Source organism: Notechis scutatus, chromosome 1 (genome assembly GCF_049901735.1).
Source record: "Notechis scutatus isolate UNSWTSFEM ecotype Mainland chromosome 1, rNotScu1.2, whole genome shotgun sequence".
NCBI lineage: Eukaryota > Metazoa > Chordata > Lepidosauria > Squamata > Elapidae > Notechis > Notechis scutatus.
In genome coordinates this window covers 2,588,185-2,649,132 of record NC_142009.1, presented here as the reverse complement: position 1 = coordinate 2,649,132, position 60,948 = coordinate 2,588,185, and the positions used below count along the sequence as shown (strand labels likewise).

Genomic DNA, 60,948 nt, shown 5'->3' with positions numbered 1-60,948 from the left:
AATAAAAAGAATGGGAAGGGACCTTAAGAGGTCTTCTAGTCCAACCCCTGATTAGGCAGGAAACCCTAAACCAGTGATGGCTAATTTTTTCGACACCGTGTCCAAAGAGCACACACACACACACACACACACACACAAAATGCGTGCATGTCTGCCACGCATGTGCGTGTGCTCCTGTGCATCCGCCCCCCTCCACATGCACCTCGCACATGTGTGGCAGAGACCCAAAGACCAGCTGGCCAGCAGCAGGCATACGTGCATGCTTGGCGGAGCCGAGCTGAGGCAACAGCTTGCATGCCCACAAAGGGCTCTGCGTCCCACCTCTGGCACGCCTGCCATAGCTTTGCCATCATGGCCCTCCACCACTTCAGACAAATGGTTGTCCAATCTCTTCTTAAAAACTTCCAGTGTTTGAGAATTCACAACTTCTGGTGGCCAGCTGTTTCACTGGTTAATTGTTCTCACTGTCAGGAAATTTTTCCTTGGTTCCAGGTTGCTTCTCTCCTTGATCAGTTTCCATCCATTGGAAGGGGCTTTGGAGAATAGCTTGACCGATAAAAGGTTCATGTGCTGGTCAGCCATGTAGAATACAGGTATTCCGGCAATGACCCCCATTTAAATCCCGAGTCTCGAGCCAAACTTCTAAAACTTCAAAAATATTTATTGGGAGTTAACATGTCCGGCACTGCCTGGGTGCAGCCGACTCTGAGACACGTAATTCACTGTCACCCTTGACCCTGGTTTTCCCCTCCACCCCTCTGGGCGTATCGTAATCCATATTCTCCAATGGGACACATCCATAGCCCAGAGTCATCAATCATGTTCTCCAGTTAGAATTTTGTGCAGCAGAAACTTCGGTCACCTAGTTACTATCTTTGAAAAAAACATTTATGGAATGCACTTTCGGTTTGCAAGCTGCCGCACTGCTCCCCCCTCCCTTTCTGTTGGCCACTCTAAAAAGACCAGAGGAATATTTTATGAGTTGACATAGTCCTCAACTTACAGCAGAGCCCAAAATTTCTGTTAAGTGGGACGTTTAAGTGAGTTTTGCCCCATTTTACGCCCTTTCCTGCCACAGTTGTTAAGTGAATCGCGGCAGTCGATTAGTTAGTCACCCGGTTGTTAAGTGAACCCGGCTTCCCTCTTAACTTTGCTGGTCAGAAGGTCGCAAAAGGTAACCTCTGGAATGGTCGTAAATACAAACCACTTGCCAAGCATCTGAATTTTGACTCTATGACCATGGGGAAAGCTGTAACGGTCATAAGTGTGAAAAACAGTCCTGTCGCATTTTTCAGTGCCATTGTCACTTTGAGCGGTCGTTAAATGAACCTGTAAGTCGAGGACTACCAGTAATTTTTAAATTCCCCATTAGTCTTTTAATGATTTATGTATTGAGACTACAACTCCCAGGTGGCCTTGGGTAGGGTTCAGCAGGGCAGGCTGGGGAATTCTGGGAGTTGAAGTCCACCCATCTTAAAGCTGCTCAGGTTGGCAAACCTTAGCTTTGAGCTTAGAGAAAATGGTGGTTTCCTTTCAAAGAATATAAGGGTCTTTAGAGATCAACACCCTGCCTAGTGCAAGAGACTCCATTTGGAGCAGCAGCCCCAGTTATGGATCGGTGACTAGCATCTATTATTTGTGAACAAATTCTTGCTACAAAAGTTCTTTGGTTATTTGGTTATTATTTGAAAACAACTATCTGGTCAGTAGTAGATAGCCTGGCTGGTAGTCACAACAAAAAGCTTTCTCCTGGGAACCAAGGTCATCTCCCACCCCACCCCAGGTAGCAGTTGGAGGAGAAGAGGAATGACCAAAGGAACCCGCCAAACACCTTAATTGGACAATGTGACCTGTGCCTTTTGGGGGGGCGGGGGGGGAACAATTGTTCTTTTAATTATGCGACAAACCTGGGAAAATGTTCAGAGTTGGCTTCCACTAGCTGTGCCAATATGATGCGCTCAATAAACATGTTCTTTGAGGAATCTGCTCGCTTCGGAGTTCTGCTTTCAGTTGGTACATTGCTCGGAACGCTGACAATGTCTGCAAGAAAACCACCAAGCTCAGAGATCACCAAGGACCTCCAGTCGTCCTCCTCCTCCTCCTCCTCCCTTCTACTTCTGATGATGTTGCCTAGTTGGGTCATGAAACGTCTGCAAGAAAACCACCCAGCTCAGAGAGCACCAAGGACCCCTCAGTCCTCCTTCTCCTCCTCCTCCTCCTCCTCTTTTCCTGATGATGTGACCTAGTTGGATAATGACACCACTGCAAGAAAGCAACCAAGCTCAAAACTGCCTCTTCCCCACTACGGTTGTTCTCTCTTTAAATTAATTGGCCAGCGCCAATCAAGTAAATTATGAGGTTCCTAGAGTCAACCGAGGTGGAAAACAGCTCAAGCTATTATTCCCTGATGCTGGTTGCCAAGGGAGGTAATCCCAGCAGTTGAGTCTTCTCTTGTGCAAACATATAACAACAGCACCTCGCACTGCGTAAGGCTTCTATTCAGTCTCCTGGGATACGTGTCCCAGTGGGGGAGTGGAAGGCAAGGCTTTAATCGCAGGAAACGGGCTTGAGAAGGAGGGACGGCAGGCATTGCACTAAGAATTATTTACATACATTTGTTTGCTTGCTGTCCATCTCGCCAGGAGGCGATTCTGGGCAGCTTACAGTGTTAAAAACCATCTATCTGCCCATTTGTCTATCTGATCTACCTATCTAGCTATCCATCCATCCTGTGGTCTACCTATTTACCTACCTACCTCTGTCTATATATTCCTATCTATTCATCTCTATATTATTTGTCTATGTCTGTCTGTCTATCTGTGTATCTCTGTATCAGTATCTATCATCTACCTACCTACCTATCATCTATCTATAGATAGATCTACCTCCAATCTACCTAATTATTATCTCTGCCTGTCTGTATCAGTATCTACCTATCTACCTACCTTCCTATTATCTATATCTATCCATCCATCTAATCTACCTATCTATCATCTATCTACCTATTATCTCTATCCTATCTATCTATCTATCTATCTATCTATCTATCTATCTATCTATCTATCTATCTATCTATCTATCTTTCTATCTATCTATCTATCTATCTATCTATCTATCTATCTATCTATCTATCTATCTATCTATCCATCCATCCATCCATCCATCCATCCATCCATCCATCCATCCATCCATCCATCAGATCTACTTACCTACCTACCCATCCAGCTACCTACCTATCTATTCTCTCTCCCTCCATCCCTATTCTGCACTACTAATACTATTAACCTTCTCATCACTCCTTATCACCCATCCCCTCCCACTTGTGACTGTATGACTGTAACTTTGTTCGCTTGTATCCTTACGATTTATATTGACTGTTTCCTAGTATGATTTGATTGCTTATTGTACCCTATGACTGTCATTAAGTGTTGTACCTGATGATTCGTGACTCTTGACAAAAGTAACTTTTCTTTTATGTACACTGAGAGCATTTGCACCAAGACAAATTCCTTGTGTGTTCAATCACACTTGGCCAATAAAGAATTCTATTCTATTCTATTCTATTCTATTCTATTCTATTCTATTCTATTCTATTCTATTCTATCCCATCCAATCATCTTTCTATTTAACTGATTTTATATCCATCCATCTATCCATCCATCTTACTTATGTAATTCTTTCTTCTTTCTTTGTCTATTAAATTTATTCGCTGTCTCGCGTTTCTACTATTCTGAGCGGCTTACAATAAAATGATGGTATTAAAAAAAGATTAAAGATTGTGAGATAATAAATGCATGAATTACTGAATACCTTTTCCCAGTTAAGACCCTCTGCCCCAGGGCCCGATGGTTCACCTAACAACATAGCAAACCCTCCCACCCATTTCATTTTACAACGCGGAAAAAGAATCTGTATCATTATCTGAGCTAAAACTTGACAACTTTGAGACTTGTGGACTTCAACTCCCAGAATTCCCAAGCCAGCGTGGCTGACTGAGGAATTTTGGGAGTTGAAGTCCATAAGTCTTCAAGTTGCCAAGTTTGGAGACCTCTGTATGAAATGGTGTTGAGAATAACATTCAGCCCAAAGAACCCAGCAAAAGACGCCTATCTCCATGCCCTTCGCTTGCATTAAGCACGAACACGCGAATACACCCCCATGCACACGTTTAAGGGAGGACGTCTCCGACCCGCAGACTTCCTTAAGATTATTCATCACAAAGCAAAAAAAAACCGAAACAGACCCCGGAGGACTTTTCCGGCCACCGCCGAAAGGGGGCAGTGCGGAGATTTAGGAGGGCGTTCTGCGCCTCGCTTTCTCCTTTTCGATGGTTCTCGCCTCCTCTCTTCTCGCGGACGGCTCCTCGTTGTTCGGAAGCGGAGGCGGGGGGGGCGCTCTACCCTGGTCGCTCTATGGCCGAGCGCGCTGCCGGCTTGCGTCGGGGAGGGCTGACGTTGGTCAGTAAAAATGGCGGCGGCGGCGGCGGCGGCGGCGGGGAGCAGCAACTACTGGGAGGGTGAGTGGGGGACGCGGCGGGGAGGGGGCCACACTCCAGGGGAAGGGGCGTCCGCTTTGACACCCCCTCACCAGAGCTGGAAGCCGACAGCCCAACCGTCCAGCCCCGCCCCGAGCTGGACTACAACTCCCATCATCCCCAACTCAGCAGGGCCAATGTTTGGCGGTGCGGGGGCAATCCAGCCGATCCCCGAGGCACCAGGGAAATATAATACAATATATAATATATAATATATATAATATATAATATATATATAATACTATATATATATAGTAACACACAACCCCGGAAGGAGATGGGTTATGTGATCCCTTTGAGGATGATGGAATTCAGGCCGGGGGGTGCCTCTCGAGAGCGTCTAGCCGAGCCCAGAAGCCGGGGAATGGGAGGTGGGGGTGGAGCGGTTGAAAAAGCCCCCCCCCAACCCTAAATCCTCTGGGGGAGGGGTGTCAAAGGTAGATAAACAGATAATCAGAGTTGGAAGGGACCTTGTAGGTCATCTAGTCCAACCCCCGCCCAAGCAGGAGACCCTACACCATTTCTGAGAGAGGGCAGTCCGGTCTCTTCTTGAAAGCCTCCTGAGGTGAAGCTCCCACAACTTCCGAAGGCAACTTCTTTTCCACTGAATATAGATTAACAGAGTTGGAAGGGACCTTGTAGGTCATCTAGCCCAACCCCCTGCCCAAGCAGGAGACCCTACACCATTTCTGACAGATGTCTTCTTGAAAGTCTCAAGTGATGGCGCTCCCCACAACTTTCCAGGGAGACAGGAGGGTCGTTGCAGGGCAAATATCTGGGCTCTTTTGGGGTGGGGAGGGGGTCTCCAGAAGTGCCTGGCTGAAGTTGGGCGGCTGCCCGAGGGATCAACAGCGTCAGCTCCCACCTTAAGAGAGGGAAAACAACAACAACAACAACTGGGAGCTCTGAGATAGACTGCTCCTAGACAGGGAGACTCTTTTTTCAGCTTGCAAGAGGCAGCCTGGGGAAACTTGTCCTGCAAGAATTGAAGGATGAACCATGCTCATCCTGGGGGAGCAGGAGAGAGAGAGAAAGACCCTCTGGAAGATTTCCATAAGGAATTGAGCCAGGGAGGGGGAATCGGGGGTGCAAAAAGAAAAAAGGAAAAAGGACCGATCGGACGGAGCCAAGAACTTCTCTCCTTCCTCAAAAGACGGATCCCACAAAAGATTCTTTCGTAGGGGGCGAAGTGCAAGGTTGACTTGACAACTCTCAACCGTGGCACTTTTATGATAGGTGGATGTCAACTCCCAGCAGTTCCCCAGTCATCAACACCCATGCATCTGAAAGCATGCTTACTGGGGAATTCTGGGAGTTTCTGGGGGTAGAAACCCACCCCTTTTGAATGCAGGCTGGGCGATTCTGGGAGTGGAAGCCCTCCCCACTTAAAGGATGCTGGCTGGGGAATTCTGGGACTGGAAGTCCACCCCTTTTAAAGCATACAGGCTGGGCGATTCTGGGAGTGGAAGCCCACCCCTCTTAAAGGATGCTGGCTGGGGAATTCTGGGACTGGAAGTCCACCCCTTTTAAAGCGTACAGGCTGGGGGATTCTGGGAGTGGAAGCCCTCCCCTCTTAAAGGATGCTGGCTGGGGAATTCTGGGACTGGAAGTCCACCCCTTTTAAAGCATACAGGCTGGGGAATTCTGGGAGTGGAAGTCCTCCCCTCTTAAAGCAGGCTGGCTGGGGGATTCTGGGAGAGGAAGCCCTCCCCTCTTAAAGGATGCTGGCTGGGGAATTCTGGGACTGGAAGTCCACCCCTTTTAAAGCATACAGGCTGGGGAATTCTGGGAGTGGAAGTCCTCCCCTCTTAAAGCAGGCTGGCTGGGGATTCTGGGAGAGGAAGCCCTCCCTCTTAAAGCAGGCTGGCTGGGGGATTCTGGGAGAGGAAGCCCTCCTCTTAAAGCAGGCTGGCTGGGGATTCTGGGAGAGGAAGCCCTCCCTCTTAAAGCATACAGGCTGGGGAATTCTGGGGTGGAAGTCCTCCCCTCTTAAAGCAGGCTGGCTGGGGGATTCTGGGAGAGGAAGCCCTCCCTCTTAAAGCAGGCTGGCTGGGGGATTCTGGGAGAGGAAGTCCTCCCTCTTAAAGCAGGCTGGCTGGGGGATTCTGGGAGAGGAAGCCCTCCCTCTTAAAGCAGGCTGGCTGGGGGATTCTGGGAGAGGAAGCCCTCCTCTTAAAGCAGGCTGGCTGGGGGATTCTGGGAGAGGAAGCCCTCCCTCTTAAAGCATACAGGCTGGGGATTCTGGGAGTGGAAGTCCTCCCCTCTTAAAGCAGGCTGGCTGGGGGATTCTGGGAGAGGAAGCCCTCCCTTTTAAAGCAGGCTGGCTGGGGATTCTGGGAGAGGAAGCCCTCCCCTCTTAAAGCAGGCTGGCTGGGGATTCTGGGAGAGGAAGTTCCTCCCACTTAAAGGATGCTGGCTGAGGAATTCTGGGAAAATAAAATCCACCTGCCTTAAAGTTTCCAAGGTTGATAAACACTGTGTTGATCCAACATTACAGAACGCACACGTATATCTTTAGAAGATGTCCTCAGTTGGACAAAGTGAACTCCAGAAATATGCAAATAGAAGAATTTTCCTGATTGCTCAGTTGCTGCCGGTTTGCAAAGATTTCCCCTTCGGATATACAGTATACAAGTTGGACTCTGCCAACGCTTTAGATCTGGATTGCTTTCCTTTCTTAGATACTCAAATTTCTTGTCATGTAAGCTTGGTTGGCTAGGGAACTCTGGGAGTTGAAGTCCAAGGGCCAAGTCGGATACCCCTATTTTAGAATCTCCAAATGTCGTTTCAAGCAGCTTGTTGATGAATTTGCAGGATTGGAAGAAAGCAGCGAAGCCTCCATTTTTCTTCTTCCTCTTCTTTGACAGATCTAAGGAAACAGGCCCGGCAGCTGGAAAACGAACTGGATCTCAAGCTGGTCTCCTTCAGTAAATTGTGCACCAGCTACAGCCATGGCAGTTCTCGCGATGGAAGGCGCGACAGGTATAGGTACTGTCATGCTGCTATTTCATTCGATTTTTCATTGCAATGGTCAATTTTGTTTCCCCCCCCCCATGCCCGACAGCCCGTTTCCTCCATTTGCTTCCGTTTTGCGCTTTTGGACATTTGAAAATTTTTAAATTTGCAGGAATAAGGGAGCCTCGCTTGGAAAATTAGAAAATCTGAATAGGTAGCCTGGAGGAGCAAGTTCCTTTCCTCAATCCAGGCCTACATTTGCAGCTATTTTACATATTTAAATGTATTAAATTTTTGCAAATATTGGAAAAGTAATCTTCGACTTGCAACCACAACCACAACCGAAATTTCTGTTATTAAGGGACATCGGTTATGTGAGTTTTGCTCCATTTTTACTCCCTTTCTCGCTGCCATATTGTTAAGTGAGTCACTGCAATCAATACGTCGGTAACGTGGTTGTTAAGCGAATCTGGCTTCCCCATGGACTTTGCTGGTCAAACTGATTGCAAAAGGGGAATCCCGTGACCTTGGGACACCGCGACGGTCGTTAAGTGTGAACCAGTTGCCAAGCGTCTGAATTTTGATTTTCATGGGGATGCTGCAAAGGTCGTGACTCTGAAAAATGGGTCGTAAGTCACTTTTTCTCAGTGCTGTTGTCTAACTTTGAACGGTCGCTAAATGAACTATTGTAAGTCAAGGAAGACTTCGATTGAGGTGGCTTGGACTCCAGCCAGTTTGAATACTTGAAATGCGTGTAAAAATGAAATGAGAGCCAGTTTGGTGTAGTGGTTAAGGTGCCCATCTAGAAAGCAGGAGGTGGTGAGTTCGAGTCCCATCTTAGACATGAAAGCTATCTGGGTGCCTTGGGCCAGTCACCAAGAGACAAGGAATTCTAGTCCCGCCTTAGGCATGAAAGCCTGATAGGTGACTTTGGACCAATCACTAGGAGATGGAGAGTTCTAGTCCCGTTTTAGGCATGAAAGCCTGATAGGTGACTTTGGACCAATCACTAGGAGATGGAGAGTTCTATTCCCGCCTTAGACAAGAAAGCCTGATAGGTGACTTTGGACCAATCACTAGGAGATGGAGAGTTCTATTCCCGCCTTAGGCATGAAAGCCTGATAGGTGACTTTGGACCAATCACTAGGAGATGGAGAGTTCTAGTCCCGTTTTAGGCATGAAAGCCTGATAGGTGACTTTGGACCAATCACTAGGAGATGGAGAGTTCTATTCCCGCCTTAGACAAGAAAGCCTGATAGGTGACTTTGGACCAATCACTAGGAGATGGAGAGTTCTATTCCCGCCTTAGGCATGAAAGCCTGATAGGTGACTTTGGACCAATCACTAGGAGAATGGAGAGTTCTAGTCCCGCTTAGGCATGAAAGCCTGATAGGTGACTTTGGACCAATCACTAGGAGATGGAGAGTTCTAGTCCCGCCTTAGACAAGAAAGCCTGATAGGTAACTTTGGACCAATCACTAGGAGATGGAGAGTTCTAGTCCCGTCTTAGGCATGAAAGCCTGATAGGTAACTTTGGACCAATCACTAGGAGATGGAGAGTTCTAGTCCCGTCTTAGGCATGAAAGCCTGATAGGTAACTTTGGACCAATCACTAGGAGATGGAGAGTTCTAGTCCCGCCTTAGACAAGAAAGCCCGATAGGTGACTTTGGACCAATCACTAGGAGATGGAGAGTTCTAGTCCCGTCTTAGGCATGAAAGCCTGATAGGTAACTTTGGACCAATCACTAGGAGATGGAGAGTTCTAGTCCGTCTTAGGCATGAAAGCCTGATAGGTAACTTTGGACCAATCACTAGGAGATGGAGAGTTCTAGTCCCGTCTTAGGCATGAAAGCCTGATAGGTAACTTTGGACCAATCACTAGGAGATGGAGAGTTCTAGTCCCGCCTTAGACAAGAAAGCCTGATAGGTAACTTTGGACCAATCACTAGGAGATGGAGAGTTCTAGTCCCGTCTTAGGCATGAAAGCCTGATAGGTGACTTTGGACCAATCACTAGGAGATGGAGAGTTCTAGTCCTGTCTTAGGCATGAAAGCCTGATAGGTAACTTTGGACCAATCACTAGGAGATGGAGAGTTCTAGTCCTGTCTTAGGCATGAAAGCCTGATAGGTGACTTTGGACCAATCACTAGGAGATGGAGAGTTCTAGTCCTGTCTTAGGCATGAAAGCCTGATAGGTGACTTTGGACCAATCACTAGGAGATGGAGAGTTCTAGTCCTGTCTTAGGCATGAAAGCCTGATAGGTAACTTTGGACCAATCACTAGGAGATGGAGAGTTCTAGTCCTGTCTTAGGCATGAAAGCCTGATAGGTGACTTTGGACCAATCACTAGGAGATGGAGAGTTCTAGTCCCGTCTTAGGCATGAAAGCCTGATAGGTGACTTTGGACCAATCACTAGGAGATGGAGAGTTCTAGTCCCGCCTTAGACAAGAAAGCCTGATAGGTAACTTTGGACCAATCACTAGGAGATGGAGAGTTCTAGTCCCGTCTTTAGGCATGAAAGCCTGATAGGTAACTTTGGACCAATCACTAGGAGATGGAGAGTTCTAGTCCCGCCTTAGACAAGAAAGCCTGATAGGTAACTTTGGACCAATCACTAGGAGATGGAGAGTTCTAGTCCCGTCTTAGGCATGAAAGCCTGATAGGTGACTTTGGACCAATCACTAGGAGATGGAGAGTTCTAGTCCCGTCTTAGGCATGAAAGCCTGATAGGTAACTTTGGACCAATCACTAGGAGATGGAGAGTTCTAGTCCCGCCTTAGACAAGAAAGCCCGATAGGTGACTTTGGACCAATCACTAGGAGATGGAGAGTTTTAGTCCCGCCTTAGACAAGAAAGCCCGATAGGTGACTTTGGACCAATCACTAGGAGATGGAGAGTTCTAGTCCCGCCTTAGACAAGAAAGCCGATAGGTGACTTTGGACCAATCACTAGGAGAATGAAGAGTTCTAGTCCCGCCTTAGACAAGAAAGCCTGATAGGTGACTTTGGACCAATCTCTAGGAGATGGAGAGTTCTAATCCCGTCTTAGGCATGAGAGCCTGATAGGTGACTTTGGACCAATCACTAGGAGATGGAGAGTTCTAGTCCCGCCTTAGGCATGAAAGCCTGATAGGTGACTTTGGACCAATCACTAGGAGATGGAGAGTTCTAGTCCCGCCTTAGGCATGAAAGCCTGATAGGTGACTTTGGACCAATCACTAGGAGATGGAGAGTTCTAGTCCCGCCTTAGGCATGAAAGCCTGATAGGTGACTTTGGACCAATCACTAGGAGATGGAGAGTTCTAGTCCCGCCTTAGACAGGAAAGCCTGATAGGTGACTTTGGACCAATCACTAGGAGATGGAGAGTTCTAGTCCCGCCTTAGACAAGAAAGCCTGATAGGTGACTTTGGACCAATCACTAGGAGATGGAGAGTTCTAGTCCCGCCTTAGACAGGAAAGCCTGATAGGTGACTTTGGACCAATCACTAGGAGATGGAGAGTTCTAGTCCGCCTTAGGCATGAAAGCCCGATAGGTGACTTTGGACCAATCACTAGGAGATGGAGAGTTCTAGTCCCGCCTTAGGCATGAAAGCCTGATAGGTGACTTTGGACCAATCACTAGGAGATGGAGAGTTCTAGTCCCGCCTTAGACAAGAAAGCCTGATAGGTGACTTTGGACCAATCACTAGGAGATGGAGAGTTCTAGTCCCGCCTTAGACAAGAAAGCCTGATAGGTGACTTTGGACCAATCACTAGGAGATGGAGAGTTCTAGTCCCGTCTTAGGCATGAAAGCCAGTTGGGTGACTTTGGGCCCATCTCTCTTTCGGTCTAACCTACCTCACGGGATTTTTGTGGGACAAAATAAGGGGAGGCAGAGTATTACATATGTTCACTGCCTTGAATTCCTTATAAGGTAATAAAGGTGGGATAAAACTCTAACAAATGTGAACCAAGATTTCCCGCCACGTGTTAAAATTTAACACTACCTATGTGTGTTGTTCCTTGCTCAGCTCGGACACAACGCCTCTTCTGAACGGATCCAGCCAAGACCGCATGTTTGAAGCGATGGCTGTGGAAATTGAGCAACTCTTGGGAAAGGTAAGACCAGCTCTGACTCCTGCTGGAAACACTGAAGGTCTCTGGAGGTTCTCGATTATTATCCAAGTCGTAGTTGTCCCAACTATAAGAGCCAAAGAAGCTTCTCGGCTGAGAAGCGAAATGTCTTCAAAAGAAAAAAACAAGGAAGGTCCAGTTGCCTCCTGGTGAAAAACAGCCCCTTTGAGATAACCAGGATCTGGATGACAGAGAATCTCTACAGACTTTTAGCTGTACCATTTGGGATAAAAGTTCTTAGAATGGTGTGGGAGGAGGAATGGTTTTCCAGAGGAAAAAAAAATGGAGACAAGAGGAACCTGTGATGACTGACCCAAAGGGACGTGGCACAAAAGCAACAAAGTCACAAAAGTAGGTAAAAGTCCCTTTAAAACTTCCAACTTGGCCCCCAATGTCCAGTTATTGTCGGCTGGAGAAAAAAAACCTCTCCCAAGAACAGTTTTTAAAGGGAAGAAATTCAGTCCAAACACAAAGTACATATAGATTATAAATAAAAACCAACACAAACCACACTGCAGCAATTAACGAGACAGGGCAGGATAAGGAATTGCAGACTTCCAAAAGATAAGGAAAAATACACAGTTGGGAGGATGCCAGAACCCAGATAAGACTTGACAAACGAAGATAATGCACACTTTGCTTCCAGCAAGGTGCTGTTTGCAAACACCCTTTTTAAATCCTGTTTTCCCAGCTGCAGCTAATGAAGGGAATCAGGGCCCTTTCTTCCCCCATAACCCCCATTGCTCCTTTCTCTGTTCCTTCCTGCGTGTCCTAGGATGAAGGGGGTGGGTCTGGGTCTTCCTCTGAATGCCCAGCTGGACTTTGCCCTTCCCCAGTTTCTTCCACAGCCACCGGAGCCACACTCCCACTCCCTGTCAGCTGCTCGACCTCCCCCTTGGAATCAGATTCCAACAGGGGCATGACAAAACTATTAGCACCACTCAGGTGACCCTGAAGGACACAGAGAGACCTCCCAGTGGCCTCAACGACCCTCTAAAACAGGGGTAGTCAACCTTTTTATATCTACCGCCCACTTTTGTATCTCTGTTAGTAGTAAAATTTTCGCTAACCGCCCACCGGTTCCACAGTAATGGTGATTTATAAAGTAGGGGACAAAACCCCTACCACCCACCATAAAAGCTGGAACGCCCACTAGTGGGCAGTAGGAACCAGGTTGACTGCCACTGCTCTAAAAGGATGCAAATAGATATTTAGCTATGGGATGAACATCCTTCAAATGGTGTGGGAGGAGGAATGGATTTCCAGAAAAATTGCAGACTACAGGAACCATGTGCGCTTCGGTTTGAGATGCAGACAACACAAACACATCCCCAACAGAACCATGCCTGTCTTCATTGGTGAAGGGACACAGGGCAGAAAACACCCTGCAGCCAAGAAGGCTCCACATCCATTTGCACCACTCCGGTGACCCCGAGGACGCGGATAGACCTCCAAGTGGCCTTAACGGCTCTCTAAAAAGAATGCAAATGACCACCAAAATGCTAACACTGTAAACCACTCAGAAAGGGCGTATATAAATCTAAGTGCTATTGCTAGTAAGTCGAGGAGTATATCTAAATCAGAAATATTCTATGTTGGATTGTGCCCAGTTTTAAGTCAAGACAATGGGCTTATACAATAACAATTGGTTTAAAGCAGGGGTGTCTGTGGCAACTTGACTTGTGGACTTCCAACTCCCAGAATTCCCCAGCCAGCAAGGGGGAATTTGAGGTTTTTAATCGAGGGTCTCCTGCTTGGATGAGGTGGGTGGGGTTGGAGTAGATCAAGGGTCGCCAATCTTTTGGACCTCAGGGACCACCAAACTCATACTTTTAAATCCCGTGGACCAGAGACCCTGGGAAAATCCCAAAAAAAAGGCTGCAGGGAAATTCCCACCCCGTTTTCCTACCAATCGTTGTTTATTTGGGATCGTAGGATTCCGTCTCCAGCTCCGTTCTCGGGAGAGAGAGAGAGAGAGAGAGAGACTTTTGGTTTCATGCAAAGAGCAGCAGAAGTCTTTCTTTCTCTCCCCCAAACGCCAGAAATGAGTCTTTGCCGGCACAGCCTCTTGGAGCAGGAGGCCTTGCAGGGTCCCAAAGACTCATTTCTGGCGGAGTTTGGGAGAGAAAGAAAGACTTCTGTTGCTTTCCTTTCGTGCAGCCACAAGCAGAAGAAGAAAGAAAGAAGTGGAAAGAAGCAGCCCGGTGGCCAGGCGGCGCATGGGCAAGTTCCCCCTCCGCCCTTTCCCCTCCCCTCACTACCTCATGTTGTTCACAGTGCAAGCGGCGCAAGCCTTGTGTTCTCGTGGGCCATGTGGGTGGCGCAGCCTGGATTAATTGCTTTGGGGGACATTTCTCTGCGGACGACCAACATTTTCTCACAGACCACCAGTGATCCCTGGCCCACCGGTTGGCGACCACTGGGCTAGAAGACCTATAAGGTCCCTTCCAACTCTGATTATCTGTCAGTATATTTGACGCGTCGTGTCAAGTTTGCTGCTTATTGAATTGTTTGTCACAGATCCACAAAAAGCTCTTGTTTCTCAAAGCCGCTAACGCTCTCCTTTCTCTCTCGTAGCTGACAGCGGTCAATGACAAAATGGCGGAGTACACCAACAGCGCTGGTGTCCCCTCCCTCAATGCGGCTCTGATGCACACCTTGCAGCGGCACAGAGACATCCTACAGGTAAGGCAGTCTCCCTGAGCGTGGGCTTTCGGCTCCCCCATCTACAGACAGTCCTCGACTTATGACTGCAATTGAGCTGAACGTGTCCGTTGCTAAGCGAGACATTCGGCTAAGTGAGTTGCGCCCTTTCTGCCACCATTCTTTTTTTTTTCTTGAATAAAAATACTTTATTAAACAAATGTGTACAAATCCAGTAACGTCAAACTTTCCACTTATCGCAACTTAAGCAAAACAGCGTTCACTCAATCTGACATTTCTCACTCTATGGAAAATCCTCTTTCACGGTTATTACTTTAAAGATATAATATACAAAGTTTCATCTAATAATATTACAAATCTAATTACATGTAATGTTACTAGTTTCCGTCGTACCTTTTTATTTGACTATGTTTTATTAATTTCATGTCTGTCTTCTAGCCAATTATACCAACAATTCCAAATCTCGTAATATTCTGATTCCTCTTGGTTTTTAAGTTCCAATGACAGCCTGTCCATTTCTGGTTTCCATTCAGTTTTAACTTTAGTGATTTCTTCAAGCCAACTACTAATTTTCCTCCAATACTTTTTTGCTTTTGGGCAGGGCCACCACATAGGGTAGTAGGTGCCCTGCTCATATCCACATTTCCAACAGCTTTGCCGGGTTATTAGGAAACGTTTTTGCAAGTCCCGCTGGCAGTAGGTGCCAGCGATAAAACATTTTGTATAAATTCTCCTCGTAAGTTGCGGATAGAGTTAATTTACCGTTCTTAAGCGAATCCCTGCCATAGTCACACGGTCGTTAAGTGAATCCGGCTTCCCCACTGACTTTGCCGGTCAGAAGGTCACGAAAGTTGACCCCGGGGCACTGCAACCATCATAAACACGGGCCTGTTCCCAAGCCTCAGGATTTTGATCGGCGAATACGGGGAGGTTGCAACCGTCATATAAGTATGAAAAATGCCCCTAAGTCAACTTTGTTCAGTGCTGTTGTAACTTCGAACGGTCACTAAATGAATTGTTGTAAGTCGAGGATTCCCTGTATATTTGCCGAGCCTTTTAGAGTTAAACACTAAACATTCCTGTGCACAAAGCCAGGGAAAGATCTCTTCCCCAGCTTAAAAAAAAATTAATTAAAAAAAATGTTGCAAAGTTTCTTTCCTTCCCATCTGGGTCATTTTTAAATCAATTTAAGCGTTAATGTTTATTAGGGGAATTCTGGGAGTTGACGTTCACAAGTCTTAAAGTTCCTACCGTGTTTTCCCGAAAATAAGACCTACCCGGAAAATAAACCCTAGTGTCATGCCCTTGAGGGAGTCTGACTATGAGGATTGAGCAGTTGACAGGGAGTAGGAATATGGCTCTGGTGGCCGTGGAAGAAACGGAGGAAGGGTGCAGTCCAGCTGGGCAGTCAAAGGAAGGCCCAAGCCGATACCCTCTTCATCCTAGGGCACGCAGGGAGGAACGGAGAAGGGAGCAACATGGCTTACGGGAGAGAAAAGGGCCCTGATTCCTTTTGTTAGGAATATGAGTCACCTAACAGCTATTTGGGTTAGAAATATATAAACCAGGATAAACATTTTAAAACTGTAACTTTAAGAAAATGCAAAACTGTAATTAGGTGTGGTTTCTCAAACGGCCATAAGATGGAGCCAGAAACCTGGTTTGTTTAGTCTGAGTCTCAGAAGAGAGTGTGAGTGTATCTCTGTTTCCTTCTGTTGGAAAGTGCTGCTGTTGCTCCATTTCTTCCAATTGACTGATATTACTGGATTTAATGTAAGTCTGATACTGAACTATTTATTGACACTGGACTTTGATATTTGGATTATCCCTGGATTGAAAAACTGACTGATTTTACCTGTGAATGACTTTTGGACTGCTTATTTTGAACTTTGCTTAACGTTTCTGGAAGTAAAAACCTACATTTATTGTACAGTGTATCTGTGTGCTGTGTGTGTGTATTATTCAAACACTACTCTCAAATACGTCTCCCTGTATGCGCTCGTTCTAACGGGGAATTACCTCAACACTTTTCATTGGTTGCAGCTGGGAGAACAGGATATAAGTGGGGCGTTTGCACACGCCTCCTTGCTGGAAGCAAAGCGTGCATTATCTTGGTTGAGCCTTATCTGGGTTTTGGCGTCCTCCCAACTGCGGGTACGGTGTTATCCTTTGCAAGTCTGCAATTTATTATCTTGGCCTGCCGTGTTCATTACTTCAGCGTGGTTTGTGTTGTTTTTTTTAAATTTCTAATTATCTTTACTTTGGGTTCGGACTGCATTTCTGCCCTTCGCAGACTGTTTTTGGAAGAGTTTGTTATCCAGCTGAGGATAATTGGACATTGGGGGCCAAGTTGGAGGCATTAAAGGGAATTTATTCTTTGGTGACTTTGTTATTTTTGTGTCATGCACCGTGTCATCACACCCAGTTTGATTTGTTAGTGTGCTCCTAATATAAGCTCTACCCCAAAAAATTAGCCCCAGTTAAGGTCATTTTATCAGCTGGCGGGGGGCGGGGGTTGAGGAGGACCAGCACCAGAGGTGGTGGGGGCCAACGGTGTTGGGCAGACCGTGCATCACAGGTGAGTTGATTACGTATCCAAGAGCAGGGGCGAGGCCGAGGCTGGGCGGGAGGCATGCGATCCGGATGCACCAAACTGGCCATGGGAAAGCCAAGGGTTGGGCCGGAGTGGCTGGCTGGCCGCGGGAGGCTCATCTTTGCATTGTCAACTCATAAAATATTTCTATGGTCGTTTTAGAATTGCCAACAGAAAGGGAGGGGAGGAAGGGGTTTGAAAGAGCAGTGCGGCAGCTTGGAAATCAAAAGTGCATTCCATACATAGTTTTTCAGAGATAGTAACTAGGTGACTGAAGTTTCTGCCACGCAAAAATCTTACTGGAGAACATGATTGATGACTCTTGGCTATGGAGGTGTCCCATTGGAGAATATGAATTATGATACACCCAGGGGGGGGGGGGGGAAAAACCAGGGTCAAGGGTGACAGTGAATTACGTGTCTCAGAGTCGGCTGCACCCAGGCAGTGCCGGACATGTTCACTCCCAATAAACCCTTTGGAAGTTTTGGAAGTTTGGCTCGAGGCTCATGATTTAAATGGGGTAACTGCCGGAATCCTGACATGCATCTCTCGGCTTTCCCGCGGCCTGCACAGCGCATCTGGATCATTGCCTTCCCTTGCACTTTTGCCTCTGCTGCTTGGACAGGTAATCGACTTACCTGGGCTGCACAACCACAGAGTGTGCCAACCAAGGAGTCGGCGGGCTGCAGCTGCTGCCGGATACCGTCGGTCCCCACACTTGCCTTGTGCATGAACTGGTGGTTGAGTCGTCACCCTGATATCACCCTGTGTGTGTGTCAAGAGAACCTAAAACGGGTGTCCAACCTTAATTGTGTTTCCTCGAATATAAGCCCTAATGCATCTGTTGAAGCCAAATATATATGTATGTATGCATGTATGTATGTATATGTGTTTTCTTAAGTTTTCGCGGGTACTTACATGTATGGTATTCAGCTTTGTTCGGGTACTTTCCCACGTCATTATAGTTGTGCTTTTAAAGTTGCAGCAACGTTTCGGCAGAATCTCATCTGCCATCATCAGGCTTCTGTATTGTGTTCGTCTGAACGGAGAGGCAGTTTCTGTAAGCAACCCCAGAATGTTTCCTTCCTGCCTTCCTTACAGGATTAGTCCAGTAATTTCTTCTAACAACCGGTTCTCCGAACTGCTTAGAAGGTTAACAACCGGTTCTAGCGAATAGGAGCAAATTGGTAGAATCCCACCCCTGGTCCAATCACACTTGGCCAATAAAAGAACTATTGTCTATTCTGTTTATTCTCTTATAAGCTCCTAGTCCTCAAACCATTTGGAATCATTTCTTTTTTTCCCCCCACGACAGGATTACACCCATGAATTCCACAAAACCAAAACCAACTTCATGGCAGTGCGGGAAAGGGAGAACCTCATGGGCTCAGTCCGGAAAGATATTGAGTAAGTTGCTCTTAATTGCTTTCATAATATTATTCTAATTGCAGCTGGTCCTCGGCTTAAAGCCATTCCTTTAGCGACCGTTCGTAGTTGCACCGACACCAAAAAAAAAGTGACGTGATTATTTTTTCCACTTAACATTTGTGAAGTGAGTTTTTGCCCCGTTTTACGACCTTTCTTGCCACCATTATGAAGTGAATCACTGCAGTTGTTAACGACATGGTCGCTAAGCGAATCTGGCCTCCCCATGGACTTTGCTTGTCAGATGGTTGCAAAAGGGGATTGCACGAGCCCAGGGGACACTGGGACCGTCATAAATGTGAGTCAATATCCATCTGAATGTTGATCAGGTGACCGTGGGGGGGAATGCCACAATGGTCATAAGTGTGGAAAACAATCATAAGTCATTTTTTTTCAATGTCGAGCTGTCACTAAACAAATGGCTATAGGTCAAGGACTACCTGTAGGCCTTTGGATTTGGGACTTCTGTTTGCCTCTGCAGTCTTTCTGAAGCTGTTAATAAAAAATAAACTATTTGCATTATGGTAGTATTTACTTAGCTCTGCTCCCTGAACTTCAAATAACATCATATATTCCTTTGAGGCTTCACACTCACCCAAAAACAAGAGGGCATGATCTTGTTATAAACAAATGTGTGTGTGAGAGGCGGGGGGAGAGAGGAGAGAGAGGGAGAGGGAAGAGAAACAGGAGAGAGAGAAGAGGACAGAGAGGAGAAGAAGAGAGAGAGGGAGAGAGAAAAGAGGGGAGGGAGAGAGAGAGGAGGGAGAGAGGAGAGAGAAAAGGGAGAAGAGAGGAGACAGAAAGGAGAGAGGGGAGAGAGAGAGAGAGAGAGAGAGAGAGAGAGAGGACAGAGAGAAGACAGGAAGAGAGAGAGAGGAGAGAGAGAAGAGAAACAGAAGAGAGAGAAGAGGACAGAGAGGAGAGAAGAAGAGAGGGAGGGAGAGAGGAGGGAGAGAAACGAGAGGAGGAGAGAGAGAGAGAGAGAAGGAGAAGAGAGGAGACAGATAGGAGAGAGGGGAGGGAGAGAAAGAGGAGAGAGAGAAGAGAGGACAGAGAGGACAGGAAGAGAGAAGAGAGAGAAGAGAAACAGGAGAGAGAGAGAGAGAGGACAGAGAGGAGAGAAGAAGAGAGAGAGGGAGAGAGAGAAAAGAGGGGAGGGAGAGAAACGAGAGGAGGGGAGAGAGAGGAGGGAGAAGAGAGGAGACAGAAAGGAGAGAGGGAGAGAGAGAGAGAGAGGAGAGAGAGAGAAGAGAGAGAGAAGAGAGAGGAGAGAACGGGGAAGGATTGCAAATTTGGCCTTGTGTTCAATGCAGGGAGTCCTCGACTTACAACCGTTTGCCTAACGGTCGTTCAAAAGTTACGATGCCCCAAAACTACTTATGATCTGCTTTCAAAGTTATGATGGCCGCAAACACACACACACACACACACACACACACACACACACACGGCTGAAAGGGATTAGAAACGGTGGTGAAATCTGCTGGTTCACACGGTAGCTCTAATGAGCAAATTGGCCCCGGCCATCCGCCATTTCCTGTCCTATATTTTCCTTGTTTTTTGGGCTCAGTTGATTCGCGCTGTTTTACTCACCAGCGCTTTTACGTTTTTAAGCTTAACATGGACAGTTTTTGAATGCGACGCGCAACGCATGCAAAGCGCGCTCTCAATAGAACCGGTAGTAAAAAAAAAAATTGAATCCCACCATTGGTTAGAAAAGTAATATTCCAAAGACAGCAGTTAGGCTGGGCGGTTCTCCATAAGTCAGGAGTGAGCAACTGTGGCCCCTTTAAGAATTAGAATAGAATAGAATTCCTTTTATTGGCCAAGGGTGATTGGACACACAAGGAATTTGTCTTGGTGCAAACGCTCTCAGTGTACATAAAAAGAAAAGATACTGTTAGGAATGTAAGTTAATGAAAAATGAAAAGATACTAGGAATGTAAGTCACCTAACCAGTTGGGTTGGAAATACATAAACCAGGATAGACATTTTAATACTGTCTCTTTAAGGGAATACTAAAATTGTAACTGGGTGTGGTTCCTCAAATGGCCATAAGATGGAGCCAGAAACCTGGTTTCCGAGAGTGTTGCCATTCCTGCATTTCCCTACTGACTGTTGCTGATCATCGTTATTCTTGGATTTGATGTAAGTCTTTTACTGAACTGTTTTTGATACTGGACTTTGTTCTTGGATTATCCCTGGACTGAAAACTGACTGCTATAACCGTATATGACTTGGACTGTTTGTTGGACTTTGCTTAACCGTTTACTGGAAGTAAAAGCCTACATTTTACCATACAGTGTAGCTGTGTGCTGTGTGTGTGTTATTCAACATTACTCTCACTATGTCTCCCTGTGTGCATTCATTCTCCTAATGGGGAATTACCTCAACAGATACATTCATCAAGAGTCAAGAATCATCAAAAATTCCTAATTGGAGAACGTGGTTGATGACTCTAGGCTATGAACGTGTTTCGATTGGAGAATATGAATTATGACACACCCCGAGGGGTTGGGGTGGGGGAAACAGGGTCATAGGTGATAGTAAATTACGTGCCTCAGCATTGGCTTTATGCAGGTCATGCCGGCATGTTCGCTCCTAATAAATCCTTGGAAGTTTTTGAAGCTTGGCTTCGAGGCTCATGATTTAATTAGGGGCGACAGCCGGAATCCTGACAGCAAGCCGCTTTCTAATAGAATTCACTTTTCACCTCTCTTCTCGTTTTTGTCTTCACACCTTCCAGGTCATACAAAAGCGGTTGTGGTGTCAACAACAGGCGAACAGAACTTTTCTTGAAGGAGAACGAACATCTGCGAAAGTAAGTTGGCGTCCCACGCGGGATATTTTTCTCTTCTGAGCCGCCTTGCTAAATCCGTTGCTTCCCAATTTGCGTTTCTTGATTTTGTCTGTATTCCCCCACTTTTTATTATTTTTACCAGTAACTCAACATACTGGCTTTTATGTTGCTTTTTCAAAAGGCAACTGGGCTTTCTTTGTTTTTCCTTGAAGAGGTTTTGCTTCTCATCCGACGAGCTTCATCCGTTCTGATTGAATAGTGGAGGGATTTATATTCTTTGCAGTCCTCTGGTCGTTAGCGTTCTCTCTGAGAATCATTGTTACCGCTTGGAAGTTCATTTTTTCCCCTAGGTTTACTTGAACTGTGAATTTGGAAGTAACTTTGGAAGCCGGATTTGCTAAGTGAATTTTGTCCCATTTTACCACCTTTCTGGCCACCGTTGTTAAGTGAATCACTGCAGTTATTCAGGTAGCAACCCTGTTGTTAAGCGAATCCGACTTCCCTCATTGACTTTTGCTCGTGAGAAGGTCGCAAAAGGGGATTGCATGACCTCGGGACGCTGCAACCATCATAAACATGAATCCGTTGCCAAGTGTCCAAATTTTGATCATGTGGGGATGCTGCAACGGTCATAAGTGTGAAAAACAGTCATAAGTCTCTTTTTTCTTCAGTGCCGTTGACGGCCTCTCTTGTCCACCGTTGTTGAGTGAATCGCTGCAGTGGTTAAGTCAGCAACTTGGTTGTTAAGTGAATCTGATTTCTCCCCCGACTTCACTTTGTCGGGGGGTCACAAAGAGAATCCCATGACCCTCCCAGGACACTGTGACCGTCATAAATACGAGAAATTTGCCCAGTGCCTGAATTTTGATCCCGGGGCCAGGGGAACGCTACGAGCGTCGCAAGTGGGGAAATGATCCTAAATCATTATTATTTTTATAGTGCCGTTGTTAATTTGAACGGTCACTAAATGAACTGTTGTAAGTCGAGGACTCCCCTGGACTTACCTTGGACTCAGCTTTCCGACTTAAACATATGCAGGATTGAAAAGTGGTTCATAAGTCGCATTTTTTTCCCAATGCTGTTGTAAGTTTGAATGGTCGCTAAATGAAGCGTATGTCGAGGACTGCCTGGACTGGCCTTGGACTCAGCTTTCCGACTTCAATATATATGCAGGATTGTCCATTGTAGTCACGTTACGTTTAGTGACCTGGGTTGTATTTGTATCATGGTTTATATCAGGGGTGTCCAAACTTGGTAACTTTAAGACTTGTGGACTTCAACTCCCAGAGTTCCTCAGCCAGCTTTGCTGGCTGAGGAACTCTGGGAGTTGAAGTCCACAAGTCTTAAAGTTACCAAGTTTGGACACCCCTGGTTTATATAAAGAAAAGGTCCCTTTCTAAGACCGCGGTGGCGTCTCACCTCCAGGGGGCGCCATTCCTTCAAAAATGGTCCCTTTTGGGGAAGTTGTCAAATGTTGGTTCCCCCCACACACACACAAAAGCCGTTGTGGTGTTTTGTAATGAAGTGTGCATATAACATAAATCGGACGGGATTCTTTCCTTTTATTTCTTTTTTTTCCCTGCTGCTGATGGGCAGATGGACTGCAAGCGGATGGAAAATCACAGCAGTATCTCAGCGTGTCTTTGGGACTCTGCTCAAGCATGGGAATAACAGAGTGGGAAGGGACCTTAGAGGTCTTCTAGTCCAACCCCGCTGAGAGAATACAGAATAACAGAGTTGGAAGGCCCTCCTCCTCTTCCTCCTCACAAACCCTCCTGCCATTCTAGCACTGATGATGTTCCCTAGTTGGGTCATGAAATGTCTGCAGAAAAATCACCAAGCTCAGAGAGCCACAGTTGTTTTCCTCTTCTTCCTCCTCCTCTTCCTCCTCCCTCCTCCTCTTCCTCCTCCCTCCTTCCCTTCTCCTCCTTCTCTTCCTCCCTCCTCTTGGGTCTTCCTCCTCCCTCCTCCTCCTCCTCCTTCCCTTCTCCTCTTCCTCCCTCCTCCTTTCCTCCCCTCCTCCTCCTCCTCTTCTTCCTCCTCCTCTTCTTCCTCCTTCCCTCCTCTCCCTCTTCCTCTTCCTCCTCCTCCTCCTCCTCCTTCCCTCCTCCTCTCCTCCTCCTCCTCCCTCTCTCCTCCTCCTCCTCCTCTCCTCCTCCTCCTCTTCCTCCTCCTCCTCCCTCCTCCTCCTCTTTCTCCTCCCCTCTTTCTCCTCCTCTCTTCCTCTCCTCCTCCTCCTCCTCCTCCTCCCCTTTCCTTCTCCCCTCTTCCTCCCTCCCCTCCTCCTCCTCCTCCTTCCTCCTCCTCCTCCTCCCTCTCTTCCTTCTCCCCTCTTCCTCCTCCTCCTCCCCTCCTCCTCCTCCTCCTCCTCCTCCTCCCTCCTCCTCCTCCTCCTCCTCCTCCTCCTTCTCCTCTTCCTCCTCCCCTCTTCCTCCTCCCCTCTTCCTCCTCCTCCCCTCCTCCTCCTCCTCCCTCCTCCTCCTCCTCCTCTTCCTCCTCCTCCCCTCTTCCTCCTCCTCCTCCTCCTCTTCCTCCTCCTCCCTCCCTCCTCCTCCTCCTCCTCCTCTTCCTCCTCCTCCCTCTTCTCTCCTCCTCCTCCCTCCTCCTCCTCCTCCTCCCCCTCCTCCTCCTCCTCCTCCTCCTCCTCCCCTCCTCCTCCTCTTCCCTCCCCTCCTCCTCCTCCTCCTCTTCCTCCCCTCCTCCTCTTCCTCCTCCCCTCCTCCTCCTCTTCCTCCTCCTCCTCCTCCCCTCCTCCTCCAGAATTTGCAGATGCAGCTCCTTCCAGAACACCCTGTCTGCCAAAATCCCTCGTTTTACCTTGGTCCATTAATCTTGCATCTTTGCAACGAGGCACCACAACACTTTCATTATAGGAAAAAATAAAAATAAGTGGGGGTATGGAACCCTTGATTGATGCAAGCTGCATCTTCCCTTCTAAGAACGGCTTTTCACCAACCGTTAATTGGCCGGCTGTGTCGGAGGCCAAGCTTTCCTCCCGTGCCAAAAAGGGAAAAAATTTTTCCTCTCTTTCCTCTGGCCAAAGACACCCCTTCTCGCTCGCTTTGGCTTGCAGTGAGATTACTCAGTGGCTTTTAGGCCAAAGCAACAAATGGATTTTTATTTTTTTTTCGGTCAGCATTCTGTTGGTTTACCGCCCTTCCAACCCATCTCTTTATTTTATTCTTTTTTCTTCGATTTACTCTTTGTGGCTTTGGAAAATAGCCTTTTTCTCTCCCCCCTCCCCCCAAAAAGCACCAGAAGAATAAGTTAAAAAAAAAAAGTCAGAAATGGTGTAGGGTCTCCCACTTGGGCGGGGGGTTGGACTAGATGACCTATAAGGTCCCTTCCAACTCTGATTATCTGTTTTCCCTGTGGCATCCTGTAATTCAAGGAGTAGTCCTTAACGGGTCTATGTCTACCTGGAAGGAAGGAAGCAGTGGGGTGCCCCAAGGTTCAGTCTTAGGCCCAGGACTCTTCAATATCTTCATTAACGACTTAGATGAGGGAGTAGAAAGGGAACTTACCAAATTTGCAGATGATACTAAGCTGGCAGGAATAGCTAACACCCAAGAAGATAAGCTCAAGATCCAGAGGGATCTTGACAGACTATAGAACACTGGAACATATCTAACAAAATGAAATTCAATGTAGAGAAAATTAAATTCCTACACTTAGGCAAGAAAAACCCAAAGGACACATATAATAGACTGGGTGGAACCAGGCTCAATAGCAGGAACTGGGAGGGGGATCTCGGAGTCTTAGTGGACAACCAGCTAAATAGGAGCCAATGTTGTGCAGCAGCCGCCAAAAAAGCCAATGCAATCCTAAATTGCATTAACAGAGGGATACAATCGAGATCATCAAGGGAGGGACTAATACCACTCTGTAAAGCCTTAGTAAGGCCACACCTAGAGTCCTGCATCCAGGTTTGGTCACCACACTATAAAAAAGATGTTTAGAAAAAGTACAGAGAAGAGCAACCAGGAGGATTACGGGACTGAAGGCTAAAACAAAGAACGGTTGCAGGAACTGCGCCTGGCTAGTCTAGGGAAGAGAAAGACCAGGGGAGACAGGAGAGCAGCCTTCCAATATTTGAGGGGCTGCCCCAGAGAGGAGGAAGGGGTCAAGCTATTCTCCAAGGCACCTGAAGGCCAGACAAGGAATAATGGATAGAAACTGAACAAGGAGAGATTCAACCTGGAAATAAGGAGAAACTTTCTGACAGTGAGAACCATCAACCGACGGAACAGAAGTTGCCTTCAGAAGTTGTGGGAGCTTCACTGGAGACTTTCAAGAAGAGACTGGACTGCCCACCTGTCAGAAATGGTGTAGGGCCTCCTGCTTGGGCAGGGGTTGGACTAGATGACCTCCAAGGTCACTTCCAACTCTTTAAAGCACCCAAGGCCAGACAAGGAATAATGGATGGAAACTGATCCAGGAGAGATTCAACCTGGAAATAAGGAAAAAATTTCTGACAGGGAGAACAATCAACCCATGGAAGTTGCCTTTGAAAGTTGTGGGAGCGTCATCCTTGGAGGCTTTCAAGAAGAGACAGTTAGAAATGGTGTAGGGTCTCCTGCTTGGGCAGGGGGTTGGACTAGATGACCTACAAGGTCCCTTCCTACAAGGTCACTTCCAAGCCCTCGGAAGTTGTGGAAGCTTCATCACTTGAGACTTTCAAGCAGAGACTGGACTGCCATCAGTCAGAAATGGTGTAGGGTGGGGGGAGACTCCCGCTTGGGCAGGGGGTTGGACTGGATGACCTACAAGGTCCCTTCCAACTCTGATTATCTGTTAGATCTGTTAATTTGTAGTTTGTGTGTGTGTGTGTGTGTGTGATGAAATGAAGTGTTGTAAGTCAAGGACTACCTGTACAGGAATTCAACGGCCTACAAAGAGAATTTGTATAAGATATTTTACAGGTGGCACTTACCCCCAGTCAGAATAGCCGAGATGTTCAAAGACAAATTGGCGAAGTGTTGGAAATGCCATCAGACACCTGGATCATACTACCATATGTGGTGGACATGGCATTGACGCTAAAAAATATTGGACCAGAATGCACATGTGGTTGGAAAAAAATGATAAAACAACATATAGATTTAAAACCAGAGATATTTTTATTGGGAATTTTGCCTGATGGTTACAACAGAGAGATAACATATTTGATTATCAATGTATTAACAGCTAGATGATTATTTAGCTAGAATTGTATTTGCACAAAATTGGAAAAATGAAAAAACTCCGACAGAGGAGGAAACAATTAAGAAAATAATGGAATGCGTGGAAATGAGTAAATTGACAATGGCAATTAGAGAACAGGAAGAAAAAGATTATTATAAGATTTGGAATTTATTCTGTGAATGGCTAGATAGAAACTGAAACATGTGATAATAGCAATAACATATTATAACTGACTGATTAAGATTGAATAAGAGAATGAACATAACTTAGGTAAGGATGGAATATATTTTTGAAAGATAATAATTACAACATTAATGATAATATAACAGTTGACCAGTGTGATATAAAATATCGATTAGAATGATTATAAGTGCAAACAAGTTAGAAATGTGTGATATTATTATGTGCACAAGATATATGTACCCAACCGACACATTAGAGAACTGAAAGATGGTTTTTATTTGTTTGTTTTTCTTTATAAAAATAAAAAACTTTTTCAAAAAAAAGAAGGAAGTCCTCAACATACAACGCCTCATTTAGCGACCGTTCAAAGTTAAAGCGGCGCTTGAAAAAATGCGACTTATGATTGTTCTTCAATCCAGCATATGTTTTTAAGTGGGAAAGCTGAATCCAGGGTAAGTCCAGGCAGTTCTCGACTTACAACGGTTCATTTAGTGACCATTTGAATTTACAATGGCACTACAAAAAAAATGACTTAGGACCATTTCCCCACTTGCGGTGCTGGTAGTGGCCCCGGGATCAAAATTCAGGCGCTTGGCAAGGGTCTCGTATTTATGACGGTCACAGTGTCCTGGGAGGGTCATGGGATTCCCTTTTGCGACCACCTGACAAAGTGAAGTCGGGGGAGAAATCAGATTCACTTAACAACCAAGTTGCTGATTTAACCACTGCAGCAATTCACTTAACAACGGTGGACAAGAGAGGCCGTAAACGGCACTGAAAAAAAAGAGATTTATGACTGTTTTTCATACTTATGACCGTTGCAGCATCCCCACATGATCAAAATTTGGACACTTGGCAACGGATTCATGTTTATGGTCGCAGCGTCCCGAGGTCATGCAATCCCCTTTTGCGACCTTCTCACGAGCAAAAGTCAATGAGGGAACCGGGTTGCTACCTGAATAACTGCAGTGACTTAACAATGGTGGCCAGGGCTTCCGGTTTGAAGTCTCTTCGGCAACAGACAGAAATCCACAATCGTGCGTGGTTTCGGTCTGGGCTTGCCGCTGGAGTGCCCCGAGCCGGCTGGTTTTGGGGCTAAGCCACCCCGTAGAGGTGGTGAAGAGTGGGATTAGAGCTATGAGAAACAACAAGAAACGTCTGCAAAACAAGAAGACTGGGACAAAGAAGAAGCCATCTTTAATGAACAAGTAATTCTATGTGGGGAAGAAAAAGGAAAGGGGGAAAAGAGAATGGAGAATTTAAGACTTAAAAAAACAACCAAAGAAAAGAAAAATAATTCGAAAAATAAGTGTAATACTGGAAAGCAACAGAAGAGGGGAATACAGGAGAAATAGAGGTAGAGAGACAAGGGGGTAAAAAGGGGAGAGAGAAGAAGAGAGGGAAGAAGGAAAGGAAAAGAAGTTACAAAGGACCGGAACAAGATATATACAGGACCTATTTAGAGATAATGGGTGAAAATTTAACTGAAAAAGGGATTCTGTAAACATAAGATTGTATTGTTATATTAGTAATAGAAATAACTGTAGAAAATTGGAAACAATGTATGATTAAAATGAGGGATAAAATAGTGTAATTTAGTGAAAAATAAGCGAAATAAAATAAATGAGAAAATTGAATTAGGAAGGAACGGGAACATTTTAATTAGTTAATGTTTTATAAAATATAAGTGAAGGGGGGGGATTATGGAAAGCTTATAATTGTTCCCATAGAAGTATGATATTTAATTGAAAAGTAATGTTAAAGAAGTTAAGATTTTAATGAATATTGATATTAATGATAGAATTGAATTGGAATGGAATGTGTTGTTTTAATTACATACATTTATAATTTTTTCTTTTTTTAAGAATATAGTGTGTATTTTAAGAATGTACCAAGCAGAATCCGAATGGAAGTTATGTATTATATTGAATGTTATAACTTTAGAGTATATATTGAAGCTTAAATAAGAATCCAATGGATAAACTTAAAAGATATAAAGGCGTCATACTCCAATCAGTAACTACAGGAGAAACTTTGTTTAATGAGAAAAGATAATAGATAATTGAAACAGGACAGACAAAAAATATAAATACAATGATTTGTATTGAGATGAGATAATTAAAATAAAATTGAGAAAATTAAAAGAGGGGAGAAGCTATGCAGAAAATGTAAAATAGTAATAAGATATGGAATAGAACATAAAAATGAGCATGAAATTGAATTTGTGTCTGTACGAAGAAATGTAACCCGGGATTACGCTACTTTAAAAAAAGATGTTTTATTTGTATTTTTTTTTTCTCTTTGAAAACTCAAATAAAATTTAGGGGAAAAAAACGGGCAAAAGTCAATGAGGGAAGTCGGATTCGCTTAACAACAGGGTTGCCACCTGAATAACTGCAGTGATTCACTTAACAACAATGGCCAGAAAGGTGGTAAAATGGGACAAAATTCACTTAACAAATCCGGCTTCCAAAGTTACTTCCAAATTCACAGTTCAAGTAAACCTGGGGGAAAAAAATGAACTTCCAAGCGGTAACAATGACTCTCAGAGAGAGCGCTAACGACCAGAGGACTGCAAAGAATATAAATCCCTCCACTATTCAATCAGAACGGATGAAGCTCCTCGGATGAGAAGCAAAACCTCTTCAAGGAAAAACAAAGAAAGCCCAGTTGCCTTTTGAGATAAAAAAAAAAAAAGCACCTTTGGGAGCACATATATGTCAATTCTGCTAAAAATAATAAATACTAAATTCCTTCTGACGAGGAAAAAGTTAACAGGGAAGCTCGATTCACTTAACAACCAGCTTCTTCCCTTCACTGCCGCAGAGATTTCACTTAAACCAACTGCAGCAAGGAAAGGCCGTAAAATGGGGGCAAAGCTCACTTAAAGGCTTCCCTTAACAGCAGAGATTTGGGGCTTCCATTGTGGTCATAATTCGAGAACTCTCTGTATTTGTTTACACTTGTTAGGAGCATATCCTGTTTTCTCCATTTTTTTCTTCCTTCTCTCCATCTTCTTTTCCCATCCTTTTTAATGAGCACGGAGACTGACTTCACAGGAACCTTTTAATTGTTTCCCATCTGAGGTATTAAAACTCCCACGTTTTCTGGTTGTTTTCTTTTTCAATTTAAATTTTTTAAAACTTCCTTACCTCCACCCCGTAATGGCATTTATCGGCCTCTTTGCTCGGTCCAGATGGCATCTGTGGCACGAGCAAATGGCTCTGCCGCCTTAACCTCCCCAGAAGATGGAAAAGGAGAAAGAAGCTGGCCTCGGCCATTAGCAAATTACTGGAATTCCTGCTGACAGATGTAGCTGGTGGTGGGAATGCCTTGCATGAATGCCCAGGGCTTTCTTTTTAAGTTCATTTTAAACCTGTTCCTTGTGGGGGGGAGAAGCGGGTGGCTGTTGTGGCGAGAGAAGGTCACTCTGTGTGGGAAACGGTCTTCCAGAGAGGTAGACGGTGGTTGTCCGAGTTGCAAGAATAGAATTTAGAATGGGATGGGATGGAAAATAGAATAAAATGGAATGGAATGGAATAGAATTAGGAATAGAATAGAATAGAGAATAGAATAGAATAGAATAGAATAGAATAGAATAAAGAATGGAATGGAAGTAGAATAGAATAGGAATAGGAATAGAATTTAGAATGGAAGGGAAGGGGAAGAGAAGCGAGAGGAGAGAAGAAATAATAGGAAATAAGAATAGAATAAGAAAGAATAAGAATAGAATAGAAAGAATAGAATAGAATAGAATAGGAATATGGAATGGAATGGAATAGAAGTAGAAATAAGAATAGAATAGAATATAGGAAATAGAGGAAATAAGAATAGAATAAGAAATAAGAATAGAATAGAATAGAATAGAATTAGAAAAAGGAATAGAATAGGATATAGGAAATAATAGGTAATAGGAAATAAGAATGGAATAGGAAATAAGAATAGAATAAGAAATTAGAATAGAATATAGAGTAGAATAAAATAGATAATGGAATGAAGAGTAGAATAGAATAGAATAGAATAGAATAGAATAGAATAGAATAGAATTTTTTATTGGCCATGTGTGATTGGACACACAAGGAATTTGTCTTTGGTGCATATGTTCTCAGTGTACATAAAAATAAAATACATTCTTTAAGAATCATAAGATACAACACGTAGTGATAGTCATAGGTTACTAATAAGCAATCAGATCATACCAGGAAACAAATAAAACACTATAAATTGTAAAGATACAAGCAACACGGTCGTAGTCATATGTGGGAAGAGATAGGTGATAGGAAGGATGAGAAGAATAGCAGTAATGCAGTCTTAGTAAAGTGTTGTGGGAATTATTTGTTTAGCCCAGTGATGGCGTTCGGGGGGAAAACTTCCCTTGTGCCTAGTTGTTCTGGGGTGCAGTGCTCTATAGCGTCGTTTTGAGGGTGGGAGTTGAAACAGTTTATGTCCGGGATGTGTGAGGGGTGTGTAGATATTTCCACAGCCCTCTTTTTTGACTCGTGCAGGATACAGGTCCTCCATGGAAGGCAGGTTGGTAGCCATTGTTTTTTTTCTGCAGTTCTAGCTATCCGTTGAAGTCTGTGTCTGAGTATTTAATGTATTTAGAGTGTATGATGAGGCCGTTGAGCCTGCTTGAGAAAATTAGGAGGGACCCGCAGACAGAGAAGCATCGAGATGGTTGGCAAGAGGGGGAGGAGTCAAGCAGGGAAGGAGTCTGGAATCCTTACGTCGACACAAAAGTCCCTGGAATGCTGCGGAGCTTTATCTGGACTGGTCCAAATGCAAACGGCCAGTTTGGGAAGATTCTCGTACAGGTTAAGTCTTCGAGTTACGAAGTTCCAACGGCACTGGAAAAAAACCGGACTTACGGCCGTTTTTCATGCTTACGACCGTTGCAGCATCCCCGCGGTCCCATGATCAAAATCCTGACGCTTGGGCAACTGACTCGTATTTATGACGGTCGCAGCATCCCCGGGGGCGGGGGGAATCAATGTGATCCCCTTTTGCGACCGTCTGTCAAGCAAGCTCCATGAGGGAAGCCGGATTTGTTTAACGACCGTGTTCCTAACGTGACAACCGTACTGATTCGCTTAGCAACAGTGGCCGGAAAGGCGAGACTCAACTTCACAACGGTCTCACTTAGCAACAGGCATTACAGGGCTCAGTTGTGGTCGTAAGTCGAGGACCACCTGTATTCTGTGGTTCTGAATAGATCCTCGAGTTTCAGTGGATCTGAGGGTTGGATGCTGGACCCAAGAAGGAGCAAGAGAGAGAGAGACCCACCTTCCTTTCTCCTTTGCTCACCCACAGCAGTCGTTAAGTGAGTCTTGCCCCTCGCATTCTACGACCATCCTTGCCAGAGTTATTAGGTGAACCACTGCAGTTGAAACGGCAGACATTGTCCAAAATGGCGTGGGAGGGGGGTTCTCCTGCTTGAGCGGGTGGGGGGGTTGGACTAGATGACCTCCAAGGTCCCTTCCAAATTCTGTGGTTCTGTTCTGTTACTCCTTGACTCCGTCATACGTTCTCAGAAATGGGTCTTTTCCGATACCCACGTCAGCCTTGCTGGTTTGGGGGTGACTCAACCAGCTTGGCTGTTCTGGAAATTTCTTGCAGACGCGCAACCCCCCCCCCCCCAGACGAGGGCTGACCGTAAACGGACTCCTCATCCCCTTTGCGCTCAATCGGTCATCTTGCTTGGAAACTTGCCTAGTTCTCTCTCTCTCTCTCTCTCTCTCTCTCTCTCTCTCTCTCTCTCTCTCTCTCACACACACACACACACACACACACACACACACACACACACACTGCTGAAGTCCGTGGCCAGACCGCCCCTCCCTTTTCAAGAGGTGGTTTAAAAGGGGGCATTTCCCCACCCCACCCCGGCCTGCTCTCCCCGTCCGCCTCGCCAGGTGAGAAAGGAAGGGGTTAGGGTGCTTTAGGGCAGGGTGGAAATTGGCAACTGGACTTTGGAAATTGGGAAGGTGTGGACTTACCCAGCCAGCTGCTTTTGGGCTCAAGTTATTCTTATTTTGGGGTGAATGGATACAGGAGATAGGTAGGTAGGTAGGTAGGTAGGTAGGTAGGTAGATAGATAGATAGATAGATAGATAGATAGATAGATAGATAGATAGATAGATAGATAGATAGATAGATAGATAGATAGATAGATAGATAGATAGATAGATGGATGGATGGATGGATAGATAGATAGATAGATAGATAGATAGATAGATAGATAGATAGATAGATAGACAGACAGACAGACAGACAGACAGACAGACAGACAGACAGCAGACAGACAGACAGACACGATAGATAGACAGACAGACAGACAGACACGATAGATAGATGATAGATAGATAGATAGATAATTAGATAGATAGATAGATAGATAGATAGATAGATAGATAGATAGATAGATAGATAGATAGATAATCAGAACTAATACAGAAAAAGAGAGAAGGGACAAGAAAGAAAAAACAGTAAAGTCCCGAAAGAAAAGACAAAAAGAAATATAAGGCTCCAATTTCCTTTGAAGCAATTACAGTAATTGCAAACCAATAATTACAAAGCTATCTCTTTTCCCAGGATTAGCAGAAAAACACCTTTCTCCCCCCCGGACTACCGAGGCAGTGAGATCCCTCTTTCTTTTTCTGCTCCCTTTCTCTTCATTTTCACAATCTTAACTCCACAGCCTGAGCCAAACAGCCCCAGCCATCTGTTCAGCCTTTGTTCCCCCACCTCCCCACCCAAACCAAACTCTTAAAATGTGGCATGGAAACGAACATCAGCCTCCCCGCCAAGGAATGGGCGATATTTTTATTAAAAAGTGGAGACAGGAAAAAACAACAACACGAAAATACTGTTGACTTCAGGGTGGGATTCTGTAAATATTTGAAAAGCAGAAGAGGGGTGGTCTTCATCATCTCCTTTGAACGACCCCCATCATAATCCCTTGCAGGGTGGAGTCTGGGCAAGTGAATGGAGCTAGTAGAGTATTTTATGGGCTGGATGCCTTTCCCGTTGCCAGGGTGGAGTTTTGTTCAGCAGATACAATTCTCATTGTGCCCAGAGAAAGAAATATCTACCTCTGTCTAGGATCGAACTCACAGCCTCTTGTGAGGTGAGAGCCACCGCAACCACTCAGGAGAGGGCTGGTCATGGAAGCCCCCCCCCTTAAAAAAAAACCTGTACAACTACCCCTCCACTTATAACCATTCATTTAGCGACCATCCGGAGTTACAACGAAACTGCAAAAAGGGACCTGTGACCGAATTTCTCACGACCGTTGCAGCCCCTCTGTGGTCACGCGATCAAAATTCAAATGGCTTTGGCCACGGACTCGTATTTATGACGGTCACCGTGTCCTTGGGTCGCGCGATCCCCTCTTGCGACTCCCGACGAGCAAAGTCCACGGGGAAGCCCAATTCACTTAATGACCCTGTGAAGACCAGCGGTGATTCACTTAACGAACATGGCAAGGGAGGCCAATTTCAGTTCGCTATAGTCTCGCTTAGCAGCCGTAAATTTGGGGCTCCCTCGTGGTCGTAAAGTGGAGGACTCCCCGTGAATGTGGAGGCTCCTTGTGTTTCTTTGGTGGTTTTATTTCAGCTTGCTCCCCCGTCTCTCGATACGCGTGTGACCCGGTTTTATTTTGAGGGGGGAATTGTACAAAAATTAACACGTTCCTTCTTCTTCCTTTCAGCTCCGACCGGCTGATCGAAGACACGATAAGGTGAGACTGGGAATGGCTTTCTTCAAGGGAATCCACCCCGGGAGGACAGGGGTCTTCAAAATTTTTAGCAACGGGTTCTCTGCCCGGTTGCGGGGTGGGTGTGGCCATGGTGGGCGTGGCCTAGTTCACCTCCTGCACCGGGGTGGGTGGGTGGAGTGTTTTTACCCACCCCGGGCTCTGGATGGGAAGATCCCAGCGGTGTCCCAAATTAAATCGAGGCAAACTTCCAGCAGTTGAAAAGGATTTATTGGGAGTGAACAGGTCCAGCACAGCTTAGTCACAAGGTCAGCCAATGAGAGCTGAAACTTCCTTGTGTGTCCAATCACACTTGGCCAATAAAGAATTCTTTCTATCTATCTATCTATCTATCTATCTATCTATCTATCTATCTATCTATCTATCTATCTATCTATCTATCTATCTATCTATCATCATCTATCATCATCATCTGTCTGTCTATCTATCTATCTATCTATCTATCTATCATCTATCATCATCATCTGTCTATCTATCTATCTATCTGTCTATCTATCTATCTATCATCGCCTGTCTATCTATCTATCTATCTATCTATCTATCTATCTATCTATCTATCTATCTATCTAACTATATGGTGTCTATCAATCATCTATCATCTATCAATCATCTATCAATCAATCATCATCTATCAATCAATCTATCATATGTATCATCAATCAATCATCTAAATCAATCTATCAATCATCTATCATCTGTCAATCTATCAATCATCTATCATCTATCATATGTATCTATCTATCAATCATCAATCTATCATATATCAATCAATCATATATCAATCAATCTATCATCTCATATCTATCATCTATCAATCATCTATCAAATCTATCAATCATCTATCTATCAATCTATCAATCATGTATCATATCTATCAATCATCTATCATCAATCTATCATCGATCATCTATTTATCAATCTATCACTTTATCAATCATCTATCATCTGTCTATCTATCTACCTATCTATCTATCTATCTACCCATCCCTCCCTCCCTCCCTCCCTCCCTCCCTCCCTCCCTCTCTCTATCATATATCTCTCTTTTTACATTTGTCTGCCTGTCTATCATCTCTCTCTCTCTCTCTTGTGGTGGTGGCCATTTTAACAGATAAGAGATAATCAGAGTTGGAAGGGACCGTGTAGGTCATCTAGTCCAACCCCCTGCCCAAGCAGGAGATGTCTCTATTTTGGACGTCTCTATTGATGTTAAGTCTCATTCTTTCAGTCCCGTTCTAACTTTGGCCATTAAGTGAACCATCGTAAGTTGAGGACTACCTGTACCGAACGAAATAAGCTCTCTACCCCCCCCCCCCTCTTCTAACCCCACCCACCCAACACGACAGAGAAGAGGCTTTTCAAATGACCTCACTGGCTCTTCTTTTCCCTCCCGAGCCTGGAAAAAGGGGGTGATGGGTTTTGTGGTGGAGGGAGGCCATTTTGGACGTCCCTACGGAGAGTTTCCTGAATCGTAGCGGTGATTGGAAATTGGAAATGGCCTTTTGGAAAGCGGCGCTTTCACTCGCTTCCCTTAATGGGCTCCTCCATTCGGCCTCTTTTCTCCTTTCCCAGCCTCATCTTGGCAGCGTGGGAGAAGGAAGGGTAGCCACAGTGGCTTTCGGAGAGAGAGAGAGAGAGAGAGAGAAAAATCTGAAATGTATTTAACATTAGCGCTTGGCTCGGGGCCTTTCAGGACTCTGGTTGTCCCCGAGTTACGACCACAATGGAAACCCCAAATTTCCGTTCGACACCACTCTCCTGGTGGTTGGCCCAGAGTCACCCAGCTGGCTTTTGGGGCTACAGCGGGACTAGAACTCCCAGTCTCCTGGTGATTGGCCCAGAGTCACCCAGCTGGCTTTTGGGGCTAAGGCGGGACTAGAACTCCCAGTCTCCTGGTGATTGGCCCAGAGTCACCCAGCTGGCTTTTGGGGCTACAGCGGGACTAGAACTCCCAGTCTCCTGGTGATTGGCCCAGAGTCACCCAGCTGGCTTTTGGGGCTAAGGCGGGACTAGAACTCCCAGTCTCCTGGTGATTGGCCCAGAGTCACCCAGCTGGCTTTTGGGGCTAAGGCGGGACTAGAACTCCCAGTCTCCTGGTGATTGGCCCAGAGTCACCCACTTGGCTTTTGGGGCTAAGGCGGACTAGAACTCCCAGTCTCCTGGTGATTGGCCCAGAGTCACCCAGCTGGCTTTTGGGGCTACAGCGGGACTAGAACTCCCAGTCTCCTGGTGATTGGCCCAGAGTCACCCAGCTGGCTTTTGGGGCTAAGGCGGGACTAGAACTCCCAGTCTCCTGGTGATTGGCCCAGAGTCACCCACTTGGCTTTTGGGGCTAAGGCGGGACTAGAACTCCCAGTCTCCTGGTGATTGGCCCAGAGTCACCCACTTGGCTTTTGGGGCTACAGCGGGACTAGAACTCCCAGTGTCCTGGTGATTGGCCCAAAGTCACCCAGCTGGCTTTTGGGGCTAAGGCGGGACTAGAACTCCCAGTCTCCTGGTGATTGGCCCAGAGTCACCCAGCTGGCTTTTGGGGCTAAGGCGGGACTAGAACTCCCAGTGTCCTGGTGATTGGCCCAGAGTCACCCACTTGGCTTTTGGGGCTAAGGCGGGACTAGAACTCCCAGTCTCCTGGTGATTGGCCCAAAGTCACCCAGCTGGCTTTTGGGGCTAAGGCGGGACTAGAACTCCCAGTCTCCTGGTGGTTGGCCCAAAGTCACCCACTTGGCTTTTGGGGCTAAGGCGGGACTAGAACTCCCAGTCTCCTGGTGGTTGGCCCAAAGTCACCCACCTGGCTTTTGGGGCTAAGGCGGGACTAGAACTCCCAGTCTCCTGGTGATTGGCCCAAAGTCACCCAGCTGGCTTTTGGGGCTAAGGCGGGACTAGAACTCCTAGTCTCCTGGTGGTTGGCCCAAAGTCACCCACCTGGCTTTTGGGGCTAAGGCGGGACTAGAACTCCTAGTCTCCTGGTGATTGGCCCAAAGTCACCCACCTGGATTTGAGGGCTAAGGCGGGACTAGAACTCCCAGTCTCCTGGTGATTGGCCCAAAGTCACCCAGCTGGCTTTTGGGGCTAAGGCGGGACTAGAACTCCCAGTCTCCTGGTGATTGGCCCAAAGTCACCCACCTGGCTTTTGGGGCTAAGGCGGGACTAGAACTCCCAGTCTCCTGGTGATTGGCCCAAAGTCACCCACCTGGCTTTTGGGGCTAAGGCGGGACTAGAACTCCCAGTCTCCTGGTGATTGGCCCAAAGTCACCCACCTAGATTTGAGGGCTAAGGCGGGACTAGAACTCCCAGTCTCCTGGTGATTGGCCCAAAGTCACCCACCTAGATTTGAGGGCTAAGGCGGGACTAGAACTCCTAGTCTCCTGGTGGTTGGCCCAAAGTCACCCAGCTGGCTTTTGGGGCTAAGGCGGGACTAGAACTCCTAGTCTCCTGGTGATTGGCCCAAAGTCACCCACCTGGATTTGAGGGCTAAGGCGGGACTAGAACTCCCAGTCTCCTGGTGATTGGCCCAAAGTCACCCACCTGGCTTTTGGGGCTAAGGCGGGACTAGAACTCCCAGTCTCCTGGTGATTGGCCCAAAGTCACCCACCTGGCTTTTGGGGCTAAGGCGGGACTAGAACTCCCAGTCTCCTGGTGATTGCCCCAAAGTCACCCACCTGGCTTTTGGGGCTAAGGTGGGACTAGAACTCCTAGTCTCCTGGTGGTTGGCCCAAAGTCACCCACCTAGATTTGAGGGCTAAGGCGGGACTAGAACTCCTAGTCTCCTGGTGATTGGTCCAAAGTTACCCACTTGGCTTTTGGGGCTAAGGCGGGACTAGAACTCCCAGTCTCCTGGTGATTGGCCCAAAGTTTGGAAACCCTGCCTTAAGGCATTGAAAAACCACAGGCAAAGCACTTAAGAGGCCGGTTTATTGCGTGCGGGTGAAAAAGAGATGCGCCTCAATGAGGCCATTCTATTTCTCGTGGGAATCCCTTCGAGTAGCGCATGGTCCAAATGGGCTGGCAGGCTCCCCTCTCCCTCCATTACAGCCCTTCAATGTTTTCTCGGCTCCGAGAAACCTTTTTCGTCTCTACCCACATCTGAAGCAGCTTCGTTTTTCCTTCTCCTGCCACGTCGTTTCGCCTTTTCGTGCAGCTTTGCCTTTCTCTCCTCTCCCTGGGCCAGCCTCCCGGGTGGCTTCCTTGCGCCTTCCTGGGCCTGCCCCAATTCCCCAAGGAGGGTCCCCTGGGTAGAGATGGGTTTGCCCCAATTCCCGGGTGGGGTAACCTAGGAAACGCCATTGGGGCACAGAGGCAGAGATTCCTGGTTGAGCCTCCCAGTAAAATGTGTTGGACTCTTTCAGAGGTGCAAATGTTTTGGAATTGTTTACACTGGAGTGGCTCAATTTTGTGCAAGTTCATGTGGGGTGGGCTTCCACTCCCAGAATCCCCAGCCAGCCTGCTTTAAGAGGGGTGGGCTTCCACTCCCAGAATCCCCAGCCAGCCATGCTTTAAGAGGGGCGGACTTCCATTCCCAGAATCCCCCAGCCAGCCTGCTTTAAGAGGGGTGGGCTTCCACTCCCAGAATCCCCCAGCCAGCCTGCTTTAAGAGGGGTGGGCTTCCACTCCCAGAATCCCCCAGCCAGCCTGCTTTAAGAGGGGAGGGCTTCCACTCCCAGAATCCCCCAGCCAGCCTGCTTTAAGAGGGGTGGGCTTCCACTCCCAGAATTCCCCAGACAGCATGCTTTAAGAGGGGCGGACTTCCACTCCCAGAATCCCCCAGCCAGCCTGCTTTAAGAGGGGTGGGCTTCCACTCCCAGAATCCCCCAGCCAGCCTGCTTTAAGAGAGGAGGACTTCCACTCCCAGAATTCCCCAGACAGCCTGCTTTAGGAGGGGTGGGCTTCCACTCCCAGAATCCCCAGCCAGCCTGCTTTAAGAGGGGAGGGCTTCCTCTCCCAGAATCCCCCAGCCAGCCTGCTTTAAGAGAGGAGGACTTCCACTCCCAGAATTCCCCAGACAGCCTGCTTTAAGAGGGGTGGGCTTCCACTCCCAGAATCCCCCAGCCAGCCTGCTTTAAGAGGAGGGCTTCCACTCCCAGAATCCCCCAGCCAGCCTGCTTTAAGAGGGAGGACTTCCACTCCCAGAATCCCCCACCAGCATATTGAGTTCAACCCACCCTGGCTGGGAAATTCTGGCATTTGAAGCCCACTCGCCTTATAATGGCCAAGGTTGCAAAATAACGTCACCTTTCCCTTTTTTTCCTCAATTCCTATCCTCCAGAGAATCAAGGCTGGCTTATCTTGAGTTTCTTTCTCCCCCTTCCTCCCTTCCGGGGCCAAGGTGGCATTTACCTAACCGCTGCTGAAGGCTTTTCTATGCAGCGCCAGAGAAGAGCCAGAAATTCCGATCCAATCCAATCTTCTGTTTAATGAGTTTATACTATTGGCCAATTCCCTTCCTCTGCTCCTCGTGGGTGCCTCCTTTTGGTGGGTGCCACTGTTGGAAAGCAAACTCTGGGCCTCCCCCCACCCCCAAAGTACAAATCCCAGAATGCCACGGGAAAGGCCTTGGGGGCTCTGGACAGGTTTATTACAAATCAAATATTATTTGTGTCAACTCATAAAATATTTCTTTGGTCTTTTTAAGAGTTGCCAACGTAAGGGGCGATGGGGGAAAGGCAGGGGTGGGAGCCCAATTTTTTAGCAACCGGTTCTGTGGGGGTGACTGGGTGGGCATGGCTTCTTTTTTGGCAGCCAAACACCCCCCCACCTCCATTTTGCGGGCCTTCTGGGCCTCAGGAAAGCCTCTTGGGCGGTAGTTTTGCTCTCCCAGGGGGCTTCCCTGGGGCCCAGGAAGGCAAAAAAAAAAATGGAGCCAGGGAGGGCATTGCCCCCCATGCTCTGTTTTGGGGTCTCTGGGCCTCAGGGCAGCCTCCCGGGCGAAGCAGTAAGAGGGCGAGGGCACAGCTGATTGTTCAAATAGCTGATCGTCGGGAGGGGGAAAAAAAAGAAATATCTTAAGGCAACGGTGGCTAACCTTTTGGGGCTCCTGTGTGGAAAAATCATGCTCGCGCGCTCGTGTGCCAGCCTCCAGAAGGCAATGCGTGCGCATGTGTGCGCGATTGCCCCCCCACCCGCCGCCCCCTGACCTGCACTGCACCTCCCCATTGATTTTCAGCCCATTGGAGGTCTTTTTCGGCCTCTCAGAGGCTCGAGGGAAGCCTCTGCAGCCTTTGCAGGCCGAAAAAATAGGCCCATTTCATCCCTTCCGGTATTTCCGGAAATACAGGAAGTGACGAAACGGGCCTGGTTTTCGGCCTACAAAGGCTTCAGAGGCTTCTCTCGAGCCTCTGAGAGGCCGAAAAAGGCCTCAAACGGGCTGAAAAATCAGCTGGGAGGCGCGCGCATGCGCAGTGAGGCAAATCAGGGCCAGCCAGGAGCACAATTTCCTGGTTCTCCGAACTGGACAGAACCATAACCACTGGTTCCATAGAACCAGTCGGAACCGATAGAATCCCATCCCTGGGGAAAGGGGTTTGAAAAAGCAGTGGGGCAGCTTGGAAACCGAAAGTGCATTCCATAAATAGTTTTCAAAGATAGTAACCAGGTGAGTGAAGTTTCTGCCGTGCACACTTCTAACCGGAGAGCCTGATTGATGACTCTGGGCTATGGAGGTGTCCCATTGGAGGATATGGATTACGATACACTCAGAGAGGTGGAGGGAAAACCAGGGTCAAGGATGACCGTGAATTATGTGTCTCAGAGTTGGCTGCACCCAGGCAGTGCCGGACATGTTAACTCCTAATAAATCTTTTTTTAAGTTTTAGAAGTTTGGCTCGAGACTCACGATTTAAATTGGGAGTAACTGCCGGATTCCTGACAATTTGTCTATCAAAACAGGGCTCAGTCATTTTCAAGCACAGGTAGTCCTTGACTTACAACAGTTCAAAGGTAGTCCTTGACTTACAACAGTTCGGTTAGTGACCGTCCAAAGTTACAACGGCAGTGCAAAAAGTGACTTCAAAATGACACCCTTGGTGAGAGCATCCCTATGATCATGCGATCAGAATTCAGGTGCTTGGTAACTGCTTCATACTTACGACTGTCACGGCGTCTCCCGGGGTCACGCGATCCCCTTTTGCGACCTTCTGACAAGCAAGGTCGGGGTGGGTGGGGAAGCCGGATTCGCTTAACGACCTTGTGACTCACTGAAGAACTGCAGTGATTCACTTAGCAACTGTGGCAAGGACATGGGGCAAAATTCAATTAACCAAGTCTCTCGCTTAGCAAGGGAACTTTTGGGCTCAGTTGGGGTCGTAAGACGAGGACTACCTGTAGTGAGTTAACCTGGAGTAACGTGCACCTAACCTCCTTTGTGCCCTTTTCTCTGGTTCCTCTCCATCTCAGCATTGCCATGGCCACGAAAGAAAACATGACTTCTCAGCGAGGAATGATGAAATCCATACAGAGCAAGATGAACACCTTGGCCAGTATCCTTTCCTCCTCCTGCGGCTGCTTTCCACTTCCCAAAGTTAAGGAAAATGAGCCTAGAGGTCATCCAGTCCAACCCCCCCCCTGCTGGATGCAAGAGCCACTAAGACTAGAGCAAGGTTTCCAAACCGTAGCAAATTTAAGAGATGCGGGATCAGGGAAGAGCCAAAGGAAGCCAACGTTCTCCGAGGTGGCCTGGAAAGGGGCCACTCGGAGTTGGTTGAAAGGCGGGGGAAGAAATATAAATGTTTTAAATAAAATAAAACAAATAAGTGAAGGAGGAGGGGCGGGATAAAGATCCACATAGGATGTGGTCAGGCAGGAGATGAGAATAGAGGCTGGCTTAGAGGGCAGCAGTTCTTTCAATGTCCATCCCTCTGTCCCTTCCTTCCTTCCTTCTCTTTTTTACTTTCTCTCCTTTTTGCCTTCCTTCTTTTATTTTCCTTCCTTCCCTTTTACTTTCTCTCGTTCTTGCCTTCCTTCCTTCCTTCCTTCCTTCCTTCCTCCCTCTTTCCTTCCCTCCCTCCCATCTCCCTTCCTTCTCTTTTTTACTTTCTGTCTTTTTATTCTCTCCCTCTTGCCTTCCTTCCTTTTTCCTTCCTTCCTTCTCTTCTTTTACTTTCTCTCCTCCTTTTTTACTTTCTCTCCTTTTGCCTTCCTTCCTTCTTTTATTTTCCTTCCTTCCCTTTTACTTTCTCTCGTTCTTGCCTTCCTTTCTTCCTTCCTTCCTTCCTTCCTTCCTTCCTTCCTTCCTTCCTTCCTTCCTCCTCCCTCTTTCCTTCCCTCCCTCCCACCTCCCTTCCTTCTCTTTTTTACTTTCTGTCTTTTTATTCTCTCCTTCTTGCCTTCCTTCCTTTTTCCTTCCTTCCTTCTCTTTTTTACTTTCTCTCCTCCTTTTTTTACTTTCTCTCCTTTTTGCCTTCCTTCCTTCTTTTATTTTCCTTCCTTCCCTTTTACTTTCTCTCGTTCTTGCCTTCCTTTCTTCCTTCCTTCCTTCCTTCCTCCCTCCCTCCCTCCCTCTTTCCTTCCCTCCCTCTTTCCCTCCCTCCCTCCCTCCCACCCACCTTCCTTTTCTTTTTTACTTTCTGTCTTTTTATTCTCTTCTTCTTGCCTTCCTTCCTTCTTTTCCTTCCTTCCTTCTCTTTTTTACTTTCTCTTCTTCTTCTTTCCTTCTTTTTACTTCCTTCTTTCCTTCTCTTTTTTACTTTCTCTTCTTCTTGCCTTCCTTCCTTCTTTTTCCTTCCTTCTTTCTCTTCTCTTCTTTCCTTTTTCCTTCCTTCTTTTCTTCTCTTTTTACTTTCTCTTCTTCTTGCCTTCCTTCCTTATTTCTTTCTTTCTTTCTTTCTTTCTTTCTTTCTTTCTTTCTTTCTTTCTTTCTTTCTTTCTTTCTTTCTTTCTTTCTTTCTTTCTTTCTTTCTTTCTTTCTTTCTTTCTTTCTTTCTTTCTTTCTTTCTTTCTTTCTTTCTTTCTTTCTTTCTTTCTTTCTTTCTTTCTTTCTTTCTTTCTTTCTTTCTTTCTTTCTTTCTTTCTTTCTTTCTTTCTTTCTTTCTTTCTTTCTTTCTTTCTTTCTTTCTTTCTTTCTTTCTTTCTTTCTTTCTTTCTTTCTTTCTTTCTTTCTTTCTTTCTTTCTTTCTTTCTTTCTTTCTTTCTTTCTTTCCTCTCCTTCCTCTCCCGTTTCTTTTCCTGTCAAAAACCTACCATTTTTTTTTTTTAAATCAGAGCGATTACAAAAAAAGAAATGTGAAAACGAGCGTGCCCTGCCCCACAGCCCCTCTCCCCCCTCCCAAAGGAACCTAGAATGCCGATAGAGGAAGCAATAAGACCCGGGGGTCCCTCTGCCACATGTCCTATCAAAGGGGGGGGGAACCCCACCAGTGGGTGGAGGGGGGGAGTGAGCGGGTGGGCGGCTGGCAAACAACCTTCCTTCCTTGCGGCCCTTAACTCAGCTGCCCCCCCCTCCAAAAAAAGACCGTTTCCCAGCCGTGAACAGCCTCATCCAGCGGATCAACTTGCGGAAACGGCGCGACACCCTCATCCTGGGGGCCGTGATCAGCGTTTGCACCATCCTCCTCCTCCTCTACGCTTTCCATTGACGGAGGATGCCGTGCGCAGAGACACTTCCGGGACCAGGTTCTGGGCGCCTGCGGAGGGGCAGGCAGACTTCTGGGGGACCCCTCCCCCCCACTTTAATCTGGGGACGTGGAGACCCGAGAGACCTAGGCAGGTGGACTTCCCTCCTTCCTTCCTTTCTCCACCGACGGCCATGAAGGTGCCACGGGGTTCTCCCACGGTCCTGTTCTCCCAACGTTAAGGAACCTTCCCCTTAAATGTCCTTTCTCCCTTTTCTACCATTTTGCTCTCCTCTAAACTTAAGACCCCGGCCACACACCCCCCACACACACACCCCAAATTCAGCCGCCGTGTTCATCTTCCAAAGGAGAAACCTTTACTCTGCTTCCCCCCAACCCTGTCTCCCTCTCCGATATTTAAACACAATTTGCGCCCAGACATTGCAACTTTAAAAATAACAAAAAAACTTTGCAACTGGAAAAACTTTTGGCCCGACCCGGTTGGAGATCCAAGAACCACGGAGAGAAATTCTTCACCAGATTTATTTTTTTATTTTGAGGACGGTCATCCTGGGTTGGTAAGTATCCCAATGTTTTGGAGAAGACAAAAAAACTTCCTTCCAAGCTCTGTTTTTTTTCCCCCCTCCACAACATCGAGAATGACCCAAACGTTAACAGTTAACCGACGCCGGGAAAAATGTCCCCAAAAACGGAGACCGGATCTTTCCTTTCAACGTGGAGATGGAGATTTATTGTTTTTTTCCCGCCGAACTGGAAACGCAGTCGATATTTTACACATCCTGCTGGAAAACGAGCAGGCAATTTCCTTTTTTTTTTTCCTCGCGACGTCTCCAGCGAAGGGGATTAAAAGAGAGCGAGTGGCGATTTTGGCATCTGAATTGGCGAGCCGTTTTTAGCAGCGGTCATTTGACCGAAAAGAGTTTCCTGCAAGACCTCGGCTTGTTTGTTCAACTTTTGGGTTGGTTCCCGTCCTAAACAAAGACACCGGAGGTCTGTCCTACCCACCCTTGCTTCAAAACAAAAATAAAATTGAAAAAAAAAAAAAGATATCTATTGCATACTGCTCTTGGATCCCCCAAGGCAGAAATCAAGAGATTTTGACTTCTTATCGGCAACCCAAGCCAGCCCAAGGTTCACCGTTGGCGTATGCAGACGACAATTCGCAGTTATTAACTTAAGCCAGTGGGGATCATGGGTTTTGGAGTCCCAATGGATTCAAGGGAGGGATTGAGAGAGACCTTTGATTGCTGGGAACCTTGTTTCCTCCATTCCTACATGGTGACATTAAACCAAGGTGGACAAAGATGGCGCCTTTACAACCTGTGGACTTCAACTCCCAGAATTCCTCAGCCAGCCAATATGGCTGGGTCAGGAATTCTGGGAGTTGAAGTCCGCAGGTTGCAAAGGCGCCATAATTTCCCGCTCCTGGCATTAAATGCTAATATACAATTTTTTTAAAAAAAAATTCAAATAGATTCTAGAAACTAGCCACTATACCACGAAACACCAGTGTGGCATCAACTCCTTAAATTAATAAACTATTCCTTCTCTTTCGGGTTTCGCAAACGGTTTAATCCTGTTAACGCTTCGAAGTGAATAAAAAGGACACGATAGTTTTTGGGCTGCAAGCAATCGGTCGAAGTTAGAAAGCGCTTCTTTTTTTTTTTTTATTTGTCCCTTCCAGAATAGGAATCAGAGGTGAATCAAATTTGGTTACAAGAGCTCCGAGTTTTAAGAAACTGCTGCTGGAGTTTGTTTTTTTTTAAATTTGATTCTGGTTTTTAATTTTGTCTGTCTTTCCGCCTTTGGTGGTGCTGAGATAGGGACAAGGGTTCTCTTGATTAATAAATAAATTAATAAAATAAATAAGATTCGTTTGCATTATCTAGCTAACAAGAATAAAAAAAGGCACTATCTCTGAATAAAACGTATTTCTTTAATCGTAGGATTCTTGTTTCTTCATTCTTTTTTTTTTTTTTTATTCTGGGTTTGTTTCAGTGGAAGATAACAGATAACAGATAATCGGAGTTGGAAGGGACCTTATAGGTCATCTAGTCCAACCCCCCACCCAAGCGGGAGACCCTACACCATTTCTGACAGATGGAAGTCCAGTCTCTTCTTGGAAGCCTTCAGGGATGAAGCTCCCACAACTTCTGAAGGCAACTTTTGTTCCATCGGTTGATTGTTCTCACTGTCAGAAAGTTTCTCCTTATTTCCAGGTTGAATCTCTCCTTGTTCAGTTTCCATCTATTCTTCCTTGTCTGGCCTTCAGGTGCCTTGGAGAATAGGTTGACCCCCTTCCTCCTCCTCTCTGGGGCAGCCCCTCAAATATTGGAAGACGGCTCTCCTGTCTCCCCTGGTCCTTCTCTCCCCTAGACTAGCCAGGCCCAGTTCCTGCAACCGTCCATCGTATGTTTTAGCCTCCAGTCCCCTCATCCTCCTGGTTGCTCTTCTCTGCCCTCTTTCCAGAGTCTCAACATCTGTTTTTATTGTGATTTGACCAAAACTGGATGCAGTACTCTAGGTGTGGCCTTACTAAGGATGGATGGATGGATGGACAGACAGATGATAGATGATAGACATGATATAGATGGATAGACAGACTGATGGATGATAGACAGACAGACAGACATGATATAGACAGACAGACTGACACAGATGATAGGTAGACAGACAGACTATCAATGCCCAGTTCCTGCAACTGTTCATTGTAGATTTGAGCTTCCAGTCGCCTCATCATCCTGGTTGCTCTTCTCTACACTCTTTCCAGAGTCTCAATATCTTGAGTACTCTAGGTGTGGCCTTACTAAGGCTTTATAGAGTGGTATTAGTACCTCCCTTGATCTCAGTTGTATCCCTCTGTTAACGCAGCTTAGGATTGCATTGGCTTTTTTGGCTGCTGCTGCACAACATTGGCTCCTATTTAGCTGGTTGTCCACTAAGACTCCGAGATCCCCCTCCCAGTTCCTGCTATTGAGCCTGGTTTCACCCAGTCTATATGTGTACTTTTGGTTTTTCTTGCCTAAGTGTAGGACTTTACTTTTCTTTACATTGAATTTAATTTAGTTAGCTATGGCCCAGGGTTCAAGTCTGTCGAGATCAAGGTGTAAAATTAATTTGGGAGACAGTTGGGAAAAAAAAATCACACATAAATGGCACAACCTAGGATTGAGTGCTTAGCACGTAACAGTAAACTACGAGTGATATGTTAGGGTCTGCACTCCAGGTAGTCCTCGACTTACAACTATTCCTTTAGTGACCAAGTTAAAACAGCAGTGAAAAAAGTGATTTCACACTTAACGACTTTTGCCGCATCCCCGTGGTCACCTGATCAAAATTCAGCCGCTTGGCAACTGGACTCATGCTTACGACCGTTGCTGTGTCCCGAGGTCACGTAATGCCCTTTTGCAACCTGACTAGCAAACTCCACGGGGAAGCCAGATTCACTTAACGACCGTGGTATTAACTGCGGTAATTCACTTACCAACGATGGCAAGAAAGGTCGTAAAATGGAGGGCAACACTTCCTTCGATGTCTCCCTTAGCAACAGAAATGTCAGGTTCCATTGTGGTCGTAAAGTCGAGGACTACCTGTATCACTCTTGCCCTGCCGACTGGGGGATTCTGGGAATTGAAGTTCACACATCTTCCAAGTGGCCAAATTTGAGAAACATCATTTTTTGTAGATTTGATTGGTTCGATTTATACAGTTAGTCCTCCACTTTCCACCCTGAGCAGGGGGTTGGACTAGAACCGCGACGGCAAAACTATTTACCTCACTGCGCATGTGCGCGCCTCCCAGCAGATTTTTGGCCTCCCAGAGGCTTGAGGGAAGCCGTCTCTGAAGCCTTTGTAGGCCGAAAACCAGGCCCGTTTTGTCACTTCCGGTATTTCCGGAAATACAGGAAGTGAAGAAATGGGCCCGTTTTTTGGCCTCCAAAGGCTGCAGAGGCTTGAGCCCCTGGGAGGCCGAAAAAGACCTCAAATGGTGTCATGCCCCTGGTGGAGACTGATTCAGAGGGAGAAGAGGAACAGCCAACAGGGAGTGGAAGTGTGGCTCCGGAGGTTGTGGAGGAGGCTGGGGAAGAGCAGAGGCCGGCTGGGCAGTCAGAGGAGGACCGAGGCCCATCCCCTCTTCATCCTAGGACATGCAAGGAGGAAGGAGAAGGGAATAACTTGGCTTACGAGAGAGGAAGCGGCCATGATTCCCCTCATTGGTTGCAGCTGGGGAGAATAGTATATAAGAGAGACGATTACAACCCAGCGTTGCCAGAAGCAAAGCCTGTGTTATTTTGGGCCGAAGTTATCTTGGTTGGCGTCCTTCCAACAGCCTGTGCCTTGCTACCGTGTTTCTCATATAATAAGGCCAGGTCTTTTTTTTTTTTTGAGCCCCGAAAAAATGGCTAGGCCATCTTTTCGGGGGTGACTTAATTCCCCCCCCCTTGCATCTTCGGGCAGGTGGGCGGCGACGGCTTGGATGTTGACCTCGGCGTTGGAGGGGCACTTCGTATCGGGGTCAACGCAGGCAGCACCATATCTGGGTGTGCAACAAAAGTACTTCCTAACGGCAAGGCCCCCCCACCGTTCCCCCCCATTTCGCATGTTTTAATATAGGCCTTAATTTGGGGGGGAGGGGCTTAATTTCATTTCATGCCTATAAAACAGGCTGGGACTTCCTATTGGGGGAGGCCGTATTGTTGGAGAAACAGGGTATCTCCTTGAAGTTGGCAATTACTTATCTTGGTCCGTTGTGGAAATTCCTTCATTGTAGTTTGTTTTGGTTTTTTTTATCTCACCTCTATCTGCTCATTCATTTCGGACTGTATTGCTTTCTTTTGAAGACTATTTTTGAGTACGTTTTACCTCCAACTGAGTATTATTGAACAGTGGGGCCAAGTTGGAGGCATTAAAGGACATTTATTTACGTTTTGGATTTTGTTACATTTGCATCCCATCCTGGGTCATCACAAATGGGCTGAAAATCATCTGGGAGACGCAGTGCAGGTAAGGGGGTGGCGGGGGGGGAGGAATCGGATGTGCAGGGGGTGGGGGGCGCACACATTGCCTTCTGGATACTGGCACATGACCGCGTACGTGCAAGCGCGCACATAATTTTTGGCACAGGAGCCCAAAAAAGTTTAGCCACCACTGGACTAGATGACCTTCAAGGTCCCTTCCAACTCTGTTATTTTATTCTATTCTGAGTTACAAGCGTTCGTTTAGTGACTGTTCAAAGTTGCCACGGCACAGAAAAAAAAAGTTTTTCACACTTAACGATGGTTGCAGTCTTCCCACGGTCATGTGACCAAAGTTTGGGCACTTGGCAACTGGCATGTACTTATGACGGTTGCAGCCAACCTTGGTCATGTGATTTCCCTTTGTGATTTTTTTTCCCCCAGCCGGCTTCCAACAAGCAAAGTCGATCTGAGAAAACCCGGGTTTGCTTTGATTCGTTTAATGATCACAATGATTCATTTAGCGACCGTGGCAAAAAACAACAACAACCATAAAATCAGACATAACTCACTTTAACAGCCTGCATGTTTAGCCACATAAGTTTTGGTTCCAGCTGTGGTTGTACGTCGAGAACTACCTGTATATGAATTTTCCTATTATCTCCAGGGAAATTCTGACCCGGATTAGCCAGGATCCTTGGAAGGGAACAATTTTTCCCATCTCTTCCGAAAGGAAGAACAAGTGTTGGGATTTGAATCCAGGACCTCAGGTGTTCAAAACAGCTATTACAATTCAAACCAAGAAAAACCCAAATGACACCTATAATAGACTGGGTGAAACCAGGCTCAATAGCAGTGACTGGGAGGGGGATCTCGGAGTCTTAGTGAACAACCAGCTAAATAGGAGCCAATGTTGTGCAGCAGCAGCCAAAAAAGCCAATGCAATCCTAAGTTGCATTAACAGAGGGATACAATCGAGATCAAGGGAGGTACTAATACCACTCTATAAAGCCTTAGTAAGGCCACACCTAGAGTACTGCATCCAGTTTTGGTCACCACACTATAAAAAAGATATTGAGACTCTAGAAAAAGTGCAGAGAAGAGCAACCAGGATGATGAGGAGACTGGAGGCTGAAACTTAGGATGAACAGTTGCAGGAACTGGCCTGGCTAGTCTAGTCTAGTGTTGTCTGTCAATCGATTATCTATCTATCTATCTATCTATCTATCTATCTATCTATCTATCTATCTATCTATCTATCTATCTATCCATTATCCATCATCTATTTATCTATCCATTATCTATCTCCACCCTCTGATGTCTATCATCTATCCATCATGTACTTCCATCTATCTATCTATCTATCTATCTATCTATCTATCTATCTATCTATCTATCTATCTATCCATTATCCATCATCTATTTATCTATCCATTATCTATCTCTACCCTCTGATGTCTATCATCTATCCATCATGTACATCCATCCATCCATCCATCCATCCATCCATCCATCCATCCATCCATCCATCCATCCATCCATCCATCCATCCATCCATCCATCCATCCATCCATCCATCTATCTATCTATCTATCTATCTATCTATCTATCTATCTATCTATCTATCTATCTATCTATCTAGTAAGGCCACACCTAGAGTCCTGCATCCAGTTGTGATCACCATACTATAAAAACAGACATTGAGACTCTAGAAAAAGTGCAGAGAAGAGCAACCAGGGTGATGAGGGGACTGGAGGCTGAAACACACAATGAATGGTTGCAGGAACTGGGCCTGGCTAGTCTAGGGGAGAGAAGGACCAGGGGAGACAGGAGAGCAGCCTTCCAATATTGGAGGGGCTGCCCCAGAGAGGAGGAAGGGGGTCAAGCTATTATCCAAGGCACCTGAAGGCCAGACAAGGAACAATGGATGGAAACTGATCAAGGAGAGATTCAACCTGGAAATAAGGAGAAACTTTCTGACAGGACAATTAACCAGTGGAACAGCTTGCCACTAGAAGTTGTGGGTGCTCCAACACTGGAGGTTTTCAAGAAGAGATCGGACAATGTTTTGTCTGTTATGGGATAGGGTCTCCATGTTTGAGCAGGGGGCTGGATTAGAGGACCTCCCAAGGTCCCTTCCAGCTCTCCAACTCTGATTAACAAGTTGACTACCTGTATTATTACAAACTATTTTTCTGTAATCTCTTATGCTAACAAGCTGGTTTTTCTTTTTCTTTTTTAACCTCTCGGCTGAGATGCTATTTCTTTTTTTCTTTTCAGCTGAGATTTTATATTGCTTCCCAGCGTTTATGCATTGTCATTTTTTTAATTCAATCTGTGGATAGCAAACTCTGTCTGGAGGGCAAACCTCACTTGCATTTAAGTTCTACTGGAACAATAGCCATAAGAAGGACAGAAAGGGAACCAAGAACTCATAGAAATAAGGAGAAATTCCCTGACAGTGAGAACAATTAACCAGTGGAACTACTTGCCACCAGAAGTTGTGGGCGCTCCATCACTGGAGGTTTTTAACAAGAGATTGGATAGCCATTGGTCTGAAATGATGTAGGGTCTCCTGCTGGACTAGAAGACCTCCAAGGTCCCTTCCAACTCTGTTATTCTATTATTCTATAGAAGAAAGGAAGGAAGGAAGGAAGGAAGGAAGGAAGGAGAGGAGAGGGAAGAAGGAAGGAAGATGAGAAAGAGACAGAGGAAATAAAATAAAAATAAGAAAATAAAATGGCAATTAGGAAAAGAATGAGGGAATATGTAAATATGTAAATATACCATGGAGAAAATTGAGATGTAAGGATAAAAGATATTGATTTATAGTAAGAGTAAGATGTAATGCTAAAGAATAAGTAAATACATATACTGAAAAATGTGAGGAGATGCAAAAAATGTCTTGATGTTGATAACAATGTATAAAGTTTTATTTTGTGTTTTTAAAATTTGGAAACTTAATAAAATTTATTAAAAAAAGAGAGCAAGAGACAGAGGAGAGGGGGAAGGGAGGAAGGGAGGGAGGGAGGGAGGAAAGGAAGGAAGGAAGGAAGGAAGGAAGGAAGATAGATGATAGATAGATAGATAGATAGATAGAAAGATAGATAGATAGATAGATAGATAGATAGATAGATAGATAGATAGATAGATAGATAGATAGATAGAAACTCATCAAGGATAGAAGCAACCTAGAACTAAGGAGAAACTTCCTAACAGTGAGGAAAATTAACCAGTGGAACTACTTGCCACCAGAAGTTGTGGGTGCTCCATCACTGGAGGTTTTTAACAAACATTTGTCTGGAATGGTATAGGGTTTCCTGCCTGAGCAGGGGGGTGGACTAGAAGACCTCCAAGGTCCCTTCCAGCTCTATTCTGATTGATGGATTGGTTGATGGATTGATGGATGAATTGATCGATTGATTGAAAATGATTTAGGGACTTCTTCTGGAGCGGGGGGTTGGACTAGAAGACCTCCAAGGATCCCTCCTGGCGGGGGCGGGTGGAAGGTGTCTCCCCTTCGATTTGGACACCCTGCCCATCCCTTTCCCCTGCAAAACTAAACCAATGAAAAAAAGGGGGCAGCGATGGCGAAGTATTAAAAGGGATGCACCTGCTTTTCACACTTGGTGCAGAGAAGTGCGTCCCTTGGTCTCCTTCTTGGGTTGGTCTTGGCCGCCCGGCTTTCCGATTGGAATCAATTATTCATGCTCAGCCACTAAGCCGGTGGGTGGATTAATAATTGAGGAGGCCGAAGTACTCGGCACGCCCGAAAAACTGTCCGATCTCATCTTTTGACGGTCCAGATCTCCGGCCTCGCCTTGGGCGGCCAGGAAAATCTGTCCCAATTCTTCCCCTGCCTTTTTTTCCCCCTCCTGCCTTCCTGACATGCTCTGGCTTTCTTGACCCCACAGCTGGTGGAGGGAGGGAGCGTCCAGTGGCTGGGACACGAGGCAGTGTCCAGATGACCAGGAAAGTGCTGGGCACATAAGAAAGTAACGGGCTTATTCTTGCACCTCTGATCATGTTCCCTGGTTGGGCATTGAAACGTCTGAAAGACATCAACCAAACTCAGAGAGCACCAAAGACCCCCACAAACCTCCTCCTTCCTCTCTCTGCAAACCCCTCTCTGTCTAGCACTGGTGGCGTTGCCTAGTTGGGTCATGAAACGTCTGCAAGGAAACCACCAAGATTAGAGAGCACCAAGGACCGCACAGTCTTCCTCCTCCTCTTCCTCTTCCTCCTCCTCTTCCTCTCCACAAACCCTACTCCCATCTAGCACTGATGATGTTATCTAATAGCTTGGCTGTTTTCTGGCAGACATTTTGTGATCCAAACTAGGTAACATCATTGGTACTAGCGATGCTAACATTGATGATGTTACCTAGTGGGATTATAAAATGTCTGCAAGAAAAGCACCAAGCTCAGTCCTCCCCCTCCTCCTCCTCCTCCTCATCTCCACAAACCCTACTCCCTTCTAGTACTGATGATGTTCCCTAGCTGGGTCGTGAAATGTCTGCAAGAAAACCACCAGTTTGTTTTGTTGTTCTTTTCTTCTTCTTCTTCTTCTTCTTCTTCTTCTTCTTCTTCTTCTTCTTCTTCTTCTTCTTCTTCTTCTTCTTCTTCTTCTTCTTCTTCTTCTTCTTCTTCTTCTTCTTCTTCTTCTTCTTCTTCTTCTTCTTCTTCTTCTTCTTCTTCTTCTTCTCCTCCTCCTCCTCCTCCTCCTCCTCCTCCTCCTCCTCCTCCTCCTCCTCCTCCTCCTCCTCCTCCAACCCCTTTTCCTCTAGCACTGATGATTTTGCCTAGTTGGTTCATGAAATGTTTGCAAGAAAACCACCAGGTTTTTTTTTTTTCTTCTTCTTCTTCTTCTTCTTCTTCTTCTTCTTCTTCTTCTTCTTCTTCTTCTTCTTCTTCTTCTTCTTCTTCTTCTTCTTCTTCTTCTTCTTCTTCTTCTTCTTCTTCTTCTTCTTCTTCTTCTTCTTCTTCTTCTTCTTCTTCTTCTTCTCCTCCTCCTCCTCCTCCTCCTCCTCCTCCTCCTCCTCCTCCTCCTCCTCCTCCTCCTTCCTCCTCCTCTGCACTGATGATTTTGCCTAGTTGGTTCATGAAATGTTTGCAAGAAAACCACCAAGATCAGAGAGCATCAAGGACATAATAATAATAATAATAATAATAATAATAATAATAATAATAATAATAATAATAATAATAATAATAATAATAATAATAATAATAATAATAATAATAATCCTTCTCTGCAAACCCCGCTCCCTTCTAGCACTGATAATGTTCCCTAGTTGGGCACTGAAACATCTGCAAGAAAGCCACCAAGCTCAGAGAGCATCAAGGACTCCTCGTGAGTTAATTCTGGCCAAGGGTGTTTTGCACACACAGCCTTTGTTTAGACTGCACACCCTCTTTTCATATGTTGCGTGTATTTATATAGATGGCGAGAGCAGCTGTGAAAACTACTTTAAATAGTCCAAATGGTGAGCAAGCTTCAAACGTCCCTTTCAATAAATGGCTTGTTTCTCATCGACCGATGTGAAAACTCCAGGTTTTTCAGAAGGAAAAGAAGAACTTAAGAACCACAACTAAGCCCCAAATTTCAGTGGCTTAAAAGGAGACGTTTGTTAAGTGAATTTTGCCTCATTTCACGACCTTTCTTGTCACCGCCGTTAAGTGAATCCCTGCCGTTATTGAACGACTAATACCGTCGTTAAGCGAATCTGGCTTCTTCATTGCTGGTCAGAAGTTCGCAAAAGGATGACCCCGGGACCCTGCAAACCGTCGTAAGTGTGAGTCCGTTGCCGAGCATCTGGATTTTGATCACGTGACCATGGAGGGGGGAGGGGATGCCGCAATGGTCGTAAGTGTGAAAAATGGTCATGTCACTTTTTGCAGAGCCGTTGTCAATTGAAACAGTCACTAAATGAAATGGATGTAAGTCTGTGCAATGATACTACATAACTAAGCGGGGCTGAGATTCCGATTCCCACCCCCGAGGGAGATACTCAGGAGAAGGGCCTTCTCCATGGTGGTCCCCGCTCTCTGGAACATCATCCACCCCCAGAGATTAGAACGCCCCCAACTTTGACACTCTTCCGGAAGGCACTGAAGACCTGGTTCTGCCAGCGGGCCTGAGGGACCCAGAGCGGGATGCAATGGTGGCTAACCTTTGGGGCTCCTGTGCCAAAAATGATGCGTGCCCTTGTACGCGTGCGCTTGTGTGCCGGCATCCAGAAGGCAATGCATGTGCCCCCTGCCCCCTGCGCATGATATTTCCCCCACCGCCCCTTACCTGCATTATTGGTCCCCACACTATAAAAAGATGTTGAGGCTCTGGAAAGAGGGCAGAGAAGAGCAACCAGGAGGATGAGGGGACTGGAGGCTAAAACATACGAAGAACAGCTACAGGAACTGGGCCTGGCTAGTCTAGGGAAGAGAAGGACCAGGGGAGACAGGAGAGCAGCCTTCCAATATTTGAGGGGCTGCCCCAGAGAGGAGAAAAGAGGTCAAGCTATTCTCCAAAGCAACCGAAGGCCAGACAAGGAATCATGGATGGAAACTGAACAAGGAGAGATTCAACCTGGAAATAAGGAGAAATTTTCTGACAGGGAGAACAATCAACCCATTGAACAGCTTCCCTCCAAAAGTTGTGAATGCTCCAACCCTGGAAGTTTTTAGGAGATTGGATAGCCCTTTAACTAGGATGGTATGAGACTCCTGCTTTGAGAAGGGGGGTTGGATTAGAAGACCTCCAAGGTCCCTTCCAGCCCTTGAATTCTATTCACCTGGAGGTGTGGGAAAATACATCATCTTTGGATTTGCTGTATGCATGCATGGCTGGACTGGTGCATATTTTCTCTCTCCCCCCCCCGCCCTTCCCCTCTCTCTCCCTCTCTCCTTCTCTCTCTCTTTCTCTTTCTCCCCATCTCTTCCTTTCTCTCTCTTTCTCTTTCCCCTTCTCTCTCTCTCCCTGTCTCCCCTCCCTTTCTTTCTCTCCTTCTCTCTCTTTCTCTCCTCTCTCCTTCTTTCCCTCTCCCTCTGTCCTCCTCTCTCTTTTCTTTCTTTCCCTCTCTCCTCTCTCCTCACTTCCGCCCTCTCTCCTTTCTCTCTCTTTCTCCCTCTCTCCTCTCTCCTCCTTCTCTCTTCTCTCTCTCTCTTCTTCTTCTCTCTCTCTCTTCCTCGCTCTCCTTCTCTCTCTCTCTCCTTTCTCCCTCCCTTTCTTTCTCTCTCTCTCTTTCCCTTCTCTCTCTCTCTCTTTCTCCCCTCCCTTTCTTCTCTCTCTTTCTGTCTCTCCTTCTCTCTCTTTCTCCCCCTCCCTTTCTTTCTCTCTCTTTCTCTTTCCCCTTCTCTCTCTCTCCCTGTCTCCCCCTCCCTTTCTTTCTCTCTCTTTCTGTCTCTCCTTCTCTCTCTTTCTCTTTCTCCCCCTCCCTTTCTTTGTCTCTCTTTCTGTCTCTCCTTCTCTCTCTCTTCTCTTTCTCTCTCTCTCTTCTTTCCCTCTCCCTCTGTCCTTCTCTCTCTTTTTCTTTCTCTTTCCCTCTCTCCTCTCTCTCTCACTTCCCCCCTCCTTCTCTCTCTCTTCCTCTCTTCCTCTCCCTCTCTCCTTCTCCTTCTCTCTCCTTCTCTCTCTTTCTCTCTCTCTCTTTCCACAAGTCATTTCTGCTGATGGAGAAACTGACCATGAGCCAAGAGGCCGGAGAAGGGCGTGAAAACCCACGCCCACGGATTTTCATCCAGTTGCTGCAATAATTCAAAAAAGTGGTTCGCTGCTGAAGAACACGTTCTCCTTCCACAGAAAAGTGCCAATGGGACTCTGGCTAAAAGCCCCTCTCCCCCCGCCCAGATGCTGCTGCTTACTCAGGAGAAGTAAGGCCTCGGTAATGCATCTGTTGGGAGGGGACGAAATTGGCTGCACTGAGCTGATTCGGCTTGCTTTATCAGGGTTGGCCGGATAAGCCTTCATTGGCTGGCATCACCCAAGCTGGAAGCCAAGATGGAAGAAATCACATGAGCTAGTGCAAGAAGTGGATTCGGGATGTGTGTGTGTGTGTGTGTGCAAGAGAGAGAGACAGAGACAGAGACAGAGAGGGGGGAGGGGAGGGAGAGAAAGAAAGAAAGAAAGAGAGGAGAGAGAAGAGAGAGAGAGAGAGAAAGGGGAGAGAGAGAGAGAAAGAAAAGGGGAGAGAGAGAGAGAGAGAGAGAATCCTAATTTGCTGGAGCTGGGGTTGGATTAGAACAGTGGTCGCCAACCAGTGGGCCGGGGACCACTGGTGGTCCGCGAGAAAATTTTGGTAGTCGGCAGGGAAATGTCCCCCCCAAAGCAATTAATCCAGGCTGCGTGGGAACACAAGGCTGAGCTGCCCAAATGGCCTGTGGGAACACAAAGCTTGCTCCTCTTGCGTTGCAAACAACACAAGGTAGTGAGGGAAGGGGAGAAAGGGCGGAGGGGGGACTTGCCCAACTTGCCCCCCCCTGCCTGGCCTGACCACCGGGCTGCTTCTTTCCGCTTCTTCCTTCTTCTGCTTTTGGCTGCAGGCAAGGAAAGCAGCCAAAGTCTTTCTTTCTCTCCCCCAAACTCCGCCAGAAATGAGTCTGTGGGGCCCTGCAAGGCCTCCTGCTCCAAGAGGCTCGTTTCTGGCGGAGTTTGGGGGAGAGAAAGAAAGACTCTCTGCGGCTTCTGCTGCTTTCCTTGCATGAAGCCCAAAGTCTCTCTCTCTCTCTCTCTCTCTCTCTCTCTCTCTCTCTCTCTCTCTCTCCCCGAGAATGGAGCTGGAGATGGGATCCTGTGATCCCAAATAAAGAACAATCGATCGGTAGGAAAACGAAGTGGGGAATTTTCCTGCAGACTTTTTTGGGGAATTTTCCCAGGGTCTCTGGTCTTCGGGTTTTTGAAATGATGAGTTTGGTGGTCCCTGAGGTCCACAAGATTGGCAACCCCTGGACTAGATGACCTCCAAAGACCCCTTCCAACTCTGTTATTCTCTATACAGTAGTTTTGGTGGGCGTGGCTTCTTTTTCTTTTGCAGCAAACCCCCCCCCCATTTTTTTTGCCTCCTGGGCCTCAGGGAAGCCTCCTGGTGGGGGGGAGGGGGGCTTTTGTTCCCAGGAAGCTTCCTTGGGGCCCAGGAAGGCAAAAAACAGAGCATGGGACGGCACAGAAGCATCCCTGCTCCCCTTTATGACTGCTGGGTCTCAGGGAAGCCTCTTGGGAAAAGCAGAAAGACAGCGAGGGGGATCATGGAACAGCTGATCGTCAGAACAGCTGATCGTTGGGAGGGGGAAAAAAAGAAATAGCTTAAGGAGTGACTGGGGGGGGGAGAACGCAGTCAGGGATGTCGGGCATGCGCGCGATGTTGCACATGTGTGATAAGGACTGTCTGGGCGGGGAGGGAGGGGCGGGAGGAGAAGGCGGGGCCAGCCAGGGTCACGATTTGCCGGTTCTCCAAATTCCGCAGAATCGTGACAACCGGTTCTATAGAACCGGTCCAAACCGGTAGAATCCCATCCCTGGGAATGTCCAAGTAGCATCTTGCAGATACACACTTTCCTTTTAATACTAAGCATTAACACTGTACTTCTGTGTCACTGTCCGTTGGATGCTAATTCTACCTTGATTTTTCAGTTGAAATAAATTAATGTTTTAATGCAACTGTAATATTGTATATTCTAATTAGCAAACTTTTTCAAATAAACACTGAAGATTTGAAAGTCATTGTCCTCGTTATCTTCAATAGCCTACTTAAATGCTAAATCCTACTTAAATGCTAACAATGCCTTGTTTTTTTAAAAAGGAGCAAAATAATTGCTAAGAACTTGTTTTGCTGGTGCTGTGTTGCCTATTAACTCTGGCTTTTCCAACCAGGAGGAGGCTAGCCCAGATCAGGGACTCACGCAGGAGGAGACCAGGTAAGGCTCCTGCATTGTAGCACCTGGAAAATCCCAGGTAGTGAAAATGCACCTCAATATCAAGGGAAATTGCACTTCGGGAGTGATCAAATAAAGAAATAAAACAAGGAATAATAAAATGGATGGGACAGTCCTTGGATGGAGATGGCACGGGTAGTCCTTGACTTACGACCAAAAGTTGAGCCCAAAATTTCCGTTGCTAAGCGAGACACTTGTTCAGGGAGTTTTTGCTTCACTTTTACGACCTTTGTTGCCACGGTTGTGAGTGAACTCCCGCGGGGGTGTTAAATGAATGATCCGGTCATTAAGTGAATCGGGCTTCTCCCCCACCTCCACCCCGTTGACTTTGCTTGTCAGAAGGTCGCAAAAGAAGATCGCATAACCTTGGGACACTATGACCGTCGTAAATGTGAGTCCGTTGCCAAGGGTCTGATCACCTGATCACTGGGATGCTGCTGCTGCTGCTGCCATGGTCGTAAGGGTGAAAAATGGGTCCTAAGTCCCTTTTTTTCGGTGCCGTCGTAAGTTTGAACGGTCACAAAATGAACTTTTTAAAGTCTGTATAAGATCTCTTGTCACTGCAGGGGATTGGACTAGAAGACCTCTAAGGTCCCTTCCAGCCCTAGCGTTCTACATTCTAATGAACATTGACATCAATGACAGAAGAGAAAGTAGTCCGGGCAAGGAAGTGATGTAGGGCTTCCTGCCTAGGCAGGGGGTTGGACTAGAAGACCTCCAAGGTCCCCTTCCAACTCTGTTATTCTATGTCTGAGAATCAAACAAACCAGGTTTCTAGAAGTTTAAAATGTTTGTTTGTTTATAAAAGTTGTAGGCTACTCATTTTTACCTCAAGATAACTTTATTTGTGTTTACGTCCATTGTTTATTTTACGTTGGGCCCACTATTGACACCGATCGCTCTGAACAGACTGAAGCAAAAATCAATTTTTGGTGGTGTTTTTTTTTTTTTTAATTTTATTTTATTCCCCATCATGCCAAGAATAATAAAGGAAAAGACAACACACCACATAGTCTCTTACAGAAATGGAAGACACAAAACTCATTTTGTCCCCAAGAAAGTCTCTCATCTTTAACACACACACACATCGTTTATGTCACCCTAAAAGTCAAAAAAATCAAGTTGGCTGCAAGGTTTTGGGAACTGGGGAGAATGCTGCAGTCACAGCGCCTCAAATGCCGGGGACATGAGGTCAAAAAAGTCAAAATGGCATCCACGCCAGGGCAATCAAGCCCCTCCCGGCTCCGTTGCTTATGTGCGTTGCATCTCTGAGGGGTTTTGTTTCTATGGTGATGGTGGCCATCTTGACTTTTATGACCACAACCCCATGAAGGGGCAAGAAAATGCATGCAATGTCTCCAAATGAGAGGGGCTGTATTCTGTAAGGGAGGCTTGAACCCTGACCGAAGGGAAGATGCAGGGATGGGAAGAGGTGACGGGGTGAGGCTGCCTCTGCTAATGAAATTAACAACTGATTAATCTCATATTCCCTCTCGATGGAATACATCAGGGGTGTCCAGCCTTGGCAACTGTAAGACATATGGACTCCAATTCCCAGAATCCCTCAGCCAGCATCCTTTAAGAGGGGTGGGCTTCCATTCCCAGAATCCCCAGCCAGCCTGCTTTAAGAGGGAGGACTTCCACTCCCAGAATCCCCAGCCAGCCTGCTTTAAGAGGGGAGGACTTCCACTCCCAGAATCCCCCAGCCAGCCTGCTTTAAGAGGGGTGGACTTCCACTCCCAGAATCCCCAGCCAGCTTGCTTTAAGAGGGGTGGGCTTCCACTCCCAGAATCCCCCAGCCAGCCTGCTTTAAGAGGGGTGGAATTCCACTCCCAGAATCCCCCAGCCAGCCTGCTTTAAGAGGGGTGGGCTTCCATTCCCAGAATCCCCAGCCGGCATGCTTTAAGAGGGAGGGCTTCTACTCCCAGAATCCCCCAGCCAGCCTGCTTTAAGAGGGGTGGAATTCCACTCCCAGAATCCCCAGCCAGCCTGCTTTAAGAGAGGTGGAATTCCACTCCCAGAATCCCCCAGCCAGCCTGCTTTAAGAGAGGTGGAATTCCACTCCCAGAATCCTCCAGCCAGCCTGCTTTAAGAGAGGTGGAATTCCACTCCCAGAATCCCCCAGCCAGCCTGCTTTAAGAGAGGTGGGCTTCCACTCCCAGAATCCCCCAGCCAGCCTGCTTTAAGAGAGGTGGAATTCCACTCCCAGAATCCTCCAGCCAGCCTGCTTTAAGAGGGGTGGACTTCCACTCCCAGAATCCCCAGCCAGCCTGCTTTA

The 60,948-nt window shown here is 46.5% G+C and overlaps 1 protein-coding gene across 2 annotated transcripts; it reads left to right on the top strand.

The window, feature by feature from the left end:
• Positions 1–4,440: 4,440 nt before the first annotated feature.
• GOSR1 (golgi SNAP receptor complex member 1) lies at positions 4,441–45,734 on the top strand. 2 transcript variants are annotated; one of them, XM_087955925.1, is made up of 9 exons: positions 4,441–4,516; positions 7,402–7,516; positions 11,504–11,591; positions 14,184–14,291; positions 18,179–18,270; positions 21,035–21,109; positions 34,164–34,193; positions 41,616–41,698; positions 43,668–45,734. In XM_087955925.1, exons 1-9 carry the CDS (start codon positions 4,468–4,470, stop codon positions 43,790–43,792), a joined length of 765 nt encoding a protein of 254 aa, XP_087812051.1. In that variant the 5' UTR covers positions 4,441–4,467; the 3' UTR covers positions 43,793–45,734. The 2 variants fall into 2 exon arrangements, with proteins under 2 accessions (XP_087812051.1, XP_087812046.1); XM_087955920.1 differs by having other exon boundaries at positions 7,402–7,522.
• Positions 45,735–60,948: the final 15,214 nt, after the last annotated feature.

Excerpts from the sequence above, each read along its gene's own strand:
- GOSR1 (XM_087955920.1), top strand. The coding sequence starts at position 4,468 with ATGGCGGCGGCGGCGGCGGCGGCGGCGGGGAGCAGCAACTACTGGGAG. Across the intron at positions 14,292-18,178 it reads GGCACAGAGACATCCTACAG|GATTACACCCATGAATTCCA; the intron begins GTAAGGCAGTCT and ends CCCCCACGACAG. Across the intron at positions 21,110-34,163 it reads GAGAACGAACATCTGCGAAA|CTCCGACCGGCTGATCGAAG; the intron begins GTAAGTTGGCGT and ends TCTTCCTTTCAG.